General features: G+C 31.0%; 3 protein-coding genes across 3 annotated transcripts in view; 1 reads left to right on the forward strand and 2 right to left on the reverse strand.

The window, feature by feature from the left end:
• The window catches only part of LOC108338001 (plant UBX domain-containing protein 10), a 2,284-nt gene extending 2 nt beyond the window's left edge, over nt 1–2,282 (reverse strand). The window contains exons 1-4 of the mRNA XM_017574609.2: nt 1,488–2,282; nt 932–1,105; nt 638–820; nt 1–554 (exon numbers count right to left, since the gene is read on the reverse strand). The exon at nt 1–554 is cut by the window's left edge and continues 2 nt beyond it. Coding sequence (XP_017430098.1) covers nt 312–554; nt 638–820; nt 932–1,105; nt 1,488–2,036 — 1,149 coding nt within the window. The 5' untranslated portion in view covers nt 2,037–2,282 and the 3' untranslated portion in view covers nt 1–311. The remainder of the gene's footprint in view (nt 555–637; nt 821–931; nt 1,106–1,487) is intronic.
• A 24,521-nt stretch (nt 2,283–26,803) lies between these two features.
• Nucleotides 26,804–30,360, forward strand: LOC108323924 (uncharacterized). Its single transcript, XM_017556757.2, has 7 exons — nt 26,804–27,364; nt 27,462–27,548; nt 27,730–27,930; nt 28,372–28,536; nt 28,691–28,744; nt 28,831–28,977; nt 29,712–30,360. The coding sequence occupies exons 1-7, from the start codon at nt 26,972–26,974 to the stop codon at nt 30,087–30,089; spliced, it is 1,425 nt and encodes a 474-aa protein (XP_017412246.1). The 5' UTR covers nt 26,804–26,971; the 3' UTR covers nt 30,090–30,360.
• Nucleotides 30,361–41,825: 11,465 nt separating this feature from the next.
• Nucleotides 41,826–46,192, reverse strand: LOC108322467 (LRR receptor-like serine/threonine-protein kinase RGI3). The gene is made up of 2 exons (XM_017554576.2): nt 42,958–46,192; nt 41,826–42,392 (listed from the first exon to the last, which is right to left on the reverse strand). Exons 1-2 carry the CDS (start codon nt 45,794–45,796, stop codon nt 41,875–41,877), a joined length of 3,357 nt encoding a protein of 1,118 aa, XP_017410065.1. The 5' UTR covers nt 45,797–46,192; the 3' UTR covers nt 41,826–41,874.
• Nucleotides 46,193–64,329: the final 18,137 nt, after the last annotated feature.

The following is a 64,329-nucleotide window of genomic DNA, read 5'->3' on the forward strand; positions in this document are numbered from 1 at the left end:
AAAAACAAAATAAAAATATTATTACTATAAACATAAATCATGAAAAAATGCATGTTTTTTTCTTATCCGAGCAGTAAAATTTATGCTTAAATACAAACCAAAATGTAGACTCATCAAAATTATGCGTTTCGTGTGAACAAAAACAAGTTAAAATGGTCTCGAAATGATCATCTAATCGAAGTCCAGAATTTGTGTTGGAGATGCACTCAAATCTCAATCAATTTACGAGCTGAAGTGAGGTCGTCTCATTTTGATTAATTCAAATTGAAATTTATGGTGGTAAATAGCATACATGTGCATCTTAAATGGGGTTATGGGACTCTAACGCCTAAAGGCTCCACGAACACACTAGCCTTAGGATACATGGCAGCCTCTTTGAGAGTCATTCTCATTTGGTCAACACCATAAGCTCTTCTTGGGAAGTTTGATATCAATCTGTAGTTTCCAATCCCTGGCAATCCTAAGGAATCAATGTATGAGAAAATGGATTGGATTTTGTCTGTGCAAAGGAAAGTATGCTCTCTTCTTTCCCCGTTTGGAAACCTTATCAGAATCTGCAACACAAAATTGACACACAAAGTCAAGTTCAACTTTCACATGATTCTAACTTTGTCGTGTAGTACTCAAGTATACGTACCTGCGTGGGTTGAGACTCGATTCCTTTACTTGCAACTCCCTTAGTGGACTCATTCACTCTGCTGTTCTGTTTAGTGACATTCATAGAATTGTTCATCAGTTTCCCATAATTTTTGGTGCTGTGAGCTTCCACTTGCTTCTGAACTCCCTCTCTAGAAGGTAAATTATTGAGTTTGTCTTTTTCCTATATTTAGCAGATTGTTAGTTAATCATTGTTTTTAGGAAAGAAATAACACTAAAAATGAAAGAGTGTATTTAGATTAAGCTAAAATGTGAAGTGTAGAGAGATATACACCTTGTCAATTTGCAAAGCTGCAAGATATGCAGCATCCTGTTCTTCTCTAAGCCTACGGTCTGCTCGAATCTTTTCTTCCTGCTTAGCTTTAGCACTTCCGAAAGCTACCCCTTGTTCTTCCAATGTTCTTTGTAGAATCCCCACTAGCTCAGCCGGTGAAAGGGGTCCTTCTAGCTGAAAACCATAAGAAAAATGCGCATAATACAGGCTATAGTCAAATATTTTGAGTTTATAACTGGTGATGCAGTCATGGATCAACATAATCAATGCAACAATATAAAATACACAAGCACTTGATCAACCAAAGTAAGATAGATTCTCCCATCCGACAAAGTCATAATTTGAATCTTTTTGAGTCTCCTAGGTTTGTAAGTGTCATTTCTATCTAGATGTTTCATCAGCTAGGTAGCATTCCTACCTTGGGTTTGGATTTAGGATTTATACCAGAAAAGAAAATACAACATAAACAATAACTCACTTAGCCAAATTCTTTAAAGCATCTTGCATAGGCATAAAGCATAATCCATAAAAATATGGGTCACGAAATTTGACCAACCTGTTGCAGAACTGCTATACTCTCGCCCGGAGTGGGGGCTATGACAGCACAACAGGGAAAAGTGTCAGGGCTAAGCGTTGCAACCATTTGCAAGCCCTCTCCTCTATATGCAAGTCCTCCCCAGCAAACAAAATTCACATCAAGAAACTGAATCACTGGCTCCGAACACAGTGTTTCCTTGCAGAAAACGTTTGCAAAAGGGTGGTCAGGTGAGTGGAGGAACATGAACAAGAACTTGTGATCTTGTTCTGCTAATTTCAAGGCTTCCCCGAGACGGCAAGCATAAAAGAAAGGGTGTTTAGTGCCATATTGCTGCTCAAAACTCTCAAGAAAACTCCATTCCTCTTGAACCACTACATGATCAAGTGATTGTGGAACATGTTCTTGAGGCTGCAGAGGAAAATTAGCATGTTGATTTCTTCTTCTTCCTCTTCCTCTTCCTATAAAGCCTATACCATCCTCCACTGCCCTTGAAATACCCTCCATTATGCTTCGAGGAAAGTTTGCCATTCTGCGGACAATCCTTCGATCCCTTCCTGTTGGTCGCATTTTTTTTTCAGTTTCTACTTTCCAGTTTCCACTATAGTCCCTCCAAATTATTCATTCAGCAACTAGAAGCTTGAATTTTGATCGGGTGTTCTAATGAAACATAACCATGTGGTGAATTTGTAGCCTCCATTAGAGATGTGCAATCATCGACATGCTATAGGGAATCAAGTTTACCATGCAATGCCTTTCTTTGATGTCATGTTCTGTAACTCAAGAGGAGTGTGGAAGAATTTTTAGATGCCCTGCTCTACATTTATTTTATCTTTTTAGACAAAGTATAAAGAAGATTCTTTGCTTAAGGCCGAATACTTGAAAATTAGTTAAGGTCCTTATTCATAATCCCGAATTACAGTGAATGCCATCAAACTGATTATTTTCCTACGTTCCTTTTCATTATCCCAAGACCAAAGTAAATAGTGAAATAGTAGAGGTATATGCCCAATGAAAACTGAACTTTATTCAGGTGGTGCTGAGTATCACTTCCGACTGACAAAGCCTAGCCTCTCACCAGATTTCCCACAAAATCTTTTATTCCTGTAATTGTGCATATCAGTTCCAAAGAACGATAAAGTAATAAGGTTAAACTGTGTTAGGTATTTTGGAAGACAGACTGTGAAGAGATTCGGGGAAAGAAAGTCATATAAGAGAACATTTTCAATTTAAAACCTATTTATGAGTTCTTCTACATATTCAATATCTTACTTATTTTTACTTGATGCCAAAGTTACAAAATTTCTCACTAACTGTTCCAAAGTCTTAAAAAATGCGTTCCTTGTGTTTTCCTGGTTCCTTTGAGTTTAGAATGTTAACATGCACGTGCCACCAGATGGCCTATTTATTGAGAGTTGTTCCTGCACCACTTATACTTAATTTGCGCTTGATATAAAATGGACGTCAACATCCTTTTATATATTTTATATTTTAGTTTATTATTTTTATTTTAAAAAAAAAACTTCAACAAATATGGTTACCATTTAATAGATTTTTAAAAAATATTTTATTTATTATTTAAATAATAATACATAAATTAAATTAATAATTATTACTTTATTAAATAAAATAAAATAAATTTATAAATAATTCAGTACCAATTTTAAAAAAATTAAATAATATTTATATGTTAATTTAAAATATAAAAAATTAAAAAATTGAAAACTAAAAAAAAACAACAACTCCAACAGATGTTATCATTAACGGACGTGGCACATCTAGATTTATAACAAATATTTTAATTATTACTTAAATAATAATACATAAATTAAATTAATAATAATTATTTTATTAAATAAAATAAAATTAATTTATAAATAATTAAGTAATAATTTTAAAATAATTAAATAATATTTATATATTAATTTAAAATAAAAAAATTAAAAAACTAAAAAAAAAATCAACGGAACAAATACGGCACATTCGTTTTAATACATTTATAAAAAATATTTTAAGTATTATTTAAATAATAATACATAAGTTAAATTAATAATAATTATTTTATTAAATAAAATAAAATTAATTTATAAATAATTAAGTAATAATTTTTAAAAAATTAAATAATATTTATATATTAGTTTAAAATACAATAAATTAAAAAACTAAAAATTAAAAAAAATAAAAAAACTCAACCGATGTGGCATATTTGTTGAAGAAATTTTTCTTCAACGGATGTTGACATCCATTGAAAAAAAGAGGTGGGAGTGTAGGATATTTTAAAATAGGCATAATACCCAATTTTGTCCCCACTTTGGTTTGGAAATCTCAACTTAGTCCCTTTCTAGAAATGTGAGTGCAATGGATCCTTACTTGTAATTTTTTGAGTCTAATGAGTCCCTTCCGTTAAATAGAAGGAAACGGAGTTAGTGGGCTGATGATGTGGCAGTTGTCTTTGGTGAGGTGTCAAGACGCAAGCTTACGTGGTGTTAGGGTTCCCCATTTTCAAATTGGGTTTTATTAAAAATTGGGGATAAAAGGATTTGGGGGTGATTTGTTCGAGATTAGGGCACGTCCGTGTGCGAGAAAGAAGACAGAGGCAGGCAGTGATCGCGGGAACTCGTACGAACTTTTAGACAGAGCATTTGTGAGTGGACGACCATTGGTGGGGTAAATAACGAAAAGCGACTTTCGAAGGTGCGTTTATGGTAGGTTTTGTTCTCGTTTCGTTGCTTTCAGTGTGGTCCCCCCAGAAGTTTTGATTTATTTTATGGTTTGTCTGTGTTGTGTGCCCCATTGTCAGTGCATTTGCTTTGTTTCTGTTGCGACGTTGTCGTTGTGGTCCCCCTTCATAGTGTGTGGTACTGTGTTGTGGCATTTGCTTTATTTAATGTCATAAATGTGGTTTTGTTTTGTTTGAGTTGTTTATGGTCTGTACAGTAGTATGTTTATGCTTTGTTTTTTGCTTAGATATCATTTGGGTTAAGGGTTAAGCATAGATTAACTAACTCTGACCAATTTTATATTAGATAATATGGCCAACTCACACATTGAAGTCGTGTTTCACCATGGGGGGAAATTTGAGAATAATGGGACATTTGGATATCACTATGGTCAAACCACAATTATAAAAATAGACCCTGATCGATGGAGTTATTTTGAAATATTAAGCATTCTAAAGGAGATGGGTTATAGGAATGTAAAGGACTTATGGTATTCATTGGGTCGTGGTCCTGTATTAGAAGATTGTTTGGAACCTTTATTAGATGACAAGGGTGCTTGTCATCTGATCAATATTGCTATGTTGAATGGTGAAGCTCACCTTTATGTTATACATAGGGTGTGTGAACCTGAGTATCTTCTGCAGTTGGAATACTGTTCTGAAGGAGAAGTTGAGAGAGAGAGTGCTGATTTGCAAGTTGATAGACCTAGTGTTGAAGGACAAGTTGAGAGAGAGAGTGCTGAAAAGGAAGTTCAGATAAAGATTGGTGTAGCAGATGTTGAGGCAGTGGGTGAACCTGAATCAGAAGTTGATCCAGAAATGATAGAAGTTGAGGTTGATGTACTGGCTGATATAGAGGGTATGGTAGAGGATGTAGAGGATGTTGGTGTGGAGGATGCAGTAGAGGATGTTGGTGTGGAGGCAGAGGTTGAGGTAGAGGATGTTGGTGTGGAGGCAGAGGTTGAGGTAGAGGGTGAGGGAAATGGGGTGAATGTAGACGTCCAGTCTGATGTGGAGGGGCAGGCAGAAGTAGAGGGTAATGGAGTACAAACTGATGAGTATGATGTTAGCAGTTGGAATGGGTCCGAAGAGGATGTATTTGAAGGTACTAATGAAGTTGAATTTGGTGGACCTAGGGGTTTATCTGATAGTGATTGGGAATCCGACAGTTTGAAGAGTGTTGTGGAAAGTGATAACACAGATGATGACAGGGATGACTATGGGGATTTTGGTGTTTTTACAATGCCCAAAACTATGGAACAATATAAATGGGAAGTGGGCACGTACTTCAGTGACAAAAAAGATTTTACAAAAGCTATAAGATCCTATGGAGTAGAGAATGGTAGAAAATTAAAAGTTTATAAAAATGACAAAAGAAGAGTGCGTGTCAGATGTTGTGGGGCAAAAGGGAAATGTCCTTGGAATGCATATTGTGCATATAAGGCAGCTGAAAATACATGGCAGCTAAGGAAAATAGTAGACAACCACACTTGCAGTAGAGAATTTAACATCCGTCTAATGACTTCAAAATGGTTGAGTGGGAGGTTAGAGAAGACTATGAAAGAGAATCCAAATATTAATCTGTATAACCTCCATAACAAAGTTTCTAAGAAGTGGAACATTGGTGTTTCACGGTCCACAACCTGTAGGGCAAAAGCAATGGCATCCAAACATATAGAAGGTGATTTTAAAGAACAATATAGAAGAGTGTATGACTATGCCAATGAGTTGCTTCGGTCAAATCCTGGTTCAACTGTGAAAGTTCATGTTCAACCTAATGAGGACACTCCAATTTTCAAGAGACTATATGTGTGTTTGAAGGCCTGTAAGGACAGCTTCGTGTCATGTAGGAAGATTATAGGTTTGGATGGTTGTTTCTTAAAAGGAAAATTTGGAGGTGAGTTGTTAACTGCAGTAGCAAGAGATGGGAATGACCAAATGTGTCCTTTGGCATATGCTGTTGTGGAAGTGGAGAATAAGGACACTTGGAGTTGGTTTCTACATTTTCTCATTGATGATCTTGGTGGTGTGGAGATTTCTTCAACCATCACATTTATGTCAGATCAACAAAAAGTTAGTAACTTATTACCATTGCCATATTTTTTTTATGTTTTAAACCTTAATGTGTTTTATTTTAACTTGTATAGCTTCATGTGAATAGGGACTTTTACCAGCCTTACAAGAACTTCTCCCTGGTGTGGAGCAAAGGTTTTGTGTGAGGCACATCTATGCTAATTTCAGGAAGAGGTTTCCTGGCCAGATTCTAAAACGTCTACTATGGAAGGCAGCAGCATCAACACACCCTCAAACATGGGAAGCAGTGATGAGAGAAATTAAAGGGGTGAATCCAGACGCCTTTAAATACTTATTAGCCATCCCACCAAGGTATGCCAATCCACATGCCTTTAAAATTCATTGGTCCTATTAATTGTTGTTTGTTTTCATAGCTGATATTTTGCAATTGTTATTTGTGTAAGTAGATTTTGGTCACGGTCAAGGTTTACAAGTAATGTTGTTTGTGACACCTTAGTGAATAATATGTCTAAAGCATTTAAAAGTGTAATTTTACATGCAAGAGGTAAGCCCATCATCACAATGATGGAAGACATTCGTCTGTACCTCATGAAGAGATGGGCAACAAATAGAAACAAAATAAGTACATATGAAGGTAGTATTTGTCCAAAGATTAAGAAAAGATTTGACAAGGAACTGCTCTTGACTAAATACTGGTTACCTAGGTATGTTGACATGACCACATTACCATTTCACTTCTTTATGTATGCAATTTTTTTACTACAAACACTGATTTGTCTTTTAAAAATTTGCAGTTGGTCTGGAGAGAAAATTTTTGAGGTCAGACACATTTCAATGATGAGTGACAAGTATGTCGTTGACATAGATAAACTGGAATGCAGTTGCAGAAAGTGGAGTTTAACAGCTATCCCATGTTGTCATGCACTAGCTGCCATGACATTTATCAACATCAATGGAGAAGACTACGTGCCACATTGGTTTACAAAGTCAACCTACCAAGAAACATACATTCCAATCATCTACCCTGTCAATGGTCCTCAACTATGGGAACAAACTTCTCAGCCTGATGTTTTGCCTCCAACTAAAAGAGTGTTGCCTGGTAGACCAAAGAAGAAGAGAAGGCTAGAGGCTTGGGAGCTAAAGAAGGATGACACACAACTGAAGCAAAATGGAACTCGTAAGAGATGTTCCATATGTAGACAGGTTGGTCATAAAAGAAATAGTTGTCCACAAGCTCCTCCAGCACACCAAACTCAATATCAATCAAGTGAGCAACCTGCAACCCAACCTGAACAAAGTCAGCCAATTACTGGACCAAGTCAACTTACTCAATGCGTTTTGGAACATACTCAGCCATCTACAACAAAAGTTTAAAACTGATTTAGGACTGACAGTATGTTTAGCTTAAGTGATGGCTATTTTGTAATCACAAACATATATTTTGTAATCACAGACATGTATTTTGTAATCACAGACATCTGCTAGGTAAATTGTCAGACGTGGATTTGAATTCCACTTTGTAATTTCATTATGATGTAATTATGAATGTGAACGCTCGCCCACTACTTTGTAATTCCACTTTGTTTAATATCTACCAATTTTCGTACCAAATCTACCAAATTGGGCGCTCGCCCACCACGAGAGGACGGTCGTCCAGCACGAGAGGACGCTCGTCCAGCGAAGACGCGCAGAGGACGCTCGTCCAGAGAAGACTTTCAGCGGACGCTCGCCCACTCGCTCAGAACGCTCGCCAGGATAAGTGGACGCTCGTCCAAGAGTAGAAGCACGAGCGGACGCTCGTCCCAGCCACGTAGAAATGGACGCTCGTCCCAGCCAGGTAGAAGAGAACGCTCGTCCTTCAGAAGCGGACGCTCAGAAGTGGATCCAGCAAGGAGAAGAGGACGCTCGTCCGGAATTGGAACTGCAAAATTGGAACTGTCATTATCCATCAACCACTTTCAATCTTTTTCTTTTTGGAACTGCAAAATTGCAAAATTGTATACAGATTTTTCTTTTTGGATTACAGAAGCCACTTCCTCATTTTATTGCCAGTTACACACCACTTCCTCATTTTATGTTGTATATATCAAACTAAATGTAATTTCAAACCATAATTTCAGAAGCTTGAATTCAAATTTGACCTTCATTTGATAACATCATATTACAATTTGTCCAAAGTGCTCTTCACATAAACTATCTAACAGAACACATCAAGGACTTTTAAACAAAAAACATACAACAATGATATTAATCAATCCCAGAAAACATATCATTGTTATTAACATCTTCTCCCTTTTTTGACATTCCCTAACACATTTCTCCAGACTATTAATCTTCCTCCTTTGCCTTGCAATAGTACTAACAGTATCATCTACGCAATCTTCACTAAGCCATTTAAAGAAATTGCATCCTTGAAGGTCTTCATTTCTTGTCCGCTTGTAGTTAGGGCAGCCCCAGAATTGTTTCCCCTCGTTCTTAATTGTTTTTGCCACTCTCAACACAGCAGCCTCCCCACAGTGGCATATTTGGCTTCCAACCAATCCTCTGGATGAACCACCACGACAGCTCCCCCATGAGCAAGACGAACAACCGTGATTCGAAGACATTGCGAACCCCAAACAGCGAACCCAAAAGAGCAAACCCCAAACAGAGACAACCACTGACAACGAAGAAGAACTCGCCAACCGCGAACCACCACTGCTCCGTCTTCCCGCGATCACTGCCTGCCTCTGTCTTCTTTCTCGCACACGGACATGCCCTAATCTCGAACAAATGCACTGACAATGGGGCACACAACACAGACAAACCATAAAATAAATCAAAACTTCTGGGGGGACCACACTGAAAGCAACGAAACACAGAACAAAACCTACCATAAACGCACCTTCGAAAGTCGCTTTTCGTTATTTACCCCACCAATGGTCGTCCACTCACAAATGCTTTGTCTAAAAGTTCTTACGAGTTCCCGCGATCACTGCCTGCCTCTGTCTTCTTTCTCGCACACGGACGTGCCCTAATCTCGAACAAATCACCCCCAAATCCTTTTATCCCCAATTTTTAATAAAACCCAATTTGAAAATGGGGAACCCTAACACCACGTAAGCTTGCGTCTTGACACCTCACCAAAGACAACTGCCACATCATCAGCCCACTAACTCCGTTTCCTTCTATTTAACGGAAGGGACTCATTAGACTCAAAAAATTACAAGTAAGGATCCATTGCACTCACATTTCTATAAATAATTAAGTAATAATTTTTAAAAAATTAAATAATATTTATATATTAGTTTAAAATACAATAAATTAAAAAACTAAAAATTAAAAAAAATAAAAAACTCAACCGATGTGGCATATTTGTTGAAGAAATTTTTCTTCAACGGATGTTGACATCCATTGAAAAAAAGAGGTGGGAGTGTAGGATATTTTAAAATATAAAGAATAGTTTTGAAATTTATAAAAAATGTGGTGGTGCAGGGAGCAAAATGGGGTGATGTAGGGAGTAACCCTCCTATTTCTTTTGGGCCGTCCATAAGGAAAATAGCCCAGCCCATCATGCGTAGGTCTAACAACAGATCTGTAAAATTAATGCAGTGTTGCTAAAGCATCTTGAAACTGATACAAGTTGCTCTATTCTGTTTCATTTTTTTTATCTAAAACGAGATATTGAAGGCTTATAATGTCGAAATTGAATTTCAATTTGAACTACTAGCTGAAAAATATATTTGAATGAACTTTTCTACAAAATTCTAAAAAACATGACATAATTTTTGTATTGATTAAAACTAAATTATATAAAATTTAATGAAAGTATTCTTAGAAAATTATTTTAGTTATACAAAATAATATTTTAATTATTTTTCAAATAAATGTTCCGAACTTGTAAGGCCATGTTACTCCTACAATTGAAAGGTCAAATTTGGGACCAGATAGGCATGTGTTTCTTTTTCGTTACTTTTTTTTTCTGATCATAGCATAGCCCGAAATGAAGTAGCTCTGTGTTTCTTTTTTCTTTACTTTTGAAATGTTTTATTTTAAAAAGATACAAACATATAGTTAGGTTGCCGGTAAGATATTCAAGTTAGTTGATTTATATTAAATATTGAAGATGATACATTTTATTTAGAAGAGTAATTATATAAAGTAAATGTATTTTAATTTATTTTAAGAAATTTGTAAAAGTAAAATATTTGGTAACAACAAACTCCCAAAAACTGTTTTCGATGAAGTCGCTGAAGAGATATACTAAATCAAAATTTTTTCAGTCATAGAAAAAACAAGATATAGATATAGAATCCTTAATATATCTCCAAATTTAATGTCCAGTTATCATCTTCTTTCTTCAACAATATCTACTTTTTTTTTCTCACACATATAAGTTATATGGAGTTCCGAAACACACGTTCTTAACGATTCAAACTTCTTCATTGCAACAAATCACAAAAAAATAAAAAACAAAAGTAAAAGTTGATATGTAAAATATTGTTTAGTTAGGTGAAATCTATCAGAACTTGGCCCAAGGCCCGTTTCTCTTCTCCTTTTTTCCTTATTTTTAATCTTTTCTTTTCAGAAACAAAAGTTTAGCATGGGTCGCTCTCTAGCTTTTCCCTTTTATCAATTCTGATTCTGATTTTCATCTCTTTCATGATTATATCCACCATGTAGATGGTAACAAATTAAGAAATACATTCATTTGATTGGTTATAAAATAATGAGTTCATTATTTCACATAATTTATCTTATTCTCGTAATCTTTCTTAGTAAATTAAAAATTTTATTTGTTCTTAGAGTTGTAAGTGTTGATTGATCTTTCTTGGAGTTCAAGTCAATTTAAGTTAACGGGAGGTAATGGGTTTTTAAGTTACATCAAATAATATGATTAGATGAGTAACTTCTAATTCTACTTTGAACTTTTTTGTTGATGAAAGCGAAGCTTAAAATATATCATTAAGTTGTTGATTTTGATAATATTAAGTATATATGTAACTAGTGAATGATGTTAAGTAATGATGATTAACATACATAGATTAAGTGATAGATTTGATTGAAATAACAATTGATTTTGATATTGTTAAATTAAAATTTGCTATGTCTTATACACGATAATGGTGTTGATATCAATGCATTTGAGAGTATTAAGTAAAAATCTTAACAAATATCTCTTATTTCACAAATAACTTGTATTACTTAAATTAAGATATCATATAATATTAAGAAAGAAATTATTACACACTTAAGACCAATATTGTATACGAATTACTTGTGTTCAACTCAACCTAATCTTAGATTCTTAGAATTTGATTATAATATAATTATTATTGAGTGACATGTCACTTTCTGTTAAGACTATTTAATACCATTTGTATGAAACGAGTTTATCCATTGTTGTCTATCTATTGTCCATTGCATAATTTATTAATTTATGTTGCAATGTTTTTCAAATACCAATAAGCTCTGTCAAAGAGACAACGAATTTTTGAAAAACTCATTTAACTATTTCTTTATAAATATTTGAACAGATTTTTTTTTTTAATTTTGGAACCACTAAATTTAAAAGAGTTTTAAATGTGGAACCTAATTTGTTAAGAGAATGATTCTAATTAAGAGTCCCTAAAATAAACTCTGTAAATGATTGCTGTAAAAAAATAGATATTAATTAATCATTTTAGTGGTATTAAAAAATACATTTTTTAGATAAGCAAAAAACATAAAAAGAGAGAATATTCACAAACCTAGTCTAGGTATACTTAAAGTTATCAAAATGGGTAATTCGACTTAATCTTATCTTACTTGTCACCGATTCGTCACTTAGTGAGTCAACTTAACTTGACTCACTTATTAGTGAACTGGAAAAATTCAAACTCGCCTCGATCCACCACGAGTTTGAGTTAAATGGATTAAATCACTAACTCATTTAATTATAAGTTTTTTTTAAAATAAAAAAAATCACAATTCTTTTATACAATCTTAAAAACATGTACAAAGGAGGAACATATAATTTTTTAATATTAATATTTTTTGTATCACTTATGCATTTATAATATTAGAGTCTTGAATAGATAACTCTATAATATTTTTTCTCTTTAAACATCTTTTTATTTATCACCATCTACAATATAATAAAAAAAGTAAATAATAATATTAAAACACAAAATAATAAATAATTAAATTAGGTAGATCCACGAGTTCAACCTGGTGAGCCGGGTTGAAAACTAGTCTCATAAAAAAAATTGAGTAATGCTCCCTCCACTGTCCCATCTTTTTCCTACACATCCCCAAATTTTTTAAAATTCTAAATTTAGCCTTTTTATTTTTTACTTTTACCAATTTTATTTTTATTTCTTAAAACCCTAATCTCAGTCCCCTCTCATTTTCACTTTCCCTTTCACTCTCAACAACAAACCCCCACCCCCATTGTCACTTTGGTTATTAAAGAGAAAGAAGTGGGAAAGAAATTTTTAGCAGATTATATTATGGAATCATGATACTTCAAAATTCATCAGAAGTTATAAATGTTTTAAATTTATACCATGCATAATTTGCTTTTTCTGTCAAATTTTATGTTAACGGGAGTGTAAATTAAGAGAAAAAGAAAAAGTGACACTGGAGGGTGGGAACTTGCTGCTGAGAGTGAAAGGGAAAGTGAAAATGAAAGGGATTGGAATTAGGATTTTAGAAAATAAAAAGTAAAATTGGTAAAATTAAAAAGAATAAATTTAAAATTTAAAAAAATTGAGGAGGTAGAGGAAGAAGATGGGGTGGTGGAGGATGTATCACTAAAAAAAATTATATTTTTCTCAAACTCAATCCGACTCAAATTCATAGTGAGCTAGATTGACTCGCGAGTTATAAACATCACTGCTTATTAGCTTATTTCCCTAAACATTGGAAACTAACTAAAATAATTATTAGAATTACTCCTATTCGACCATTTCTAAAAATCTTTAGCTTTCATTTGACTTAACATTTAAAAGAAGTAAAGAAGGTATATTTATTACTTTTATATTATTTTACTTATTTATTTTATGTTATTTTATTAGGTAGAGATGTTTTAAACTTCCTTTATTAAATTGTTGTATACTCATTATGATTATAATAGTTTAATACTCTAAATATCATTTGCCAGACGTAATGTTTTCAATTTTAAATTACTAAAATTTATATTTTGGAGTAAACATATAATATATTTCATCACTATCTTTTTATATATTTTTAAGCACGTTTACTATACATTCCTTTTAGGTAGGTTTAGGTTGAGCATTCTTAAATAAAAGATGTGTGGGTACACTGAACGAGCTGAAAGTAATTACAGATGTTCCCTCTCAAATTAATACGTAGGTTTTAGATTAGACAGAATTAAATTCGGATGCAGTACATTGAATGACCTGAAAGTAAATTTAATGAGAGAAATGTTAATAATACATTTCTTTTTATTATTATTTTTATTACTTAATAATTATTAAATACTTTTTTATCTGTAAAACTCAATTGTCTAATTTATATTAATAAAGAAAAATAATTAATTTAATCAACAATAAATTGTTCCAAAGTTTCAGTGATATCTAATATAATTTATAGAAAAAATTGTTCTAAATTTATGTATTCTTAAAAAATAATCTAGTCATTAATATTTTTCCTTATTTTAGTTCTTTTTTATATACACACTTTTCATCAAAGGTAGTATAAAAATAATTAAAGCAATAAACGTTATGAATTGAATCTTAAACACAGCTTCTACATTTTCAAACTTATCAATAAGAACAGTGAGAATATTTTTTTTGAGCTTCACTTGCATAGTAAATGATACATAATATTTATAAAATGTGCTAAAAATTATAGTTAAAAATACTTATCATAATGTGTTGTCGATATTTTTAAAAATTAGGTTCGTATGACAAAATTAACTTATAAAGTTAGTTAATAATTGATAAGTTAATTTCTAGTTGATAATTATTATTTGATAAATTTCTAATTTATAAGTTTCAATATGATAAACTATCTTATTAATTTTAATATGTTTGATAAAATTAGTTGATACATAAAAAACTATACTTAATAGTAGCCCAAGCATGCATTTAATAACTGTTAGATGTAGCTATCTACATTTATTTAAAACAGATAAACAATGTTATTGCTACATAGGATTAAAAACAAATAATACCTAATATATAACCAACAATAAAAAATCATAATTTATTTATATTTTAGAAGATGGTTTTTTAACCAATATATGGGCATTATGTAATTTACAAAATGGTGTAATTCATAAGCGTTGTCCTACCTTCTTTTATTACGCATGTTAAATGAATTTGAGAATTTGCAATTAAAAAAAATCTTGAAAGTTGTATAGGTAAATATAAATACTAATCCATTTAGAAAGCACTGCCTTATATGTAATTTTATTTATTATATGATACTTTCTGTATTTTTTATCCCTTTTAAATATAGAACTTTTAACGTTACATATAATATAAACTTTTAATCAAACATAATAATGGATATTCAAAGCCAAAAATCTTGATTGATAGGCTGAAAAGTATAATATTATTTTATGCAGACATAGAAATACCACAGTAGTGACATTAGTTTTGTCTTTAATATGCTTCTAATCAACCATTTATTTTATATTTTAATAAATTACAAGTGAATACTTCGTTACACATAAAAAATATCACTTTAACAAGTTTATGACACATGCAAGATAGGCCCTACATGCAGTTATCCATATAATCAGTGTCATGAATTTCATAATAAGTGGGTTATGATAGTGATTGAAACTACACCCTTGTTTATTATAATTAATAAGAAGGCTATCCTTTGTTAATCTTTATACTCTTTGTATTTCCCTACAAGGAATCATTACTTGTGGCTCTATAGTATCTAATTAGTCAAATGTGTTGAAAAAATGTTTCTTTAGTGCTCTTCATACTTGAATAGTTTTGACTCCTTTGTGTGAACAATTACTAGTTGGGTTAGTGCTTTTGCCTCAAACACAGTCTTTTGAAATCATTTGACAGCCTGAACACATTGCACTAAAATGAACCAATGGACATCTAAATGATATATATATATATATGGTAGCTACTCTTTAAAAATATTTAACTTTGCATATAGAAACATGTTGAATTGTTAAGAATCGAGACATATATTTTTTAAGTGTAAAATTATACATTAATAGATATATGATCGTGGGTGATAAGATAGACTAAACAAATAACAAGTATTGTTATGATAAGTTTAAATTTAAAAATCTTATATTACATTAAGAAATTATTTTTAAACTTAATTCAATTCTATTTAATTAGGTTGAAAATTCTATATATCTGGTGGATTTAAAAAAAGTTATAAAGACATTAAGATTATTGATTTTGACTTTGATAAGAGAAAGAAAGAGTAAAAGATTATATGCAAAAGCAGAAGATCACATGGGTTCCACATTGAGAGCCTATGAGAAAGAGGCATGATGATCATCATCTTGAACCCACTACGAACTAAGTGGGTTATCTACATGGATTATGAAATGAAAACACACTTGCTTTCAAGACCCTATACTCATTCCCTTCCTACAAATTGCCGCATGCTTTGAATATATTTTAGGTACTCACAAGAAAACTTTATATTCCTATGGCCCAAATGCACCTCCACTTGCCAACAAGAACAAATCCCCTTCCAATTTATTCTTATTTTATTTTAGGTATTCTTCTCTTTAACTTTTCTTTCATATTCTCACCTCAAACTTCTTTATTCCAATATAAAATGTAAGAGTTTCACATTACTTAAAATTACTATATGTAATATATCTATTATTCTTCCTTTTCAACCTTCTAATATGTAAATATCTTATTTATTTTCACTTCAAATCCGCTTGTTTCAGTATGTTGTTTAAGAATGATTTTTACATATCTTCTTTTTCTAATTTACTGAAACAAATTTTAAAAGTAAGACTATCAATAAGGAAAAAAAAACTTGTTTTTTATTAATGGATAATTTTGGCATTAGATCAAGCAATTTATTCACTCTTTGTTGGTTTTATATAATTATCTCTAATTGATAGCAAAGTGTTTTTACTTGATTGTTCCATTAACGATTACGAAGAGTTGTTTCTTGTAATTGGACGGAGTATTTGAACTTTACACAACTAGAATAGTAAGTTCTAAATTAATAATAATAAATCTAATATTTAGTGTTCCTACCTCAATTTCTTCATTCAATTGAATGAAGTTTAGAGATAAGGATTGGTTTTAAAAATCATTTTTCTTTAAAAAGATAATAGTAATGGTGTCTGTTAAGATAATATTATTAAATTTTCAATACTGTTTATTTTAAAATAACATAGAAAAGTCCAGAAAAAGAAAAATATATTTAAAAGATTAATTATATTTTTTTATATTTAATCATTCAATCAAAATTGTATTTTATTCTTGTCAGAAACTCTGTATAAATTTTATTCCCGATATCTTATATAGATTAAACGCAAATACCATTATTATTGTATCTGTCTGACGAAACCTTTTTCTAAAAGTTCATCAATAATATAGAATTATAAGTTAAATTTAGCTGGACAGGAGAGAGTATATTAGCTTTTAAGTAATATAAAAGTATTACATATATTAATTGTAACATTATTAATTATCAATATTTATATATATTAATGGAAGTAAGTTACGTGGTTCTTTGATTGCCTCGATATTATTGTGTGATGTATAACTATGTGTGGTTCCTTCCCCAATATATTTTAAACAAGCCATCAGATGCTGATTCCTTTTAAAAGCACGCTCAGCCGTGGCAGGCTTTAGCAAAATCCAGGGAACCGATTCCATACTTATGCTTATGCCATAAAATCACACTTTTACGAAAACAACTACGAATGAAGTTCATTCTAGGAATGCAGCAGCATGTTGAAATTTGTAAAGCTCTTGGGGGAATCTGTTTTTTGAGACTCACTTTTCGAAAGTGCATGACTGAAAAAACAGTATATATTATATTAAATGGATCTCCTTCGATTATACATACGCGACTTGTGTGGATGAACGTTGATGCTGACTGGAGGTGCAGTGTTTGGTGAGAGAGTGAGTGGGGATTTGTTAAAAGAAGAGAGGAAAATAAAGAATGGAAGTGTAAGTGGGAAGCACCAGCATTGTCCTTTGAAAGACCTAGAAAGATTATTAGCAGTGCATGCATGGGCCCATACTTTTGTGCTTCCTAACACTACAAACAACACATACTCACAAACTATACCTAGCTTAGTTGTGCTAACCCAGAACCCAAGACAATTTTACTAGCTTCATTGCTACATGCTTGCTAGATAGGAATAACTTTCTAATCCCTTTGCATAATTAATCATATGCTACATACATATATGCTCATTCTTTATCTCATCAAAAACTTTAACCGCTAGTAACATGCAGCCCTCTCACCTAAAGTCATCTTCTTTAAATTTCAACACTTAGTTTAAAAAGGGTTTCATCAAATTTAAATAATTTTAATAAGTTATATCTAATCGAGAATCACACTTAAACACTCTTTTCACACTTTTTTCTTAATTATTTTTTGTTATACTGAATATACTTAGTTCAATTCTTATGTGTCCTAAAATGTTTGTATTTCAAACTGTACAGACCGTCAAAGATACTCTTGAGACTCAAGTCAGTAATCTAATAGATAGGGAGTCGTAATAAAATTTTGAATTCACAATAAATACAATCACCTACCTCCTTACCTCAAACTTACATTTATAGATTTTAAAATCAACTTATGATTAAACTAGTCATGATCAGAACCCAATATCTAATAAGTAAGACTTACCATTAAATATTGTACATAAGATTGTATAGAATTTGGAACAACTTAGCAGCCTTATTCCTAGTCGGCGATCTCTCATTCACTTGTAAGGATATATATACTGTACATACAATAAATATAGATTTTAAAAATCTTTAAAAGAAATATTAGTTTAATAATAATAAACAAAATTTTAATTGTGGAAGTAAAGTGTATTTTGCAAGATAAAAGTTAAAATTGATTGGAAAAATAACTGCCGAGATATTTCAATCAAATATATGATTTTCTAATTGGTCACCATTATTATTTTATTATTATTTTGAACGGTACTCCTCTTTTCATAGAGCGAAATCCTAAATTAAAAGATAAAAAATATAAACATTTGAGACTTTTAAATTTAAAAAAATTAATTATAAAGTTATTTTATTTTTAAACGTTCTGTTATAAATTATTAGTGAAAAATTTAAGTGATTAAAGTAACTACAAAAATAAATATCTCTGTAGATAATTAATTTCAATATATTTATTCATTTTGATTTAAATTATTGACGAATTATTTTAGTTTGTTTGTAAACTTGCTTGAAAAACAACATATATCACTACCTTATGGCTGTGGATTGGTAAACATAATTGCCCGACAAACGAATTTTTAGTAGGAAAAATTATTGTACTAGATATGTATTAGATAAAATGAATTGCTCAATTAACTGAGATATAAATTAAAATAGCGTTTTAATAGACATTATTCTTGGTGTAAAAAAGAGTACGCATGGTGTTTAGGGTAATCTTCTTTTAGAAAAAATAGTTAATAAATAACCTGAGAATTGAAAAGTTGTTTGATGTAAGTTGTTTGTTGAAACTTGAAAGCTATAAAGTTATGTATATTGTTGTTCAAGAAATCCATAACTAAAAAGTCTTATAAAACAATGTATTTATGAATTTTTCTTATATAATTTTGTATTTCATAAATGGAAATATAGTTGTAGGTAGAGATATCAAAGTAAGTCTGACCAACAAATATTGAACTAAAAAGTTTGTAAAGCAAATTAAATCAGATTAAACAAATGGTGAAGGTTATTTTTTGTGCAATTTAAAGAATCAAGACTGAATTGACTAATTATGTAAAATAATAATTATATTTTAAAAATAAAAATAATATTATTTAAAAAATACATATATTGTAATTTATATTAAATTATTGTACCTGAAATTAAAATCCGACTTCAATTTTATGTTAAATTTAAAAATATATATTTATATTTAAATTTATTTAAAAATATTGAACTTTTTAAAGCAAATCAAAATGTTTTATTGATACAACGTAGAGTTCAACTAGTAAAAAAAGGTTGTCAGCTTAAAATTTTAAAATCAATGTATACAAATTTAAAATTTTAATTACACTATCTTGTAGGACTTTATTAGATTGGAAGAAATTCATTTAAGATTTGTCACTTTTTTTCATAATCAAGTTCATTTATATACTTTTACATATATTGTTATTTGTGAAGTTTATGTGAAAGGATTCACACATAAATAAAATATAATTGGAAATCTAAATACAAATATAAGCAAATTAAATAAAAATGAGAAAATTAAATTTCATAAAAGATAAAAATTTATAAATTCATTATCTTAAATATTTAGATTAGAAATATTGTCAATTTTAAGTTAGTTAATATTGTTTTATTGGTATTTTTTTCTCCAATAATCCTTCTTTTGAAAAATCTATTAAAAGTATGAAAGTCTAATTAATCTTGATGACTTACAATCCTAATGTGTGTTGATTTTATTATTTATTGGTATTCTATATTTTGTAATCATTCTTCGAAATATCCATCAGTTTTATATTATAATTAAAAATAAATATTTTAAAATTGCTTAATTATTATTATTTGACTCTTAGAATAGTTTTCTAAAATTTTAGTCATTGTAAAAATCAAATATTATTAAATCAGAAAGTATACAATATATTTTATACGAATTGTGTGAATATTTTTAATGCTAATTATTTATGTCGTATGGTCAAAATTTCTTCATGTCACTCTCACGGTAAGTAAAGGGAAGCTTACTAATACTTTTTCTATCACCCCTTCTATAACGGTTTCACTCTAATTAACTGAAATTAACTAAATATCACAATTTTGGTGGTGACGTTGATTATTGTTGACTGAAATTAATATATTTCTATGTATTGAATTTATAGCGACAATTGTTTTTGGATTTGCTTCTTGTTTGGTTATAAAATAAATCACATGTTATGGAGAATGTTCGAGTTATGATAATTCCAAACTTCCGAATTATAAAAAAAATAGATTGCCAGTAAGAATTATGAAAAATGTTGTTTTTTAAGTCGCTCCAAATATTTCTCGTCACTGCTAATAAAGAAAAGTTTTCAAATATTTTAATTTCTTAAATTATAGATGTGTATTTTTAAAATAAAATAATAACATAATTATCAAACTACAACATAGTATCTTAATTATGTATTGTCATCTAATATAGGTGACTTTGTTTTGGTTGGTTATGAGATAGTTTAGATAGATACTTTTTTATATTTTAATAATATAGATCGACACAAATATTATTATTGTATATAAGATTTTTAACAACGGTTGAAGAAAAAATTAAAAAAACGATACACAATTCATCATTAATAAGATTATTATTATAAGTTAGAAGTAATAAATGATTACTACAATCATTGTTATTTGAAATACTTAAAACAATGTTTTTAACCTAAATTATCGTTATAAGTAGAAAATGAAAAAAAAATACAATGTAATTACAATTACAATAAATATGGAGACAACAACTCATAAGTAGATATAACAATTACAAGAAGACATATATAGGGGGATGACGTTAATTGCAACGAAAGAATGACAAAAGCACAGTCACAAACACCAACGGATAGATAGCAACAACATAGGAAAGTAGAAATTTATGAAATCTTCGTCAACATCTTTGTTGATGTGGAACAACGATAAAGAATATTAGAGAATGACATAAAATGAGAAAGAATGAGTATTTCTATGAAAAGAGACAAGTGACGTATAACAAAGAAAAAGAAAATGAAAATCGAAACATGTAATAATACAAACAATAACAGATTTTATGACTAACTGTTCTTAATAGATTTTTTACGTTAATTTATATTTTAAAAAGATTTCATCGCTTTTAAAATAATTACTTTAAGGATATTACATACTAATCAAATATTACTATAGAACCTGATTCAATATACACCAAGTCTCATATACGAATTTAGAACAATAAAAATTATAAACATTTATTTCCTTAATTCATTGAAATATATATTAGAATAAAATTATAATGAAATGTTTTAACAACTAAAACAAATAATATGCCAAATGTGACAAGTGAGCTTAAAACATAATGTAACTTCTATTTATCTAAAGCATTCGATAATATGTACGAGAAAGGAACTTCCTCATCAGATTAAAAAGTCATTTTTATGATTTTGTCATATAAAAAATACTAAAATGTATTTTATATAACAAGTCCTTCTATACAAAATAAAATATATTAAAAAATTTATTTATAAAAATTTAAAATAGTGTGGCTAAAGAAGTTATCTCACTAAAAATATTTGTGGATTGAGATCAAATAAAAGGATAACTTTAATTATAAAAAACGCGTGTAAACCAAGCCTAGTATTTATAATTAAACAAATGACACTATTCAAGTCCGACACTGTAGCAAATTACAATTCTCAACTTTTCCTACCAAACGTGTCATAACTGTACTTTTTTTCTTTTATTTAACAATGTTATGTATATACTCTCATTTTATCTCATCTATTATATACTTTTTCTTCTTCTTTTTTTCTTCTTTTTTTCTGTTTGTCTCTTCTTATCACATTATACAATCTATATAAAATTATGATTTTATTCTCATTCTATATTAAGTGTTAAAATGTCATGAATACTTTTTTTTACACTTCTTTGACCTCATGTAATTCATATAATTGCATTCAAAACAAAGAATATGTGTTAGAGGGAATGAAATATAGCATATATAACTCTATAAATTCGAAAAAATAGAATAAAAAATATATAAATTAAACTTGTACTGAACTTGGGAGGGTGCAAGAATAATTCATGCCATCAGACGAAGTGAATACTTTTTTGATATTATAAAGTTATTGACTCGTTTTCTTGTTTTGCTTCTTACAATTTACAGAAGCTACGACAGCAGTTTGGTACAGAAAGTTTAAATATGAAGGGACAACCTAACAACACAACAGATACTCTCCAATCACTCCTATGAATTGTCATTTGTCGGCACACACTCAGATTATTCACTCCTTTGACCATCAATTGACATCAGTTAACGATGTTCCTTGCGTAAAAAAAGTCATCCTTTGAAAGTGAAAGAAGGTAACGTTATTTTCATTATATAATTTCATATTTATTATTTCATTTTATGTTCTCTCTCTTCACTGTAATGAATTAACGAGTTTGCTGTAGTTAATTAACGAGGCGATTAAATTATTATATATTTACTGTACTAAAAATTATAGAGACCATCTATATATTTGTCTCTTAGAAAGAATTCACCATCTTCTTTATTAATCTGGAAATTGGGGCCATATAAAAATCTAACAAAGTGTCTAATTGTTCGCAATATAATTTCAAGTCGCAACCAAAAGACTTTAACATGGTTCAAAAAATATTTATTACAACATTCTAAATTCACTTCTATCTATTCATCATATACTACTTACCTCAATTTATCATGATATTCAAATAATATTATTTGTTAAGTTCATAAACATGTTTCTTTATTTTTCCGTTTCACTTAATTTCTTTTATGCAATATACGAGACATGGTCAAAGATCCTTTAGTCGTATTAATAATTATCTCTTTAAGATAAATGATTGTTCAACACATATTACATCCCAACTATCGTATATCAACTATCTTGTATCCAATAGGAATTGCATGTCGACTACCAAATGTTGGCTACCTTATAAAGATTATAGTTATCAAACAAAGGCTAATGATTTCTTGTTGAAGGTCAACATATTTTCGCCAAAAGAGTAAGCATGATATGCTACATGAGGAGTGTCGAGTGTCAAGTGTCGATGAACTGTATATAAGCAATTTGTTAAAGGACAAGTACAAGAAAGACAAAAGAGAGGTGTAGATGGAGACTGTATATAAGCAATTTGTAAAGTAGAAAATTCTTTACAAAATACCTCTATAAATACATGCAAATACTATAAATAAATATTGTTAAGAAATCATATAATAAGAAATCGTACAATGGATTATCCACACTTGCATACCATTTGATGTGTTAGATCAAACAAATAAATAGGATAATTTTGACATTTTCCTCCATGATTAAATGTTTAAAAAATATTTAGTATTACTTATTAAAGATGACTAGGTCAAAGTCAAATACAAGCTTATTCATCACACTACTTATTTACTACTTTCAATTAAAAAAAATTGTTTTGTTACTTGTGAAATATTTGTGCAGAAATATCTTCTAATTTTTTTCTCAAAACTACAAGACCTCTATAAGTATATGTGAATATTTTACATTTTACTTTTTCTTATAATTTTTAATAAAATTATTTAAAAACAAATCAAATTATTAGATAAAATAATTTATTTTAAAATACAATTCAAATCAAATTACTCACTAAAATTTTAGTACAAATAAACTTGTTCTTTATAAAAAAAACAAGTTTAAATGAATTGTACAAAAATATATATTTTAAAAAATTAATCTCTTTAAAAATATTTTTAACTTGATATATCTAACTAAAAAAATATAAATATATAAAGTTAAATTTTAAACCATTTTTCAATGATTAATATATTTTTATTAATAATATGTATTTTGATGATTTAATTTTTAAAATAAAACAATCAAATAAAAGTTATTGATAATTATTAGTAGATAACAAGTATGACTTAATGTTACTATACTCGTCCCATTAATAAATAAATTATTATATATATATATATATATATATATATATTATTATGAGTAAGAATCTATTACAAATATTTATTTATTATCCATTACAAATTATTTATAGTTATTTACAAAAACAATTTTTTTTCATAGTATTACTGACAAATCATAGATTTGATTTAAAATATTCTCATTTAGAATTTGCACCTTTAATTGGTATTGGTAATTGATATAGTAGAATGTTAATTATTATTAATTCATAAAATATAATATAAGAATTAATGAAACATGAAACAAATTTGGTGTTCGAGCTAATTTGAAAGTGAATAATTATAGAATCTTGATTTTTTTATTTATTTTCATTCTATCTGTTATATGATAGGTTTAACAAGAGAATAACTAGAAAACATAAATATCAACGAAATATGAGTTTAATCATATGAAAAATTGACACTATTCTTTATTTAAAATCTTAAAATAATAAATTAATATATGATTTTTTTGGTTATATAATATTTTACTTTTTATTTTTATTCCTGGTGAGATTTAGATTTCTAATACTATCTAATACGGTGAGATTAGGATAAAATGAAGAAAAATCTCTCTTTTGCCCTGGTGATTGCTATGCAGGTCTGGCAGCTGTGCTTCAGCAAATTCAATTTCCTTCCACTTTTCATTTACTTACCACTCATTGTAATCTTATAACATTATTTTTATCTATATCACAACCTTTATTTAAAAGTATCTTACTTACTTTTATTTATATTATTATAATAAAATTAATAAAATATTATATAAATAAAGTTCACCAATTTGGAACTTTTCATATGGATGATTATATTACGGTTAATTATATTACATCAATTTTAATTATATTTTATTATATAAAACTTGTTAAACATTTTTTATTGTCTATAAGAACACTTTTAATTATTCATGATTATTTAACTTTACTAAATACAATTTTTTTTTTATTTTAAAAAATAATTTTGATTTTTTTCTCATAATATTATTTATCAATAAATATTATTTTATATTATTTTTACCATTAAAAATATTTTAATAATTTTATTTTATATCAATTAAATTATTCTTTTATTTATTATATTAGTTAAATCTTACGTTAACTTTCACAAACTTTAACTATAAATTTGTTCTCATTCATCTTCAAACTTTTTTTAAGAAAAAATATTCAATTTACTTTCAAATTTCTTTATTTTTTTCTCTGAAATCCATCTCTCCAAGTAAATACGAGATAACATTTAAAACAGAAACCTTATTAAGATGCAGATACAGAGAGTGAAGAAGGAGTTAAGAGTACAGAAGTTGTGAGTGTGGTTTCACCATTCATGATTGGATATTGGCAATGGTATAGTATAAATATAAATATAAATATAAATATAAACATAATAATAATAATAATTAGGTATGGCCCATTAAAGTTGCTTTGGTTTGTGGTGCATCTAACAGTGGAGGTAGCTCCATAATCTTAAAGTCAGTTCCCTAGGACCGTATGAAATGCAATTAATAATATGAGCAGAGGAAAGTAAAAGCAGACAGATATCCCCAGGGAAGACCCTAATCATAAGCTGTTTCAACACAAATAGGATCACTATAACCATGCTTTAAGCTTTAATTCCAAACTTCACCACACACTCATTAAACTATTTTAACTCCCTTAACTTCCACCATTTCAAAATTCTCCAAATTGGAAAACCATCATTGACGGGACACTTATTTTAAGGACATGTCCCACATTTTAAGGCCTTCAACCTTTTAAAAGACTCCTTAGCCAGAAGGGTCTTATCTATACATTGCTTTTAAGTCAAATCTAATTTAAATTCCGTTAATAAATATGTTAATAATGATTTCTGTAAACATATTCGATTAGGTGGGTGGGGGGATTTATAATATGTAGAGGAAACTCACATTTGACTGGTGATTACGAGAAATTCAACTATATAATAAGAGGTCTCATTCCTTAAGATGGTAGGTTGAAGGTGATACGAAATCTCTTACATATAAGTTACCTTATGAGTCAAATTCTTATATAGTAAATAAATAAAAAAGTAATGAATTTTTAATATAATTAAGTTCGGAGTTGAAAATTTGTCTCAGTTCGGAAAAACAAAACTTCAAAGATACTTCTTAAAGTTTTCAACAATTAAACAAGTCTTAATCGGAGTGATTACTTAAAAAAGATTAAATCGAGTTGAGACCAGTTTACTAAGTAATTAATGCCTTACATTGGAGAATTTATTAAGTATTGTGACTCTAAAGTTGTATCGAAAACCCCCATTCATAGTTGTTTATTTATTAAATTAAAGGGAGAGAGTTAAAGAAATAAATTGAATTGAATAACCAAAAAGAAAAAGGCAAAGGAGAACTTGAATTTTGATTAAATAGCTTGAAACAAAAGATATGGTAGTTTGTAGTAAAAAGTGGAATGTAAATGTTTGGGTGTGTATTCTTATTCTGATTAGTTGGGTGCCGTATATTAATTAGGAATAATGATATTTTAACAACATTTTTTTTATAATATTTTAAGATTAATGTTATTTTGTGATTAATTTAAAATTATTTTAAAATCAATAATAATAATTATAAGTCTAGTTATATTAAAATGTTGTGGAAGTATATGATTATCCATTAATCAGTGCAAAAGTCTTGTGGAGCGTGGAATGAAGAAGAAGAAGAATCCATGACATAAATGTTGGGTAATAATTTTTGTTCTGTGCATAGGTATTCCACAGTGTGTGGACAGTCCTTTGTGAGGTAAAAGTAAATTTGGAAAATGAGACCCCACCTATTCGGGGTCTGGGTCTATTTTTTGTGCTGGTGCTAGTTTTGATGGTATGGTGAGGGAGCATAAAATTAAAATCACTATACTCTCTTTCTCTTTCTCTTTCTCTCTCCTCTCTCTGTGGTTATGAGCAGTGGAAGGAGTTGTTTATAATTTGAAAACTTGAAGGCAGGCCACAAAGTAGTAGGGTGTTCTTCTTTGTAGTTCTTCTGTTTTGTATGGACATGAAGGGATATTCAGTTTCCTGGACAAAACATAAGAAAGAGCCATATTTTTCAGCTCGTCACACAAGAAGACAAGAACAATGCATACAAGCAAATGATGATACCCCAGAAGAAACAAGTTTACTAAATCATTCCCTCAAATTGGCTCTTTCCACTTCCCAAAATACTCTACTGCCTACGCTACCTGCCTTTGTTGCTTTCCTCCTACTTGTTACTTCAATTGGCACAGCATTTTCTCACCCCATTGCCTCCAATTCACCATTGCCATCATCACCCTCTCACCCCACTGTTAACAACACTTTCAGACCACCTCCGCTGTTGAAAAAGTTGAGGAGAATCAGAGCTCACCTCAACAAGATTAACAAGCCTCCTGTTAAAACAATTCAGGCATTTTTTTTCTTTGCCTTTACAATCTCTTACAATCACACTACTGCATTCCCCTTCTCCCCATTCAATGATCTATGTTTCTGTTCCTTTCTTGCAGAGTCCAGATGGGGATTTCATAGATTGTGTTTTGTCTCATCAGCAACCTGCTTTTGACCACCCTCTGCTCAGAGGGCAAAGACCATTGGTAATTTCATCTAACTCAACCTAAGGAATATGACTTTCCTTTGAATTCATAAACGCATCCACATTCCTCTGGAGAAGGTGGAATTCCTATTTAGCCAGTACTCATCTTTTAGTCTAAAGGTTTGATTTTTTGGATTGAATTTTATTTGAGACTGAGAAAGTAAGAGGCTTAAGGTTTGCAGGATCCACCGGAAAGGCCAAAGGGCCACCCCAATGGGGAAAAAGTCATAGAGAGCTTTCAGCTTTGGACCGATTCTGGTGAAATATGCCCTGAAGGAACTGTTCCGATCAGAAGAACAACTGAACAAGATTTTCTACGAGCAAGCTCCATCAGAAGATTTGGAAGAAAAGTACGGAGGGACTCAACTGGCACTGGTCATGAGGTTAGTGCTTACAAACGTAATTTGCTTCTTGAAATTTCATTGTCAATTCAATCCTTTTCCGGCTACTGTTTACGTTTCTCACAATGCTTTAATTTCAAAGGAAACTCTCCGCTCTTATTTTCTCAGCATTGCGGTCATTTCAACCGTTTTTCTTTACCATAAAGAAAAGAACAACCCTGTTTTTCTTTATTCATCAAAATTAAACATGGATTGCAAAAACGAAGACATTGAAGGGACTCCACTTTCCAAAGTTTGCCCCCCAGGTGCACAAAAAAGTAACGTGGAAATCATTATGCCGCATGCAATTTTTTTCCAGAGGGAGCTAAAAATTGAAAAGAATAAAAGTCCGAAGCACACTTTAGGAAAAATCGTTCATTCTTATGCACGCATATGTGTAGCTTCTGCCGTAATTTTTATTTTTTGACACACATCCTGTTGCAGCATGCAGTTGTTTCTGTAAACGGAGATCAATACTACGGAGCAAAAGCAAGCATAAATGTATGGACACCCAGCGTAACCGATCCATACGAATTCAGTTTGTCACAGATATGGGTTATTGCTGGATCTTTTGGCAATGATCTGAATACCATAGAAGCTGGATGGCAGGTATGTCAACATCTACTTGTCCAAAAATTCACATCCATCCAATTTTTGTAGTGAAGGTGTTGGAGAATGTACTAGGATTACATTTGTCTTTATCATTTGCTTTGGTTTTCAGTCCTTCGAGTTCTAGCTAAGTAACAAGCATACTTTTCTTCAGGTAAGTCCTGAGCTATACGGAGACAACTATCCTAGGTTCTTCACTTATTGGACAGTAAGTAATGCACGTTTCTTTTTTCTTCTTCTGTTTCTTTTTTACCCTCATTTCTTTAACATCTTACAATATGTGCTATCTGACAGACGGATGCATATCAAGCAACTGGATGCTACAATTTACTATGTTCAGGATTTGTCCAAACTAACAACAGGATAGCAATAGGGGCTGCAATCTCCCCAAGATCCATCTACAATGCCAGACAATTTGATATTGGCTTAATGGTTTGGAAGGTGAGTCTTTTTCTTTTTTTTTTTCCTTTTTCCACAAAACAATTCATCAACTAAAGTCAACCAAAAAGAAAACACCAATTAAGGAGAAAATAGGGTCCTTTAACACAAAAGGCTCAACGGTTTAGATGGTGGTTTGTTGTTAATTGGAGCTTTATACTTTTTCAAACCGTTATTTGCTTCATTTCACAACTTGTTAATTACTTTGAGAAAAAGAAAGGTTAAACATGCATAATCAAAGTAAGAGTAAAGAAAATCATATCCAAGTGAGGCAATAATTCGTTTACTTCTTTTCTGACCCTTTTCTTTTGAATTTTCTGCATGTTATTGTTATTCAAATGGAAGATTCCCTTGCTTTCCTTGTACTAGTGTCCTTCATGGGGTCAGCTCTAGCTGAGCCTTTTCCTTTCCTTCCTTTATTAAAGCAATATTTCGCGGCTCAGGTTTTTCTTTTTTATTGTGGTTTTGCTCTAACTGGCATCTCGATTTGTCTCACCACTTCTTTTTCCTCAGTTTTACTCTCCTCCAATAATATCATTAATAATGGTAATCAACCACTTTATACTACTGAGACACGCATTGATTAATTATCCCGTAAGGGGAAATTTTTGGTGTTTGCATTTATGCCAACACATTAATGTAGGTTAGACAGTTGGAGTCAAGCTGTAACATACTAACATGCATTTTCTTTTGCTCAAATAATTCTAAGATACCATAATGAAATTCTGTGTGTATAGGACCCAAAGCATGGACATTGGTGGCTGGAATTTGGGTCGGGGCTACTTGTTGGGTACTGGCCAGCATACTTGTTCAGTCACTTGAGAAACCATGCTAGCATGGTACAATTTGGAGGAGAAATAGTGAATTCTCGTTCAAGGGGCTACCACACTGGCACTCAAATGGGTAGTGGCCATTTTGCAGAAGAAGGGTTTAGAAAAGCAGCCTATTTTAGAAATTTGCAAGTTGTGGATTGGGACAATAACTTGCTTCCTCTTTCAAATATTCACCAATTGGCTGACCATTCTAATTGCTATGACATTAGGGTTGGATCAAACAATGTTTGGGGAACTTACTTTTATTATGGAGGTCCTGGAAGGAACGTGAGATGTCCATGAAGATTATATATATATATTTATATATAGTTCCTATTACACAGGCTTCTCTGCTCTAAATATATGATATTCTTTTTTTTTATCCCACTTTTTCCCTTTCTTTTGGGGATTTTTGGTTTCATTATAAGCTTCACATGGTTTGGCTATATTTGTTAATTTTGGTTTTGGGTTAACAGGTTAGAGACAGTTTGTTCCGTTGTTAGAGATTATGTAAATCCACCAAAAATATGTTGTCAGTTTATAACATTAAATTCACGAGTTCTGCATTCTTCAATTCTTGTTTCTTTCCCCTTTGCATTTCAAATAAACTCGAGCCTTGCGCGGGTTATAGTTGACTTTCAATTGGTCAATAAAACTTTAATGCAACTTGTCTTTCCCAGATGGAAACATAGTTTTTCAGGTTTCCTAGTCAAAATCCAGTGAGAATTATATTTTACTGCTAATGAATCCGTCATAGGTGGTTTTGCATGTGGGGGAGCTACAAAGAAGAAAAGTACAAACATATCTCCAAGACTAAGGTGTCTTGTTCTTTTTAGTGGATTTGAGGGGATTTGAAGATAAATTTTTTTGTCGTTTATTTGAGTGAATTTGGAGGTAAATGAGAGTGAATTTGGAAATAAATGTTTTTAATTTGTCACGTTAATACAATTCTATACTAATTCTCACAAATTTTATTTCCAAATTCACTTTCATTTACTTCTAAATTTAGTCAAATAAACGACAAAAAATTTTATCTTCAAATCCTCTCAAATTCACTCCCTTAAATCCACTCAAAAGATAAATGCGTTTAACAGTATCTTCCCTAGCATTACTAAGCACATATTTATTAACTATCATGAATCTTCTATCTTCTTGGTAAATAAAAAGAGAATATTTAATGTATACGCAGTGTCCCCATTTAATTTTGCACTGCAAATAAAATAATTGGATGAACACTAATACAGTGAAACCAAGAACAGTTAACAGTGAACCATGTTTTCCCACGAGTAAACTTGAAAAAAAAGGCTTAAGATACTGCATATTGGGAAATACAACGTGCAGCAAACCTTTTTTTTTCTCATTTGAATATTGAGTAGGACATGAGATAATATAATAATAAGTTTTTAAAGAGGAGTTTCCTTGGGAAATTAAGTGTCAATGTGATATGAATTCAACTATGACACTATATTTAAAGCTAAAATTTTAAGATAATGAGTTTGTAGTATTTTATATCATTTTTAGTTAATGTGAAACTTACATTCTAACTTGTATTTTTAATAATCTTTCTTTCAATGATAAGTATCTTTTACATTGTTACACTCTTAATTAACCACGAGTATCCTTTTTGTATTACTATTAATTTTAACATAACATGTTTACATACAACTATTATTAAGAAAACTTTCGATACAGAAACTATATTGTAGTTATGTAGATTGATTATCATTGAATTTTATATCATTGGTGATCTTTCGATGGAACTATTTACTAGAGAGTATAACACCAATGAAATAAGTCTAAAAAGTTGATATTATTTCTAATTCAAAACTTTAAAAGAAATAAATTTATGAATTTTGATCCTATGAGAGAGTCTAGATTCTAAGTGACAATATCCATCCTGAGAGTTAATATATAAATAAGAGGTTTTTGAAGGAAAAAAATGCTTGAAAGCTAACGGTCAATGTCACGATTTTATTAAATCTTAGACGATCCGAAAGTAGACAAGAAGAGAAAAGAAGGGAGCACATGGGTCTTGAGAAAATAAGTTAATGGTGTTGGTAGGCTAGCATTAGGTATTTGCATCCTAGTGTCGAAATGGATGTTGGTGGAAGTGTGAAGTGACACAAGATATGGATCTTTTGTTTTCAAAACAATAATGATAATACTATTGTGAAGAGTAGAATTGTAAGGCCAGAATAGTAAGTAAGGCTTCCTTGCGTGACAACAAAGCGATCCCCACCACATTCGATTAAAGAATAAAGGACAGTGATGGTCTACACTACACGGGAATCCAGAAGCGTATTATGGAAGGATATGCAAGCAAATGGAACAAACAATTCTTTTTACTACCAGTTAGGCCTTCTTCTGCCTCAATCTGGAAATCCTTATCAAAACATCCTTTGCATATGAAGCAAGAGATGTAGTGTCAACAGAGCCAATTTGAGGGAATGTATTTGTTTTCACAACAAAAAACCAACTGCTACAACTCTGGTTGGCAGTTGCACTGTCCCTTTCCGTACAGTCATGTTTCTCACTTATAAAATTACACTCAACATACTGTGTTTATTTATACATGATAAATGTGAGTAAACATGGGTATTTTATTTATTACATCGTCACAAATTTCATTCTCTGTTTGTTTCCCACTGACGTTTATGCAGAGAAAAAAAATAGATGCTTCATAAGATAAGATTTGTGCAATCACTTTTGTTTATAATAGTATCTAAATTCTTACTTATGTAATGTATTGGTCCATTGAGTGTCTGAATTCTCAACTGCAACTTAAACATGTGATAAGGTATTGAGTTAATTTGCAAGTGTTATTGAGTATTGATATTTACTTAATCTTTTTATGAGCTTCCAAAATTAAACTTTACCTATGTAAAATGGTGTTTATGTCGTATATAAGTTGAGGTACAGTTTTATTAACATAGATAATAACTCAATCCAAAAGAAACAAAACAAAGAAGGTGGTACACCATCCACAACCATAGTTTCTAATGAAAAGTGAACGTCAAAAGGCTCCAGCTATGATGCGAGACACTGCTGCAAAAACATGTCTGGAGGAACACTCACCAATGCATTAGCCAAAACATTTATTCTGAATCACATTGTAATTATACGCTGCCTAAAATATATAAAATCGACAACATAAAGCAAAAATATTTAAATAAATTAAACATTCAATGTTTCGGAAGTTAATATCATCACTTAATGAGCAGTAGTACCATTATTTAGTTTTTTTTAGTATTTTGTTTATATTTATGTAAATTTAAAAAAGGAAAAGAAAAATATAATGATTAGTATGTGAAGTGACATGAGAACGCCTTTTTGAGACAGGTGCATCATGTATGTTTGATATGGATATGGCGCCTTTGTTTTTAGAGTGGTCCTTAGTTCTTAACTTTGGACATTTGTTCGTATTGAAGATTATGTGCTATTACACAAAAATCCTTCTCACCTTTAAATTTAATAATTATACTTAACAACTAACAATGTGGTAATCACTATTCAATTCTACGTACTTTTACGCAAGTTGTTTTCGCTTGGTTCCTTATATTCTTCAATGAAACATAGACAATGTTTTTATATGTTCTTTTAAGATTAAATATGTTTTGAGTTTTTAATTTTTAATTTAGAATTGAATTTTGTTTTTATTTTTTATATATAATTTAGTTTTCCAACTTTAAAAATGATAGTTTTTATAGTGTAAGTATGTTAATTTTCTGTATGTGACAAACAACAATTGATTCAGAATAAAATTTAAATAGTTTACAACGTTTGACAACTTCCTCAAATGTCAATTCGTTATTTAACTGGTAAAAAAATCTAACATAAGTTAAAACAACTATATTAATTTACTTTTAAAATTTAAAAATCAAAATATATCTAAGTTTAGAAAAATAATAAATTATTTAACAAACAATAACAAATTTACCAAGCATCACATTAAAATTAATTTATTTTTTAACTTATCTTTTTCTAAAAAAAATCATACTTTTTTTTAGTTTAAATTTTCCTATTACTATACTAATCAGTTCTTGAATTTCTCATAAAACAGAATTAATTCATAAACATATATAAAGATAAATCACAAAATTTTACATTCTTATTATTATAAGCACGTATACTTAAAATACAACATTTTATTCGTATATGTAATTCATTATAACATATATCAAGATGTTTATGTTGAAATATTCATGCATAAATTTTACTTAAGAAACCATCATTTTATCTCGTGTTTGCTTTTAAAGAAGTGCAGTGAAATGGGAACGCGGATTTACGATTAATCCCTTTTCCATTATACTAGCAAAAGTGAAAAAAAAAAAAAATTAAAGAGAAAGCCTCGTCGTATTGCTGATATTGCTGAATTTGTTTATTTGTACGTGCCAAATGGGAACTATCCCATCGTTGACCCACACAAACTACGGGGGTTAAGCAAGATGAGTTAACCAATGAACTAAAATACTTCAACCATCACACATTTTTTTTTTTCTCGAACTTATATGGCGGTCAGCATGGCCTATCTTGTATTGTCATTCTATTTTTCAGGATGTATATTTACAATTTAGAAAGCCCGTTTGAAATATTAACAGGTGTAGAAAGAGAAGCTCTTCCTTATGCTTATGTATAGGCCCAATAGTTATGGGTATTCTTCGACCCACTTAGAAGAAGCAGAACTAATGGGCCGAGACCAAAAGTGCAAGCTGCTCTATAGTATTCCTGAATGACTTAACTCCCTTTCTGACAACCTTATTAGTTATTAAGTCATGCCCTGTTTATATAGCATCTAAAGCAACCCATAAATTACGTCTCATCTTTCTTAACATTCACAGACCTAATAATTTTATGCCACTGTCCTAATACCAAACAAAAATAAAAGGTTTTTTCTATACTCCAGGAACAACGACACATTATCACAGATAGGCCCAGTCCAATTTATGTCAAAGCCCAAATTGAATTTTAGGCTGAGACGTTTTTAACTTAATTAAAATTATTTACTAAAAACATTATTAATTTGTTTGATGTATATGTTTAAGGAATTTTAAGGTGTAAAACCACTTCTTAAATTATTATATCAATTTTATTTCATATTTCCTTAATTGGTAATAAAAATATTCTATTTAATCTTTGTTTTGATATTATTGAATTCTTATTAAAAATAAATTATTTAGATTTTGAAACACTTTCCATTCTAAAATAATAAGATTTTGGTTGAAATGTTTCACAGACATTATATACATTTGGCATGTATGATGATCAAAATGTTGATCACTTTGTTTAATCCAAAATTCGCTTAAATAAGAAAGGTATATATTTTAGTTAAAATTAATAAAATAACAAAGAAAAACAATGAAATGTTAGAATCGAGTCTACTATCTAAAATTAGGTCGAAATTTTGCAAAAGTCGAACAATTTTTTTTTCAACGTAAACCATGAAGGAAGTAAATATGATCCAAATATAGTGTGTCGCATCTATTTCATATAAAAACTAGCTGCTTATGTGTTATTATATGTGACTTTATAGTGTCTATATAATTCACAATACTCACTTAGACGATGAACTTCTAATAAAATTTTAGGAGAAAAACATTTGTTTTAACACTACTTGTATGCTAATTACTATTTTGTTATTTATAAGTAACATTTACTAATATTTAACGATTAATGTTTTAGAACATACAAAATGTCTTAAGACCATGTCTAACTCAACGTTGGATAGATACTCATTAGGACAAAAATACATGAATAATCACGAAATTGAGGGAAAAAAATATTTTTACACACTTCAAAGAAAGAAAAAAAAAATCCTAATTTATATTTTTATTCATATTTTTTTGCGTATGATAAAATCATTGAGTTGATATATACATAGAGGGTATGAGGTAACATCATAAAAGGTATGGAAGAGTATATTTCACAAAAGGATTCCTCGTTTACAGTTCATCACATCGATTAGGTTAAGTGAATATATAGATTAGTTTAAGTTTTAGTCATTGAAGAATATATAAACCAAATAAAAACATGTAAAAAGTGAGAATAATACCATTTGAGAAAACTCAAATGATTATAAGATAAACCAAAAAATGTAAAATAAATAATAATCCTATTATTTTTTCCGTATTATATTTTTTGCAATTTTTTTATAATGTTTATACTTTTATTCTTGGTTATACTGACAAAAAGACCTTTTACATATATATTATTTTATATTTTCTTTTGTTTGTTATATATAAAAAATAATGTCTGAAGACGTAAATTTACGTCTTTTACATTTCTAACATATGTAAATTTATCTTTAATATAAAAGCAACAAATCATAAATTCTTTTTTTTTTAAATTTGTACCAAATTTTTTCTTTTTTAAGTAGTAGAAAAAGAATAAGAATAGTATGAAGAAGGAAAAGAAGAAATTTGGTGTAGATTTGAGAAAAAAAAAATTAGGATCTATTCCTTTTGTAACAAAGGTAAAGTTATATATGTAAGTAATTACGTCTGACCTACAATATATGAAAAAAACTTAAAATAACATAAGTAAAAAGTCTTTTTTTATTAGTGTAACCTAGAAAATAAGTATAAAAATTATAGAAAAATGACAAAAAATATAATGTTGAACAATGAATAATATTATTATTTATTTTTTAGTCTTTCTTATAAAAGAAAAGTTGCCCAGAAGCAATGATCTAAAAGTGATTCTAAGTGAGAGAGTCCAATTTTGTGATCCAACAAACCTAAATGCATGCTTCTTTCAAATTTATGACATGAAATTGATGAATAATCTATGACCAATGACTCTTATCTTCCACCTTGAAAAACATACTCATCAAATATAATGGTTATCAGGTTAGGGATCATAATTTGCTGGTGTTACTGTATAAAGTTGGATGCAAAATACTCCAAATCATTTTTATCAGGTTAGGGATCATAATTTGCTGGTTTTAATACTCCAAATCATTTTTATCATAGCACATCCGTTAAACGAATAATGTGGTTTAAAAAAATAGATAGATTAGTTAACTTATATAGATTTTTAAAAATGATATTGACTTGTAATAAACATATAATTTCTGTGTGCAGATAAAAAATAATTAATTAGAAAAATATAAGTAAAACTAAATAAATGTATGAATGAAAATACAGAGTATATTATAAATAGTACTCTGTCATTAATAAATCAATGTAACGTTTATTAGATGTAAGGTGAGGTTCCACTTGGGGTAAATTTGATATTCCATAAAAATGTGAAAGAATTTCCTCTTTTTTTTCTTAGCTATTGATAAATTAACTTGTTTTTATTTTCTTTAAAATTGAAATTCCTCCCTCCTCTCTCTTTATGGCAAATGTGAAATCCCTTTAGTAGATAATAAATTTGTATTAGTCACTGGATAAATTATTTGGAGTTGTGGACTTTATTGATAAGAATGACGGTAATATATATGATTTTCTTAAAAGACTAATATTGATTATGAAAAAATGTAAAATACGGAGAATAAAGTAAGGATCGTTTACTATAAATATTTATTAATTTTAAAGATTATAACAATAATTCAAAACTTACATGGAAGAACGTCATCTAGTGATATGTTTTACTTATTTTTATTTTATCTTTTTTGTTTAGCATGTCATCTTATATGTATGATTTTGTAATGTATCAAAAATTTTCTTGTTAGACTCGTGAATTTAAAGATGTTATTGATCTTCTCTACGCCAAATGATATCTTTCTGAGTTTTAGAGAAATGTAAAGGACTCAATGACATGATCATTGAGTTGATAAGTAAGTAATTGATCTTTTTATATTTTATTGAATTCAATTTACCTAATAATTTTACAAATATTAGAGGTAGGAAGCAGTGATGTACGTTTTTGCAACACCAACTTCTGGTTCATGTTTTTGTGATGCAATATTAAAATAAAATATTTCGAAGGTAATTGATGTTGTATACTAATATCAAATAAATTTATTAATTTCACATGTTTTAGGTATTAATATATAGGCTTAATACCTTTTTGATCTCTCGAAAAATACTTTTTTAAAAAAGTTTGAAATGATCCCAACTTGTGAAAAATCGGGTCAAGTTAATCCTTTTTTATTACGACTTCAAAATTTTAACGGTACAACTGCCTCGTTGGCCAAAACTTAATGAACTATCCTATTTTTCTCATACGTAGAATACAATGTGTCAATTTTGAATTTTAAAAACACAAATTGCTTACCACATCAGTTTCATCTTCCACCTCTAGTGTAAAACCCATGAAAAATATTTACCTTAATAGTAACAATTTTATTACTAGATTTCTTTGTGAATGGAAAATATAATAAGTTTATGTAAAAAATAAAATATGGAAAGCTGGTAGAAAATTGTGGTGATTTCAAAAAGATGGATTCGAACTCTCTTCTACCTTTTTGTTAAAAAATAATAATAATAAAAAAAAATTCTCAGCAAGAGATTAAGTCTGGAATAGAGGTAGGGGAGCTAACATTTCTAAGCTTTTATATTATGATTTAGTATTGTTTTATTACTATTCATGAAATTATGTGTGAATACTGTTAATGAAAAATATAGGTGCATACTGTATATCTATATATAGTGAATTTCTGTGCTAATATTATATGCTGTTATTTTGAATCTGTAAATAAGAAAATTGTTAAAACTAATTGAGGAACACTTTGGTTAAGGAAAGACTTGGTACTTAAGTTGTCCATTGTGACACACCTCTCTTTCCTGGAAGTCTACTCGACAAGTTTTTAACTTAAATCTTGTTGAACAGATTATGTACTATTAAATTATTGTGCAATATATCTTGTTGGAATGAAAATTTCTCATGAATTCATGTTATTGTGGTAGATATGGAATTATGAATTATAATTGTGATGGTAGGATAAAGGAATCTTAAAAACCGGAGTTGGTACATCCCTGATCATAAAGCAGCCCTGGTCAAATCCAGTAAGTTGTGACTAGTCATATGTACTGGCGTTTATGGTGAGTTTGATTCATCAAACATTTGATTCTTCTCCGGTGACCATTTATGGTGATATTTTAGTATTGTTAATTTATTTTGTGATATATTCATTTTGTATGATTTCTACAATGATTGGATTTTATTGGATTTGAATTTATGCATCTGAACATGATATGAGTATTATGGGGAGATTTTGTAAGGGTATAATGTGAGTTGAGGAATATGAGCATGGTATGAGTCTCGTGGAGAGATTCAGTAATGATATGGTATTTGAGTATATGTTGATGTTGAGGGTCCTGTAGTTGGAGGTTATCCTGATACTCTAATAATCATCCAGTCTCAAGTAGAGAAGGATGAATTATGTGGTGAGAGGGGCATGAGGTCCTGGTCTATGTGCCGATTTTGAACATAGTGTTGAGGACTAACCTTGTGGATGGTATGGAGTATTTTGGAAGTGTATTTGTAAGAAGTAGAAGTCATCACAAGTGCATAACCTCCCGTGACCGCTCATCAACGTATCATCCGAATGAGTATCGATTTAATATTTGTGGAATGAGTGTCTATTGGGTATTGTGGGATGAGTGTCTATTGGGTATTGTGGAACGAGTGTCTATTGAGTATTGTGGGGTGAGTGTTTATTGGGTATTGTGGAACGAGTGTCTATTATGAATTGTGGTATGATAGATGAGTATCTATGGTGTGATTGTGGTATGATGGTATGAGGGTGTCTGACATAATTATTATATGATGTTTCTTGAGTGTATCAAAGTAATTATGCATGTTTTATAAATGTTTTGTTGCATGTTTGCTCACCCTAGTTGTTTGTGTTTGTGTATGAAAGAATGTCGTCTGATCCAGTGTCAATGAAGAAAGAGATAGAAGAATAAATTAGAATAATTCGAGTTATATTTATGAGTTTATAGTTGAAATCTGAGTTTAAAACATATATATATATATATATATATATATATATATATATATATATATATCAATTATGAATTTTCAAGTACGAGATTATGGGATGTTACCTTAAATGTAATGCTAGAATATATAAATTATGAATTATTAAGTGTAAGATTATGGGATGTTACATCTAGAAACGTTAAAGCCACATATCGCCGCCGTCAAAATATAATGTACAAAAAAAAAATCGATATCAAAATCTTTCGTTCCACTAATTTATTATTCTAATTACAAAAGTGACTTTCGTTAAAAGTAATCAAATATTAAGTATTCCATTCAAGATTTTCTTTGATCGTAGTGTTTTCTTCTGGCTTAAGTGTGAACTTATTTACCAAGAAAATATTTACAAGTTTGTATTTTTTATTGTAAGATATATAAAAATTTTAGTAACAGTGTATTAAATACAATTTATAATGTTGAGTTATTTTTAGTTTATTATATTTTAAATTTGTTATTCATTGTATTCTTTAAATATTTGTGTTTTTACCTGCAAGGCACAAGGCACGGGTATGTAGTCATTTCCAAAAGGTGCCTTTTGATATGGGACTTTATGGTTAAGCATTTCCATCAAACTTTTGTGCGTGTCTATTATTTCCCTCTTATTACGACAAAGTATGTTTAACTTTGATTTCAAGATCTAAGATGGTGTACTAAATTCAAGTGTTTGTTGAATTGAAAGGAGAATTTAAACTGTTAAAAATAATTTTGGATGAAATTGAGATAGGCATGGTCCACGTATTCAATAAAAAACTATGGTTAACGTCCGACATATAATTTAAGGTTTAAATAAGAGACTTTCCTTTGTCGCTACTGAAAGTCAATCATCGCCCACACAACTATGATGATAATTTTATAGATATTTCGCAATTTGAGGACAAGATAAAAATGATCACTTTATCTACCCTAAGAGGGTATGACCCATGACCCTCACTAAGTAATTTATTTTGCTCGCACTTTTTCGGAATGTTAATTTACACTTTTTGGGCTATACACGGAATGTGAAAATCGACGCCAGAACCAGCCATACCTGTTATGGCTGCAGTAAATCTCTCTAATAAATGACACATGCATGTAACGCCTAGCTTTTTTTTTTTTTTTTTTTCAGGTATTACGTAAAGAAAAATAAAATTAGAAGTAAATTATAAATTACTTGGTAATGTTTGGTTGTCATTTTCATTATTTGATGGAAGCTCGCATATGTAATTTGTTCTTTTCTCTTTAAAGCAATACATGAAAGATCCCAGGCATGAGGGGGGGGGGCACAGCCAGAGTCTGAGGTACAGATTGATCTGCATGTGCAGCTGTTACGCACCATTAAAATGGCACCCTCTGGTGAAAGGTAACTTTTTTGGTACAGTCTTGAAATAATACTGAAGGATGAAAAATTGGAAGAGGAAGAAACGCAGCACATTACCGTGGTTGCATTTGGTGTGTTGATGAGACGATGGCCGTGTGTTGTCAGCTATTGAAAGCAAAGGAAGTTGCTATAGGGTGTAATGGAAAGGAAATGGTTGTGTACGGAAAAGTGTGGTGGTAGTGATTGGTAATTGCTTGGCCATAAGTGTTCTAGACTTGAATGGAGAATGCTTCTACTTCTCCACATGGTGCGGGCCAAGAAAGTTAGTTGAACGAAAACAAGCCAACTCACTTCCTTTTCCATAATCAGCAACAATCATAATGGAAGCGAAAGATGGCTCAAAAGGTACCTAGTGATAGTCTACCTTCCTGCTCAACCTGACATCTCCCACTTTTACTCTTTGGCTTTCAGAGTTACACCACACATATTATTGCCCTCTTTCGAAGAATTGATGAAAGCAGCTTCTTATGGAAAGCCCCCCCTTTTGATTTTATACCATATAAGGACATGAATGTAGACCCCCTCATATATTTTACACAACCAGTGCAGTTAAGATGGTGGCAGAAGCCACAGTTTGTGTGAAGTGAGTAATAAAAGAAAAGGAATCCTGTCAATCAATTAAGCTTCTGTACACTCATTTCATTTTACCTTTTACCTTATCCAATCAGTTCCGAAATTACACTGACGTTAATCACTAGTACTAACTAATTAATAAACCAATCAAAATAACTAAAAAGATCTAAATCCTAAAAATATACTAATTAACATATATATGTTTTTTTTTTCCTGAAATAGAAAGAGGCATTAAATTTGAATGGAGGATTGATTCCTTGAAGGGGGGTAGGGTGTTGCTGAGGAAGAGGAATAAGCAAGGGATGAGGAGGAGTTGGAGGTAGATTGCAGGAGCAACAACTGAGCAGGGGTGACAGAGGAGGAGGAATAGGATGAAGCTTGAGATGTAATGGGTTTGGGCTTGTGGGGCTCAGCGCCTGGTGGAGGATCGTGACGAATTTCTCTCAATAATGCTGCAACATCTTTCATTGTCGGTCGATCCTCTGCACGATTACTTGTGCACAAGAGGGCAATACCAAGTGCTTGTAGCATCTCTTGGATTTGTGTGTCTGGATGGCCTTGGAGCTTGGAATCTAGAACCTGGATCGGGTCCTTCTTGCTTTTGAGGTGCTCCCTGACCCACTGAATAACATGTTGCCCATCCGGGAATGATGGATCCACTGGCCTTTTCCCCGTTATTATCTCCAGTAGGACCACTCCAAAGCTGTACACGTCGCTCTTCTCTGTGATTTTAAGCATGCAAGCATACTCTGCAATATTCCAACCCAAAAAAACATTATATACTCTCCACATGTTATCCAGACACAGGTAAGAGACATTTGCTGTCTGTAAAGTAGTTCAACAACGATTAATCAAATTAGGTTGGACGCATTCCCTGTGTGTCACTCGTGATCATTTGGCTTTTTTGCCGGCACCATCATGTCTTTCACTTGTCCAAACACAAAGATTACATGTAATTATTATAGATGCATGCAGGGGATTTGTAACTTTGTGCCATCAAGTACATCAGATGTACATGTAATCAAACCCAAAAAGCAACAAATCACTAAACATCAACCATAATGAATGGAAGCCTTCACGATGGATTCCGTACGGTCCCCGTTCACCAACGTCCGTGTGGAAAACTCAAATTCTCACTATCAATTTCAAATTTCTTATCCCGTTAATTTATTTCACCGGTATCATCTAATTAAAATCAACACTCTCCTTATTTACAAATCCCCATATATATCACTGGATAAGCTTGTTAATCAATGAAAAAAGGAAAAAAATGAAGAGTTTTTAACTCAAAAAGAAGAAAATTGATTGACTTACCGGGAGCAATGTAACCGTAGGAGCCGGCGAAATGTGGATTAATCGAAAAGGATGCGTGATCCTCTTCCACGAATCGAGCGAAACCAAAATCCGCCAAACAGGGCTCGTATCTGTCTCCTAACAAAATGTTCTGCGCCTTGACGTCCCGGTGCAAGATAGCAGGCACGCAATCGTGGTGCAAATAAGCCACGCCCTCAGCCACCCCCAACGCTATCTTGAGCCTCGTCTCCCAATCAATTAATCCTGTGCACCCCTCATGTAACAGCGTGTCCAGGTTACCATTCGGTAAATAATCGTAAAACAGTAACTTGGTTCTCCTGTTGGCCCCCCAACCCAGCAGCCGCACGATGTTCCGGTGACGGATTCGCGCAAGCGTGGCAATCTCCGACGAGAACGCCGCCGCGGAGAATTTCTCCGACAACCGGAACTTCTTCACCGCCACGGCGAGTCCCGTACTCGACAAGTCGACCCTATAAACGACGCCGGATCGGCCTTGGCCGATGACGTTGCCAGCAGTGAGACATTTAGCTACGTCAGAGATGGACAGATCGAGTTTCTGGTACAGTGTCACTTCCCAAGGTGGGGCCATGTCCACGTCGCTGTCCTTTCCATCTAGCTCCACGTCGTTTTCGCGGTCCCCTCGCCGTTTCGCTGCGACGACGACATATAGCGCCGCCATGAGCAGCAAGCACGCGGTGCACAGCAGGACCACCATCGCCACGCGCGCTACCTTCGCCCGCCGTCCCGACCTTCCGCCGCCGTCGCCACTGCACTCGTTTCCGGAAAAGCACAGCGCCGGGTTCCCCGCCAGCACACTCAACGGCAGCTTCGCGAAGAAAGGCGTATCCGGAACTCGTCCCGAGAATTTGTTATTCGAGATATTGAGCACCACCAGATTCTGCAGACCCGCGAGATATTGAATGTTTCCGCTGAGAGTGTTGTGAGATATGTCCAGCACTCCGAGCTTCGTCAATCCGGAGAACTCCCGAGGGATCTCGCCGGATAGTTGGTTCAGGCTCAAATTCAGAGCGATTTCCAATGCCGGAATGTTGCCGATGCTGCCGGGGATTTCGCCGGAGAGATTGTTGCTACTGAGATCCAGTAATTGTAATTTAGAACAAGACCCAATTTGACTCGGAATTGAGCCGGAGATTCGATTCTTCGAGAGAACTAGTTTGGAGAGCGCGGTGAGTTCGCCGACGGTGGGGTTTAGTATACCTTCGATCATGTTGTCGGAAACATCGAGAAACTGAAGCGAATTAAGCCGGCTCAAACTTTCTGGTAGGTTTCCGGCGAGAAAGTTCGAATGTATATCAAGAAATGCGAGATTCCGGCAGCCAGATATCTCCTCCGGGATACCGCCGGAAATCCGATTATTCCCTAGGTCAAGGAAATTCAAATTGTTGAGATTCCCAATCTGCGAGGGAATGTTCCCGGTGATGTTGTTGTCGTTGGCTCGGAATCGAATTAGGGAAGAACAATTCCCAATTTCAGATGGAATTTTCCCTGAGAGGTTATTGGATAGGAGCAAAAGCTTGTTGAGATTCTTGAGCTGGAATATCCCCTTGGGTATGGGACCCGTTAATCCATTCTGTGACAGATCAATAGCCTCTAGGTTTTGACAATTGGAAAGGGAAGAGGGAATGTTACCTTGCAGCTTGTTGTGCCATAAGAACAAGAGCGTTAAATTAGCAAGGTTTCCTAATTCGGAAGGTATGGTACCAGTGATGAGATTGTTGTCAAGCTCCACATGTGTGAGTTGCTGACACTTCCCCAGTTCTCCTGGAATCTCCCCCGAAATCTGGTTTACACTGAGTTGGAGCTCTTGCAATGATGTCAAGTTCCCGAAAGTGTTGGGAATGCTTCCGGTTAGTGAGTTCATTGACACGTCAATCACTGACAACCGCTCACAGTTGCCAATCTCGGGGGGCAAGGTACCAACTAGGTTGTTCTGCCACAGTAGAAGGTTTTCGAGGTTTTTAAGGTTTCCCAACTTGCTTGGTATTGATCCAGTGAGAGAGTTCTCGTAAAGGTAAATGTTTTGGAGCCCTGTGCAGTCCCCAAGTTCAGGTGGTATTTCACCGGAGAGTAAGGAAGTGTAAATGGCAATGGTTTCAAGGTTCTTCAGAAGGCCAAGAGTTGGTGGCAGAAAACCTGAGAGGCTTGTTTCAGCAAGACCCAACATCGCTAAACTGGAACAGTTGCCAATTTCTTGTGGTAGAGGACCCTCCAGGTTCTTGTTTCCTCCTGCTCTTATCACTTGAAGGCTCTTAAGGTTGCCGATTGTGGTAGGAATTTCCCCGCTGAGTTGGTTGTCATATAGGATCAGCTTCTGCAACTTTGTGAGGTTTCCAATTGCAACTGGAATGGACCCCACGAGATCATTGGAGTTGAGATGGAGTTCCTCAAGTTTAGGCAAGTAACATAGCTCACTTGGTATTTGGCCACTCAAGGCATTGTCACTTAAGTCCAAGTAGCTGAGTTCCACAAGGTAACCTATTTCTTTTGGAATTGAACCCGTGAGATTGGTTCCGGCTAAGATCAGACTGCTTAAGGAAAGCAATGAGGTGAAATCACTGGGCAGTCTTCCAAGCAAATCCACATACCTCAGATCCAGCTGTACTACTTCGTTCTTCGTGTTGCAACTCACTCCATACCAGCTACATGGGGTGACTTGAACTGGGTCCCAGTTACTCAATACCTCCAGGGACCCGTTCAGGGTTCTCCTCCATGATAGAAGAGCCTCCCCTTGTTGGTTCACTGCAGCAACTGTGAGAAAATGGAGTGGGAGCATAAGGGAAATGCATAAGAAGAAGAGGGTCCATGGATTTACAGGCATTACAACTAAGCTACGAACTCCAATGAAAGAACACGCAGAAAGGTTTGAGCCTAGGGAGGAACAACGGGAAGGAACCAAATCATGTCTTGTGGGTTACTGTGTTTATAAAAAAAGAGTTATTATATACAAATTAAAATAACCCAGAATCTCCGGATCCAAGAAACAGCTAGGCCATGATGTTTCTGCAGGAAGAAATGGAATTTTAGATGGTTGTCTATAAGTATTTGTTTATGTTGAAGTGGAGTGCAGGGGTGGGTGGGTAGTAGAAGAATTATAACAGTTTAAAATTTTGAGAATGAGTAACATAACAGAGATGGGATGGGTGGGTGAGTGCCTTTCTTTCTAAATTTTGTTTCAATATCAACCGTTTATCTTTTGATGTAGCTTTGTTATAAAATAAGCTCTCATTTTCTCTTGGATTTTTTAGTGACATGGATGAGACGAATTATATCCTAAAAATATGGGCAGGCTCATTTTGTCTACCACGACACATTCTGTCCTTGGCCAACTAGTTTTGAGTCTGACTCTCCATTTTGTATTGAAAGGTATATTTAGTTAAATCTAAATATAACCTAATTAGATTTAAGAGCTAATATTTTAGGCTTATGCTATTGATGACCTTATAACCTCTTAATCATGGCCCAAAGAAACATACGGTTTTCATATGATAACGACAGATTTGATACTCTTCTTTAAACAGGAAATACGTTGGTTTTATATGTAACATCATGTGAAAGTAAATATTCTTATTGCTTAAACTACTTAAGTTCTCACTTTCCTTTCTCGTATGAATTTGTTTCCTCATTTCTTCCTATAAAACACTTTTAAATTAATCCATTTTTATTTAATTTTAAGAGAAGGAAGAAAAGAAGAAGAAAACTTGTACACTCTCCGAGAGGGTCTTGAATACTTGTGTAAATGCTGCTTCATAAAACCCACGCAGTGCATCATGAATAGTTCTTGTTTTCTCTTCTTCTGTTTTGAATTAGCTGCTAGCGTTGCGTTGATCAGAATAAAGCTTTACTCTTTTTTACTACAGGCGACACAGGATGCAGAGTCCATATGCAATAATTTATTATTTTGAAAGGAAAATAAAACTTTCGAATAAAGGGTGTGAGCCATAGATTTTAATTAGATTTGAATTTTTATTTATTTATACAGAATATGTTTTGGGAGTGGACTTGATGCTATGCTGCTACACTCTCCTGTGATTCAGATGTTGCTCCTATTTACCCTGTCAAGCATAATAAACTTTGGATCTGATCCATACTTAAAAAAATCAAACCCTGATAGGATTCTCATTCTCATGAATACAAAAACCTGCTCCTTTTCGCAAAACTTGTTCATCCATGATGCGATCTATGACACCCTCCATTTGTCCTGAGAATCTCGGATTATTTAAGATCAAACCCATCTCAAATGACAAACATAAACCAATAGCACCGCTCAAAAATTGTCATGTAAGAACCATACATCCATTTGATCTTTAAACTAACTTGAGTTAATTTAAACAGGAACTAAAAAGAAAGAAAAAAAAAGTCACGTGGTGTCGCGTGACAAGAGAGGACTCGTAGAGCAGAAAGGAATTGAATTATGTTATATGGTTGACACTTGGCAATGGAGTCATATAGAGAATTACAGATATACTGCATCCCCTCGTGGTGATGCAGGAGAAGAAGAATATTATAGTAAAAATAATTTGACAAGTGCGTCTATTGGGAATCTAAGCACGAGGTAGATGATAACATAACAGGGGCACAGGAGAGAGAATTGGAGTGGTTAAAAGGTGGCGTACGACAGCTTTATGTAAAATTACACAGAAATATAGGGTCCCTTTAAGATGTTGATGCCAAAGTCGACATCTTAAATTTCATTTTCCTTGTTTTGTTTGTAGGATTAACCTCTAACTAGGTTACTCCATGGCGACTAATACACCTAATTAGTGTGACGCTTGCTTAAAAGTTGAACCTGAAAAAAAATGGTGATATTTTGTTTTGAGGTGTGTGGAAATAAATGATTGAGGAGGCAATGATACAGCTAGCTAAGGTAGGAAGCAAAATGGGGTTTCATTTATTGCACCAAGAATAAGAGTAAGTGGGTTTGATTCTGCTGTCGCGCACGGATGGGACCTTTCTCAACTGCTTGCTTTTTGGCTTGGCACCTAAATTTCACACACACTTTGTACCTAGCCATATCATCACTCCTTCTCCCTCTTCCTTCCCAGGTGTAACGGTTTCAGCTTCTTTTATCTCAAGCTGCTTTTTTTTTTCTTTTTCTTTTCTTTCTTATATTCATTTTTGTTGTAAATAAATATATAACTTTTTCTTATCGCATCTACTCGATTTTATCCGTTGGATCACAAATTTTAAGTCCATCACTTGATGGTGTAGTGTAGTGGTTCATCTCCATCTATACCCGGATCAATACTTTATTTATGTAACCATAATATATATATATATATATATATATATATATATATATATATATATATATATATATATATATATAAAGGCGGTAAAATGATATTAAAATAGTATCTCAATTAATAAATACAAATAATAAAAAGGAAATCTTTGTATTAGAATAATCCCTTAATAAGGATAGTAAACAAATAGAAAAGGATAACATAGACTTAAGGTATTCGTACTTATTAGTTAGAATATTTTGACTTGTTAGCTTAGAATCTTTTCACGCTCATTATGAGATAAATAAATTAGTCGTACGTTACACTTTTTAAAAAAAAAAAATATTTTGTTTATTTTTTTATACGAGGACATTAAGAAATGAGATAATTAGAAGGATAATGTCACACGAGTAAGAAAATAAACCAAGTCTAATTATTTATAGTCAATATAGACAACTCCTTATGAAGTATGTGAAGCTTTGGAGAAAGACTTGTCAATTAGAGTTGTTTGATGAAAAAGTCATCCTATAATAGCCTTTAACGTGGATTGTTAATCTTCTTTTTTATCATAATATATTTTTTTCTGTAAGGTTTTTATGAGGCATAAAAAAGGTTGCAGAAACAAGTATACTTCTCGAATCGGAAAAAAATAAGACGATAGTTCCCATCAAATTACTAAACTATCATAATCATTCAAATCAAATTACTAACAATTTTATTCAAATTAAAATAGTAATGATCTTAATCATTCAATTCAAAAATAGTAACGATCTTAATCGTTCAAATCAAATTATTGACAATTTCAATCGTTCAAATTGAATTAATGACGATCCTAATAGTTAAATTGAAATTTTAACAATCATAATAGTTCAAATCAAATTACTAACTATCTCAATAGTTGAAATCAAACTATTAACAAATCTAATTGTTCAAATCAAACTACTAATGATCTTAATAGTTTAAATCAAATTACTAACCATCTTAATTAATCATCTGAGCACAATCTTATTAGTTGATCAAAGTAGTTACACATCGAATGATAATCATACTCATCCAGTCAATCTTAATCTATGCTTAAAATAGAAACAATTGATAAAAAAAATCATAAGAATTAAGCGATTATTTTTGTTTGATTTTGGTTAAAATATTCGTTAAAAATTGATCATGCATCTTAAACATAAAATACCATAGTAAAAAAATTGAATTTTTTTTATGTCCAATCTTTACAATAAGAGCTTGAGGCTGGGAAAGGTATTTAGTGTTATAACTCGGATTTTATACGAAATTAGACAAATTTGAGGAAGAAATTACAGATTTGGAAAAAAAAATTTCCAATTACAAGAATGGGCAAGTCGTAGGGGACCAAACGACTTCAAATGAAGAAGTCGTGCACGACTTCACCCTCTAGCATTTACCAAGGTTGAAGTCGTGCACCCCAAAAACGATTTGGCCGTGGTAAACGATTACCAAGCACTGTAATCAATTACCACGCCTTTTTTTCATTAAAAATTAATAAAAAAGTTGAAGTTGTAGGGAGTTGACGACTTCAAAGTCGTGCACCCACACACTTTTACCTTTTTTTTTATTTTTTAATTTCTTTATTAATTAAAATGATTTATAATTTGTAAATAATGTTTTTAAATGTATTTAAAATAATGTAAATTATATCTAATTAATATTTAAAAATTATATTTCATTATAATTTTTTTTAATTTTAATTATTATATTATATTTCTTTTTCGAATTATAATTAATTAATAAGAATTTTTTCTTTATAAATTATTTAAATTAATAAAAAAGTTTAATAGTTGAAAATGTTTGGAGGATTGACCACTTCTTGAAGTTGTGTACTCCTTCACACTTTTATTTTTTTAGTTCTTCATTATTTAAAATGATTTATAATTTTTAAATAATGTGTTTAAATGTATATAAAACATTTTAAATTATATATAATTAATAATTAAAGTTTTTTAATATTATTAAATAAATAAATTTTATTGTTTTAATTATTTTTGTAATTAAATTAAATCTTTTATAAAAATGATTTCAATTAAATAATTTCTAATCATAATTATTGTAATTACATAAATAAAAATGCATAAATTTATTATATTTCATTATAAATTATTTTTTTATTATAATTAATTTAATTAAATTTATTATATTAAAAAAAATTACTTATATTTCATTATAAATTAAATTTAAGTAAATTTATTAAATTTAAGTAAATTTATTTTATTTAAATTTAATTTATAATGAAATATAAGTAAATTTATTTTTGTTTAATATAATAAATTTAATTATAATAAAAAAATAATTTATAATGAAATATAATAAATTTATGCATTTTTATTTATGTAATTACAATAATTATGGTTAGAAATTATTTAATTGAAATCATTTTCTAAAAAAATTAATTTAATTACAAAAATCATTAAAACAATAAAATTTATTTATTAAATAATATTAAAAAACTTTAATTATTAATTATATATAATTTAAAAAAATTTATATACATTTAAATAATAAAAAAATAAAAGTGTGAAGGGATACTTTAACTAAAGAAGTCGTCAACCCTCCAAACATTTTCAACTATAAAACTTTTTTATTAATTTAAATAGTTTATAATGAAAAAATTATTACTAATTAATTATAATCCAAAAAAAATATAACATAATAATTAAAATTCAAAAAAAATAAATTATAATGAAATATAATTTTTAAATATTATTGAGATATAATTTACATTATTTTAAATACATTTAAAAGCACTATTTACAAATTATAAATTATTTTAATTAATAAAGAAATTAAAAAGAAAGTGTGTGGGGTGCACGATTTCTCGTGTTGAAGTCGTCAACCTCTTACAACTTTAATACTTTTATTAATTTTTAATAAATAATGCGCGATAATCAATTACAATGTTTGGTAATCAAGGCTAAAAATCGTATTTATTGAAGTTAAGGTGTTTAAATTATTCTTAATGATATTGAGATGGTATTTAATATAATATATATAAATAAATAAAATATTTTCATATAAGTTTTCTTCTTTTTCCTCCTGTACACAAATAAGTTTTTATATAAAATTTGGATGTTTATCTTCAATAAACATTGATTTCATGCATATATTAAAGTGCTCTTCTAGTCAGTACGTAGAAGCATGCTTGCATCTTTTAAGCATTATATCACGCAAAAATTTTAATCTAATATTATCTTTTAAGTAGTACTTCATTTGTCTATTTTTTTTTTAATGATACATTTCAAATAAAAGTTATGTTCATATTAAAAAGACTTCATGCCTTATTTTAGAGTTTAAAATTTTAAAGTCAAAGTTGTATAAAAAAGTGTCATGCATAATGAAAATGACAATTGCAACATTATGTCTTTCAAAACAATTTACCATATAATAATAAATTGTGAAGTACTAATGGTAGAAAAGAAGTTGAAGACAAGCATCTAAAACATATCAAAAGCAGTTCAAATTTATTCAATTAATGCAACTCTTAACGAAGTAATTGTGTGACCTTTAATGCTCCAACTTTATAGAAAGAAAGAAAAATGCAAGACAAGGACTAATCTCAATCTCTTTTTTAATGTATAAAGAAAGGAAAAAATTGTAAAGTAATATTTGCGTGTTTAGTTTGAAAAAACTAATAAAAGAGTATTAATGTTGTAAGTCAATCATGATCTCAGAATATATTGAATTAATATGGAACTTAACTTATTAACTTATTGATCAATAACTTTATATAATTTCTAGGTAAGACAAACAAGTACACAAATTTTTGTTTTTTATTCCGTATTTCATTTGCTCTTTATTTTATTTTTTTACTAAACCTTAAATTGTGTTTTACCCTTTATGAGAAAATTCATTAGATTTTTATCGTATACTCATACTCACATCATACTAAAATTTCTCAACTTAAAAATTGTTTACAAAATATGGAATAAAGTTTTTTCTATTTAAAAGCTTCTTTGAAAAACTGAATTTAACTACTTATAGTATTTTTGTCATTTGCATATTATTTTTAATCCTTATAAAATGTGGGAATTTTGGTTTTAGTCATTAAAAGTTTTTTATTTTATTTTCATCCTTCCAAAAATTTTAATAATCATTTTTTAGTTTTTAATATTCATTTTAAGATATACGAATAACATTTATTTTACAAATCTTAAAATTTATTTTAACAAGACATTTATATTAACATTATATCACAACAACAGTATGTATTACTTAAAATGGTGATTTAACATCGTGTTGAAGTATAGTTAATTAGTGCTATGTAATATAATATATTAAGAACCAGAATTCCATAAGGACAAAAGGCAAAAAGAATTTCTTTTGCAAGAATCAAAATAAAAAATCACTTGTTTTACATGAACAAAAGACATATTTAGACTAAAATTTAAATATTTCAAATAAAATAATTATTAGCTATTAAAAACAAACATAATTTTTTTTACATTTTTACATAACATAAAATTAAATTATTTCATGTAAAATAGATAATAGATATAAAGAAAAAGCATAGAAACATAATGTATAGGAATAGAATATAATGTGTAGTCAGTTAAATCAAATCAGTGATTTTAATTGATTTCTAAAAAGAGAAAGTAACTTTAACAAATCCAATTAAATATAATTGATTCTTCTCTTAAATCTAAACCGATTCAACAAAGACCTATTATTTATTAATATTTTTCTATCATAAGGAGTAGAAAAGGTGAAAGGAGAGAATAAATTAATTTTCTCGAAGAATAAAGTGAAAGTGAAACACTACATTAATATAAGGATTTTTCACTTCCCACGTATGTTTATCTAAACGAACACAAATTTAAATTTTGATCTTATGCAAATTTGTGATTCTTGAGATTTAAAAGGGATTTATTTCTCTTTCTTTCTCTATGTCTATAACTTTATCATACTAAACCCTACAATATAGTTATATTTGTATTTTAAATAAACAACATTCCAACCATACACTCTTTAACGCTGCACGCTCTTCATTCCTTTTTTTTTTCTTTTCTTCTTCCTTTCTTTCATTTTTTTATTTCTTTCTAAGATTTCTTCTCCTACCTTATTTGTTTAAAAATCTTATCGTAGTTAAATATTTTAAAATTCATTTTGACCTATTAGATTTCCAACTTTTTATTGGTACTATAGATTTTTTATTTTTTTTATGAATTTGTTATTTAAATAAGCATTCATATAATATTTTGTTAAAAAAATTAAAAAAGAAAAGAAAAAAAACAAAAAAAAACATGAAAATATTATATTAAATTAATGATTAAAATACATCGTACACAAAAACAAAAATATATATTATAAAAAAATTACGTACCTATATAGATGAAAAAAAAATAGAAATTAATAGAAAACTAAAATTCAATAATCAAATTTCTCATTATATTAATAAAGATAATCTAGAAAGACTTTTAAAACTTATTAGTGTATTTTAAAAATGTTATCTGTTTCAGATGTGAGGGGTTGCGTAGACCAATATCTCCACGTCCTCTCCTGTTCGCTCTCCGTACGTCCGGCTCTTCTCACTCTTCGATTTCCTACCCCGTACGTCCGGGGGGAGACCTGCAAAAGGTTCTATTGAACAGTAATAAATGTGCAGTAAATGCAACCTATCTACCACTCACCTTGGATCTGTATTTATAATTTTCGCGGGCTTGGGATTAGTGAAAAGTTAATCACAGCCCAAATTCAGTCCAATAGCTTTTAACCACTACTTACCTTAAACTAAGTTAATTAACGATATGACCGGCCGGTCTCGCGAGGCTTGGCCTCATGGCCGGCCGACACATACAGGCAACCCAGCTGGTCAGCGGTATGACCGGCCGGCTACACGTGAGTTGCTTTTTCCCACGGGTGGCAAGCGGTAATGTTACGTGATCGTGGTCGTACGTGCGTCCGGCCTGCCGTGCCCAGCCCTTCCTAATGGTAAGCAGAAGTGTATTCTTGGGTCCAATGTGGTTACATGGACGTCCCTCCTATTTGGCGTCCGGTCTTTACTGGTACATTATCAATCTTGTGAATCAGTTAAAAAAGAATGATCTTTTATCATATACTTAAATTATGTTATATTTGGATTATTTTAGGTTCTTAGATTTTGAATATATTTATGTTTGAATTGGAATATTGTTTGAAATGAAGAGTTACGGGGTAATGAAAGTTATTTATATATTGGATATAAATCCAGGATAGATAATGTGAAAGTAAAAATGACATGGTCACATTATTTTGAATTCTGTGTAACTTAGTTAATTCTTTCATCTCTATTTTAATTGAAAAGTTATAAGTGGATCTCACTTTTATTTTTTGTTTTAAATATGTTTCAATTTAAAAAAAATATTGACTTAATTATTTTTTTTTGAAAAATTTAGCAAACAATTTTAAAGATATATCACGTATTATTTAGTAATATTTTTTATTTTTAATTTTCACCAGTTTATGTAAATAGAATTCCCGTTAAACTTTTAGTTACACAATCTTTCAATTTTCTTTTTCTTCAAAGGGTTTTGTCTTAAGTTGATTTTATATACTTTCAAATATTTTTGTATTAGTTATTTTCCAATCTAACTTAATCTCTATTTTAATTTTAGATCAAACTTTTAATCTATCATTAGTCTAAGAACCACAAAACTCATATTTTAGACGAATAAATAAGTTCAGTTTGTAAAATAAATTATGTTCTCTCTAGATCTATATTCAGACCACAAAGTTCGTGAATAAGACGATTAATATGCTGACAAACTAATTTTGAATTTTATTTATTAAACTGACTTTTTTTTTATATTTTTTCTAAAGTTTATGGACTATACTATATTATGTCGGTGACCTTTAAAAACAGAATATATCAAATTTTGTAGCACACAAATTCAAAGTCAAATATTAAAAAAGTAAAAAAAAAAATCCTTCTTTAGAAATACTTACTAGACATATAACTCTTTAAACATGTGAATTAAATATGTTAAGTGGCTACTATTTTTTAATGATTATAAATAGTTTTCTTATGCTTATAAATATTTGTCAATAATAAGTCTTTTATCAATAAAGATTACTCTTACTTAACACACCTTGTAAACATTCTATGTGCTATTAGTCTTGGATTCTCAATCTTCATAGGATTTAACTTTCGATCAATCGACTATCTTAAAGTTTACGTATCGATTATTAAACCATATTAAACTCTTTTATTGTATTTTATTTTGTTGTTTTTTTCATGCTTGAATTCTTAAGTCAATTCTCTTACCTACATTTAACATTCATTAATTGTTATAATTTTTTTTGTTGTAATTTAAATAATAATGTATTTTATGTTGTTTTCAATGAAATGTTTAACTTTAATATGTTTATTTAATGTGAATCTTATATTTGTTTAATTTATTTTAATTTTATCGTCAACCGTATGTATGATACAATAAAAATGTAAAATGTTAAAATAAAATAATTGTTACATAATTTATATAAAACAAAATATTAAAATTTTATTTATACTAGTTGACTCACTGTAGGGATTATTCATTGTATAGAACATGTTAATAAAACTAGTACATAATTTTTATTAATCAGCTTAATCAATACTTTACGGATCAAGAAAGAAAATATAACAAGAGCAACATACATTAATTATCATCTCGCAATTTTAAGACTCTCAATTAAAAATATCATCAAATAGATTTTGCCCTTATGGTCTTATTTTGCTTAATCATAAACATCAGGACTAAACAAATAAATTTATAGTAATTTGCTACCATGTACGAGCTAGCCATAGAATGTCCCATCATTGGTGAAAGCTATGTATGCTAACGTTACCATGTATGATATGATAATTAAACATAATTGAATATTTAAATAGTGTAAATCGACAGTGATATACTGTCACTTGACATTTACTATACTCATGAAAGTCACGCAACAAAACTACTAGAGAGCTCTTTCACTCTCAACTCATCATCTTTATCCGTAGTATTGCTTTTTTGCTGCACAAGTGAAGCAAGAGGGAAAATGGAAAATATTATATAAAATAAAGCATATTTGTATGAAAAATAAGAAGAGAAATAAAAAAAAGTTAAAGACAGATTAGCTTTTTATTTTCTGAAATCAATTTTATTTATTTATTATTTTTATTTCTTTTCACTTTATTTTGACTATCAAATGTATAAACCACTGGAGAAGGAGTGTACGGTTTGGATGCTGGCTAAACTCAGTTTTGCCTCATAACAGAAGGAAGAAAGAAAAAGAGTATACAAGATAAGAACAGAGTAAAAAGTATATGTTTTGAAGAATTTGTTTTCATAAACAGAAAAACAAAAATCTATTTAATAAATCAATTTATAAAACTTATTTTATATTAATTGTTAGCATTAGACATTAATCTGTGCATTATATGATACTCTAGTAAAGAAATTTTTATATGTTAATTCGTTAAAGAACTTCAAAATTGTTTAAATTAGATTTTTTATTTATGTATAAGTTGGTTTAAAATTATAAAAAAAAATATTGTTTTTCGTCTATAAATAGTTATGAAAAGACATGTCTAAATATAGCCCAAATACACCTATACTACACTGAAATTGACACATGTGATATGGTTGTGGTTAGGCTTTGTAAGTTGATTGTGAGAAGAACTCTGTAACCATTTATATGTTTTATTTTTATCGCAATTTGTTGAAAATGCCAGAGGTGGAATATTGAAAAGGAGACATTAATCAATAACCACTAGCTGATTTTAAAAGATGACCTTTCCTTTCTGTAATTATTTGATTTGATTTGGTCGAGTTATGTACGGTCCTTTTCGGCGTTAAAACTTATATATATAGTACCAAATAAATTAGATAATTTTCATTCTAGCAAGTGAAACATCTCTTTATACAGTGCACACCGTGTAAGACTCATAAAATAACATAAATTTTCATAAATTATTTTTATATCATTTCTTCAATCTTAAAAAATTTTCAAATATATATATAATGACACGTTTCTTTTTTATATTTATTCTTTAAATATTTTTAAATTAAAATAAAAAATAACTTTTTTTTCTTACGTTATGTAAGATTCATGAAAAAAAAAAAAGATATATATATATATATATATATAGTAGTAAATTTTAGTATTTTATTATTAATAATAATTTTAATGGATAGAAAATTGTAAATTTTGGATATAAAATTATAGTAATTTTAGAAGGAGAGGTTCAAATTTTTGGTAACTTATTTATTAAATTTTTTTAAATTGAATAGTAAAAAGTAAATAGTAAATAGTAAAAAGTAAATAGTAAAAATAAATTTTCAGCATTAAGATTTCTTAGCATGGAAGAAAGTAGTAGGTAGAAATTAGGATCAGATTTGGTGAGAAAATGATTGAACTATTATTTTTAAATAATATTAAAATAATAAATAATATTAAAATATTAATGAATAGTAAATTTTTTTTTACCTATAAATAGCCATAGGAGGGAAGGTTATTTTGCACCAAGAGAAGAGAAATCAAGTGAGAGCTTGAGAAATAGAGAAGAAAGAGTTAGGAAAAATTTTTAGTTGCAAGAAGAGTAGAGGTTCTGAAGGGTTTCGGGGGAAACAAATTCGGAGCAGGAGATTAAGTCTGGAATAGAGGTAGGGGAGCTAACTTTTCTGTGCTTTTATATTATGATTTAGTATTTCTATGCTTTTATATTATAACTTAGTATTGTTTTATTACTATTCATATATTGAAATTCTGTATGAATACTGTTAATGCTTACTGTATGTTTATCTATATTGAAATTCGGTGTTAATATTATATGTTGTTGTTTTGAATCTGTAAATAAGAAATTTGTTAAAAACTAGTTGAGGAACACTTTGGCTAAGGAAAGACTTGGTACTTAAGTTGTCCATTGTGACGCACCTCTCTTTCCTGGAAGTCTACTCGACAAGTTTTTAACTTAAATCCTATTTAACAGATTTTGTATTGTTAAAATATTGTGCAATATATCTTGTTGGAATGGAAATGTTTGATGAATTCATGTTTTTGTGGTAGATATGGAATTATGAATTATAATTGTGATAATTGCATTTTATTATATTGCAATTGAATTTATGCATCTAAACATGATATAAGTGACATAGGGAGATTTTGTAGGGGTATAATGTGAGTTGAGGAATATGAGTATGGTATGAGTCTCGTGGAGAGATTCAGTAATATTATGGTATTTGTGTATATGTTGATGTTGAGGGTCCCGTAGTTGGAGGCTATCCTGATACTCTAATAATAATCCAGTCTCAAGTAGAGAGGGATGAATTATGTGGTGAGAGGAGCAGGAGGTCCTGGTCTATGTGCCGGTTTTGGACATAGTGAGGGGACTAACCTTGTGAATGGTATGAAGTATTTTGGAAGTGTATTTGTAAGAAGAAGTAGAAGTCATTCCAAGTGCATAACCTCCCGTGACCGCTCATCAACGTATCATCCGGATGAGTGTCTATTGGGTATTGTGGTGTCTATTGGGTATTGTGAGACGAGTGTCTAATAGGAATTGTGGTATGAGGGTGTCGAACATAATTATTATATGATGTTTATATCTGTTATTATTTATTAATATAATATTGCAAAATATAATATAACGTTGCGCAAGTTTCGTAATGCAGTTGCCAACGTTATTTTTTTTGTTATGCAACGTTTAATTTGTTGCTTCATGGTCAAAGCCACTTCCGAGAGGCACGTGATTTTTCCCATTGAGGTTGGGCTTTAGGCCAATCTTTGTTGATTTCCCACTCTATAAATAGAGTGGCCTTCTTCATTCCAAATACAGATTTACACTCTCTTCTCTTTCTCTCATTCTCTAATCTTTTTGTCTTCTTTTTCTTCTAAAATTATTCTGGGTTATTCTTATACTCTGTTTAGAGTTCCTTGCTAGTTCTGAGATCCTCAGAAATATCTGAGAAGTTCCTGTTGTATCCTGGGGGGCTTGCGCAATACACCGCGGATAAGTCCTTAAGGACAGTGATCTACACGCCTCAGGAAGCATATTGTTCGTGATCTTTATTCTACTTTTGTCAGCTTTTACAACAATCTTAAGGACTTATGGCTGACAACAACAACAACTCAATCCCGGAGAATCAGAATAATGTTTCCGGAACTCAGACGGTCTTCGCGAAACCTTTCCCGGATGTATCAAAAATTGAAGTCTTCTCTGGTCAGAATTTCCGGCGCTGGCAAGAACGCGTGTCGACTCTCTTAGACATGTACGGAGTCGCTTTTGCTCTTTCATCTTCAAAACCCGACTCCAGTCACCCTCCAAATTCAAAACAAGTTGAAGATTGGGTTCATGCAAACAAGGTATGTCGTCATACTTTACTTAGTGCACTCTCTAACGATTTGTTCGATGTATACTGTTCCTATAAGGAAGCGAAAGAAATTTGGGATTCGTTGATTCTCAAATACACTGCTGAAGATATAGTCAGACAAAGATTCATCATTGGGAATTACTATCGCTGGGAAATGGTTGAAGATAAGGACATAAAGTCGCAAATTAATGAGTACCACAAGCTACTCGAAGATATCAAAGGAGAGAACGTTCTTCTTCCAGATGAGTTTCTTTCAGAGCTTCTGATCGAGAAATTGCCGCCTTCCTGGACTGATTACAAGCAACAACTAAAACATAGGCACAAGCAAATGTCACTTTCAGAGCTGATCACTCACATAATTATTGAAGATACCAACAGGAAAGAATCTGTTGCTGTGAGGGCCAAAGCATTGTCTGCAAAAGCAAACATGGTAGAAGACAAACCTGCTCCAAAAAGGTACGAACACAAACCTGATCACAATAAGAAAAATAATTTTCGAAAATTTCGCCCCAACACATCTAACCCCACCTTTAAGAAGAAAGGAAATTGCTTCGTATGTGGGAAGCCAGGCCATCATGCACCGCAGTGCAGACGCAGAGTAAGAAACGACAATCCTCCTAAGGCTAATATAGTCGAAGGAGATGACATTATTGCTGCGGTTGTTTCTCAAGTAAATCTGATGACCAATGTGAGCAAGTGGGTAGTAGACTCTGGTGCTACTAGGCATATCTGTGCAAACAGAAGTGCTTTTACCTCTTACACTAGTGTAGGGGATGGAGAAGAACTCGTTTACCTCGGTGATTCCAGGACCACTCCTGTTCTGGGAAAAGGGAAAGTTCTTCTCAAACTCACATCTGGAAAGACTCTGGCCTTGAGTGATGTGCTACATGTGCCATCAATCAGAGTTAATTTAATCTCTGTAGCACTACTGGGAAAAGTGGGGGTTAAAGTGTCATTCGAGTCTGACAAGATTGTAATGACAAAAAATAATGTTTTTGTGGGGAAGGGATATTGTGATCAGGGTCTCTTTGTACTTAACATTTCTGAAAATATTAATGAATCATCTTCTTCTGCTTATATTATTGATTCATATGATATATGGCATGCTAGATTAGGACATCTAAATTCTTCCTATGTTATGAAATTAAAACAACTAGGATTAATTAATATGCATGATAAACAGAGTAGTAAGTGTGATATATGTGTAGAATCTAAAATAACAAAGAAAACATGTTTCTCTGTAGAACGCCAAACTGAATTGTTAGGGTTAATTCATACTGATTTAGCTGATTTGAAACAAACAATGTCTAGAGGAGGTAAAAATTATTTTGTGACCTTTATAGATGATTATTCTAGATACACCAAAGTATACTTAATCAAACATAAAGATGAAGCCTTTGATGTGTTTCTTACCTATAAAGCAGAAGTAGAAAATCAATTGAATAAGAAAATTAAGAGGATTAGATCAGATAGAGGTGGTGAATATGTGTTATTTAATGACTATTGTGTTAAAGAAGGAATCATCCATGAAGTAACCCCACCGTATTCACCTGAGTCTAATGGAGTAGCTGAGAGAAAAAATAGAACACTTAAGGAGATGATGAATGCTATGCTTATTAGTTCTAGTGCACCTGATAACCTTTGGGGAGAAGCCTTGCTTACTGCGTGTTTTTTACAAAATAGAATACCTCATAAGAAAACTGGTAAAACTCCGTATGAGATGTGGAGAGGTTATCAACCTAACCTTAAATATTTAAGAGTGTGGGGGTGCCTAGCTAAGGTGATGTTACCCGATCCTAAGAAAAGGAAAATAGGCTCTAAAACCTCTGATTGTATGTTCTTAGGTTATGCTGAACATAGTGCTGCCTATAGGTTTCTAGTTCTTAAAAGTGATACACTTGAAAGAAATTCTATAATGGAGACGAAAAACGCTGAGTTTTTTGAACATGTTTTTCCTTTAAAGGTTAGTGAGACGTCTCAACCTATAGAAGATAATAATAATAGTGATGCCTTGTGTGAGGAATTAAGAAGAAGTAAAAGACAGAGGAAGGAAACTTCATTTGGTAATGATTTCTATACCTATCTAGTTGATAATGATCCAAGTAACTTTGTAGAAGCCATTAGTGCTCCTGATGCAAAACAGTGGGATAAAGCCATTAAGACTGAAATTGAATCAATTCAGAAAAATAATACTTGGACCTTAGTAGATTTGCCTAAAGGAGCAAAACCCATTGGTTGTAAGTGGATCTTTAAGAAAAAGTATCATCCTGATGGATCTATAGAGAAGTATAAAGCAAGATTAGTAGCAAAAGGTTTTACTCAAAAACCCAACATAGATTACTTTGATACTTTTGCCCCTGTGACTAGGATTTCCTCTATTCGAGTGTTGTTAGCTTTAGCAGCAATCCATAAGCTAGTGATACACCAAATGGATGTTAAAACTGCTTTTCTAAATGGTGATTTAGAAGAGGAAATTTATATGACTCAACCTGAAGGGTGTGTTGTACCTGGTCAAGAGAATAAGGTATGTAAACTTTTAAAATCTTTGTATGGATTGAAACAAGCACCAAAACAGTGGCATGAAAAACTAGATAATGTATTGTTATGTGATGGTTTTTCACCTAATGATGCTGATAAATGTGTGTACTCTAAATTTGAAAATGGTGATTGTGTTATTATATGTTTGTATGTGGATGACATGTTAATTTTTGGTACATGCAATGAGATTGTTACTAGAACTAAATTATTTCTAGGATCGAACTTTGAAATGAAAGACATGGGTGAAGCCAACGTAATTTTAGGTGTTAGAATCATAAGGAAGGGAGATAGTATATTACTATCCCAAGAACAATACATTGAGAAGCTTCTTAAGAAGTTTGGGTATTATGATTTCAAACCCGTGAGTACCCCTTATGATGCTAACTCCAAATTAATGAAAAATAGAGGAGAATCATTATCTCAGCCTCAGTATGCCCAGATAATTGGGAGCTTACTGCACTTGATGAGCTTTTCTAGACCCGATATTGCTTATGCAGTAGGTAGACTAAGTAGGTACACTCAATGTCCAAATCAAGAACATTGGGATGCACTTTCCAGGCTTATGAGATACTTAAGAGGTTCAATGGATTATGCCATTGAATATAGTGGATTTCCCGCTGTACTAGAAGGGTATAGTGATGCTAACTGGATCTCTGATTCAGATGAGACAAAATCCACTAGTGGTTATGTATTCACACTTGGGGGTGGTGCGATTACATGGAGATCTTCCAGACAAACTATTATTGCAAGATCAACAATGGAATCTGAGTTTGTAGCTCTTGAGATGACTGGAAGTGAGGCTGAGTCGTTGAAAAACTTCTTAGCAAACATTCCACTAGGAATGAAACCAACCCCATCGGTGTCAATACACTGTGATTGCCAATCGGCAATAGCTATAGCTAAAAACAAGAATTACAATGGAAAGAATAGACATATTCAATTGAGACATAATTTGGTGAAGCAGCTGCTAAAGAGTGGAACTATTTCCATTGACTATGTGAAGTCAGAAAGGAATCTAGCCGATCCTCTGACAAAACCCTTGGGAAGAAATATGATCTTAGAAACATCGAGGGGAATGGGACTTAAGCCACTAGCAAACAAACAAGTGATGGTAACCCAACCTTTGTGACTGGAGATCCCATGAATAAGGTTCATATGGGTAAAAACAAGTCATTTGTTAGTTCTAATAGCACTAATTTGATTTTAAATCAAATATGTCCATTCCTATGGTGTGTGTGAAAGTGCTAGAGACTGCATAATTGAGAGGTTAAACTTTGTAATTAAACAAAGTTTTTAATGATCTTCATATCCCTTACGGGTGGTGTATGACTTGCAGCATACATTTGATGAAATCACCTATATGAGTGTCAAGTGGGGCCGCTTGCATGAGATCTTGGCATGATCTCTAGAGCACTCATGAATACCGGGCACGCGCATGGCCTATTAAGCGCATCACAGCGATAACAGCAAGGATTGTGGGGGTGTAATGTGATTGATAAACCTCTAACACACTCAAGTATCTTTGGTTCATATAGCTTGCTATACCAACTATACTGTGTGTTAAGTTTTCGTTCTAGGACTGGTTCATATAGCTTGCTATACCAGCTCTGATGCATTACATCTTATAGAACCCAGGATATTTCTTCTTTCTTTCAATCATTGTTTCTTATCTTTTGCAATATGTGGGGGATTGTTATTATTTATTAATATAATATTGCAAAATATAATATAACGTTGCGCAAGTTTCGTAATGCAGTTGCCAACGTTATTTTTTTTGTTATGCAACGTTTAATTTGTTGCTTCATGGTCAAAGCCACTTCCGAGAGGCACGGGATTTTTCCCATTGAGGTTGGGCTTTAGGCCAATCTTTGTTGATTTCCCACTCTATAAATAGAGTGGCCTTCTTCATTCCAAATACAGATTTACACTCTCTTCTCTTTCTCTCATTCTCTAATCTTTTTGTCTTCTTTTTCTTCTAAAATTATTCTGGGTTATTCTTATACTCTGTTTAGAGTTCCTTGCTAGTTCTGAGATCCTCAGAAATATCTGAGAAGTTCCTGTTGTATCCTGGGGGGCTTGCGCAATACACCGCGGATAAGTCCTTAAGGACAGTGATCTACACGCCTCAGGAAGCATATTGTTCGTGATCTTTATTCTACTTTTGTCAGCTTTTACAACAATATCAAGGTAATTATACATGTTTTAAATGATTTGTTGGATGTTAACTCACCCTACTTGTTTGTGTTTGTTTTGTGTTT

This window comes from Vigna angularis, chromosome 1, assembly GCF_016808095.1.
Source record: "Vigna angularis cultivar LongXiaoDou No.4 chromosome 1, ASM1680809v1, whole genome shotgun sequence".
Classification (NCBI taxonomy): Eukaryota; Viridiplantae; Streptophyta; class Magnoliopsida; order Fabales; family Fabaceae; genus Vigna; species Vigna angularis.

Excerpts from the sequence above, each read along its gene's own strand:
- LOC108322467 (XM_017554576.2), bottom strand. The coding sequence starts at position 45,796 with ATGCCTGTAAATCCATGGACCCTCTTCTTCTTATGCATTTCCCTTATG. Across the intron at positions 42,393-42,957 it reads CTACGGTTACATTGCTCCCG|AGTATGCTTGCATGCTTAAA; the intron begins GTAAGTCAATCA and ends GGAATATTGCAG.
- LOC108323924 (XM_017556757.2), top strand. The coding sequence starts at position 26,972 with ATGGACATGAAGGGATATTCAGTTTCCTGGACAAAACATAAGAAAGAG. Across the intron at positions 27,365-27,461 it reads CTCCTGTTAAAACAATTCAG|AGTCCAGATGGGGATTTCAT; the intron begins GCATTTTTTTTC and ends CCTTTCTTGCAG. Across the intron at positions 27,931-28,371 it reads CAACTGGCACTGGTCATGAG|CATGCAGTTGTTTCTGTAAA; the intron begins GTTAGTGCTTAC and ends ATCCTGTTGCAG.